Below are 72,089 nucleotides of genomic sequence, written 5' to 3'. Positions count from 1 at the left end.
GAATGGACCGGGGTCCACAGTTCACTAGTGGTGTCTCTCCAATAAGAAATAGCATGTTGGGTGAACAAATTACAGTTGGGCAATTGACAAATAAAGAGGGTATAAAAATGCACATACATATCATGATGACTACTATGAGATTTAATCGGGCATTACGACAAAGTACATAGACCGCTATCCAGCATGCATCTATGCCTAAAAAGTCCACATTCGGGTTAGCATCCGCACCCCTTCCAGTATTAAGTAGCAAACAACAAACAATTGCATTAAGTATGCTGCGTAATGTAATCAACACAAATATCCTTAGACAAAGCATTGATGTTTTATCCCTAGTGGCAACAGCACATCCACAACCTTAGAACTTTCTGTCACTGTCCCAGATTCAATGGAGGCATGAACCCACTATCGAGCATAAATACTCCCTCTTGGAGTTGCAAGTATCAACTTGGCCAGAGCCTCTACTAGCAACGGAGAACATGCAAGATCATAAACAACACATATATGATAGATTGATAATCAACTTAACATAGTATTCCATATTTATCGGATCCCAATAAACACAACATGTAGCATTACAAATAGACGATCTTGATCATGATAGGCAGCTCACAAGATCTAACATGATAGCACAGTGAGGAGAAGACAACCATCTAGCTACTGCTATGGACCCATAGTCTAGGGGTGAACTACTCACACATCAATCCGGAGGCGATCATGGCGATGAAGAGTCCTCCGGGACATGATTCCCCTCTCCGGCAGGGTGCCGGAAGCGATCTCCTGAATCCTCCGAGATGGGATTGGCGGCGGCGGCGTCTCTGGAAGGTTTTCCGTATCGTGGCTCTCGGTACAGGGGTTTTCGCGACGAAGACTATAAGTAGGCGGAAGGGCAGGGTTGGAGGCGGCGCAGGGGCCTGCTGTCTACTGTTGGCTTCTTTTCCTGTAGACAGTGTTGGGCCTCCAAGATCAGAGGTTTGTAGAACAGCAGCAAGTTTTCCCTTAAGTGGATCACCCAAGGTTTATCGAACTCAGGGAGGAAGAGGTCAAAGATATCCCTGATACGTCTCCAACGTATCGATAATTTCTTATGTTCCATGCCACTTTATTGATGATACCTACATGTTTTATGCATACTTTATGTCATATTTATGCATTTTCCGGCACTAACCTATTAACGAGATGCCGAAGAGCCAGTTGCTGTTTTCTGCTGTTTTTGGTTTCAGAAATCCTAGTAAAGAAATATTCTCGGAATTGGACGAAATCAACGCCCAGGATCTTATTTTTCCACGAAGCTTCCAGAAGTCCGGAGAGGAAACGAAGTGGAGCGACGAGGCGGCGACACGCCAGGGCGGCGCGGCCCACCCCCTGGCGGCGGGGCCCTGTTGTGTGGGCCCCTCGCGTCGCGCCTAAACCTACCTCCTCCGCCTACTTAAGCCTTCGTCGATAATAACTCAAGTACCGAGAGCCACGATACGGAAAACCTTCCAGAGACGCAGCCGCCGCCAATCCCATCTCGGGGAATTCAGGAGATCGCCTCCGGCACCCTGCCGGAGAGGGAAATCATCTCCCGGAGGACCCTTCACCGCCATGGTCGCCTCCGGAGTGATGAGTGAGTAGTTCACCCCTGGACTATGGGTCCATAGCAGTAGCTAGATGGTCGTCTTCTCCTAATTGTGCTTCATTGTTGGATCTTGTGAGCTGCCTAACATGATCAAGATCATCTATCTGTAATGCTATATGTTGTGTTTGTTGGGATCCGATGAATAGAGAATACTGTGCTATGTTGATTATCAATCTATTACCTATGTGTTGTTTATGATCTTGCATGCTCTCCGTTATTAGTAGAGGCTCTGGCCAAGTTTTTACTCTTAACTCCAAGAGGGAGTATTTATGCTCGATAGTGGGTTCATGCCTCCATTAAATCTGGGACAGTGACAGAAAGTTCTAAGGTTGTGGATGTGCTGTTGCCACTAGGGATAAAACATCGATGCTATGTCTAAGGATGTAGTTGTTGATTACATTACGCACCATACTTAATGCAATTGTCTGTTGTTTGCAACTTAATACTGGAAGGGGTTCGGATGATAACCTGAAGGTGGACTTTTTAGGCATAGATGCATGCTGGATAGCGGTCTATGTACTTTGTCGTAATGCCTAATTAAATCTCACAATATTCATCATAACATGCATGTGCATGGTCATGCCCTCTTTATTTGTCAATTGCCCAACTGTAATTTGTTCACCCAACATGCTATTTATCTTATGGGAGAGACACCTCTAGTGAACTGTGGACCCCGGTCCATTCTTTTAATCGAATACAATCAACTGCAATACTCGTTCTACTGTTTTCTGCAAACAATCATCATCCACACTATACATCTAATCCTTTGTTACAGCAAGCCGGTGAGATTGACAACCTCACTGTCACGTTGGGGCAAAGTAATTTGGTTGTGTTGTGCAGGTTCCACGTTGGCGCCGGAATCCCTGGTGTTGCGCCGCACTACACTCCGCCGCCATCAACCTTCAACGTGCTTCTTGGCTCCTACTGGTTCGATAAACCTTGGTTTCTTACCGAGGGAAAACTTGCCGCTGTACGCATCACACCTTCATCTTGGGGTTACTAACGGACACGTGTTGTACGCGTATCAAGCTCTTTTTCTGGCGCCGTTGCCGAGGAGATCAAGACACGCTGCAAGGGGAGTCTCCCACTTCCAATCTCTTTACTTTGTTTTTGTCTTGCTTTACTTTATTTTATTTACTGCTTTGTTTGTTTCCTCTATATCAAAAATACAAAAAAAATAGTTACTTGCTTTAATTTATTTACTACCTTGTTTGTGTTCTCCATATTAAAAACACAAAAAAATTTGTTACTTGCTTTTATTTTATCTAGTTTGCTTTATTTACTACTGCTAAAATGGGCCCCCCTGAGAATACTAAGTTGTGTGTTCACAAGCACAAATAATAATGATTTCCTATGCACACCTATTGCTCCACCTGCTACTACAGCAGAATTTTTTGAAATTAAACCTGCTTTACTAAATCTTGTTATGAGAGAGTAATTTTCTGGTGTTAGCTCTGATGATGCTGCTGCCCATCTTAATAATTTTGTTGAACTTTGTGAAATGCAAAAGTATAAGGATGTAGATGGTGAAATTATAAAATTAAAATTGTTTCATTTCTCCTTAAGAGGAAGAGCTAAAGATTGGTTGCTATCTTTGCCTAAGAATAGTATTGATTCATGGACTAAATGTAAGGATGCTTTCATTGGTAGATATTATCCTCCTGCTAAAATTATATCTTTGAGAAGTAGCATAATGAATTTTAAGCAATTGGATAATGAGCATGTTGCTCAAGCATGGGAAAGAATGAAATCTTTGGTTAAAAATTGCCCTACCCATGGACTGACTACTTGGATGATCATCCAAACCTTTTATGCAGGATTGAATTTTTCTTCGCGGAACCTATTGGATTCAGCTGCTGGAGATACTTTTATGTCCATCACTCTAGGCGCCGCAATGAAGCTTCTTAATGATATGATGATTAATTACTCTGAATGGCACACGGAAAGAGCTCCACAAGGTAAGAAGGTAAATTCTGTTGAAGAAACCTCCTCCTTGAGTGATAAGAGTGATGCTATTATGTCTATGCTTGTGAATGGTATATCTAATGTTGATCCTAGTAATGTTCCGTTAGCTTCATTGGTTGCTCAATAAGAACATGTTGATGTGAACTTCATTAAAAATAATAATTTCAACAACAATGCTTATAGGAATAATTCTAGTAACAACTATAGGCCATATCCTTTTAATAATGGTAATGGTAATGGTAATTCTTATGGGAATTCTTACAAAAATAATAGGAATGTATCCCTGGTCTTGAAGCAATGGTTAAAGAATTTATTAGTACACAAACTGCTTTTAACAAATCTGTTGAAGAAAAGCTTGGTAAAATTGATATTCTTGCTTCTAAAGTTGATAGTCTTGCTGCTGAAGTTGATCTTTTAAAATTGAAAGTTATGCCTAATGAAACTAAAGATATTAAGTCATTTGCTACAGCAAACGCCATCCAAGTTCGAATTAATGAAAATATTAGATTGATGGCTGAATTGCGTGCTAGGTGGGAAAAAGAAGAAAATGCTAAAGAGAATAATGTAGCTAAAGTTTGGACTATTACCACTACTAGCAATGCTAATGCTTCACATGTTGCTACACCTCCTACTATCAATGGTAAAATAATTGGTGTTGGCAATGTTTCTACTCCTAATGCAAAGCATGCAAAACTGCCAGAAACTGCTAAAACTGCTGAAACTGCTTGTGATAAAACTGCTGAAATTTTTCAAAATATTGGGGACAATGATCCCATTGCTGTGGATCATAATGGTTTAGATTTTGATGATCGTCACATCTCTGAAGTTATAAAGTTCTTACAAAAACTCGCTAGAAGTCCTAATGCTAGTGCTATAAATTTGGCCTTTACAAAACATATTACAAATGCTCTCATCAAAGCTAGAGAAGATAAATTAAAACTTGAGACTTCTATTCCTAGGAAGTTGGAAGATGGTTGGGAGCCCATCATTAAGATGAAGGTCATCGATTTTGATTGTAATGCTTTATGTGATTTTGGTGCAAGTATTTCTGTTATGCCTAAAAAAATCTATAATATGCTTGACTTGCCACCATTGAAAAATTGTTATTTGGATGTTAATCTTGCTGATAATTCTACAAAGAAACCTTTGGGGAGGATTGATAATGTTCGCATTACGGTTAACAATAACCTTGTCCCCGTTGATTTTGTTGTCTTTGATATTGAATGCAATGCATCTAGTCCCATTATTTTGGGAAGACCTTTTCTTCGAACTGTTGGTGCTATTATTGATATGAAGGAAGGTAATATTAAATATCAATTTCCTCTCAAGAAAGGTATGGAACACTTCCATAGAAAGATAATGAAGTTACCTTTTGATTCTATCATTAGAACAAATTATGATGTTGATGCTTCATCTCTTGATGTTACTTGATTCACACTTTCTGCGCCTAGCTGAAAGGCGTTAAAGAAAAGCGCTTATGGGAGACAACCCATTATTTTACTACAATAATTTTGTTTTATATTTGAGTCTTGGAAGTTGTTACTACTGTAGCAACCTCTCCTTATCTTTATTTTATCGCATTGTTGTGCCAAGTAAAGTCTTTAATAGTAAAGATAATACTAGATTTGGGTTACTGCGCAGAAACAGATTTCTTGCTGTCACGAAATTGAGTAGTATTCTCTGTAGGTAAATCAGAAAAATCTGCCAATTTACGTGCCTCATCCTCAGATATGTACGCAACTTTCATTCAATTTGAGCATTTTCATCTGAGCAAGTTTAGTGCCCCAGAAAAATTCGTCTTTACAGACTGTTCTGTTTTGACAGATTCTGCCTTTTATTTCGCATTGTCTGTTTTGCTATGTTTGATGGATTTCTTTGTTCCATTAACTTTCAGTAGCTTTGTGCAATGTCCAAAAGTGTTAAGAATGATTATGTCACCTCTGAACATGTGAATTTTGATTATGCACTGATACGTCTCCGACGTATCGATAATTTCTTATGTTCCATGCCACATTATTGATGATATCTACATGTTTTATGCATACTTTATGTCATATTTATGCATTTTCTGGAACTAACTTATTAACGAGATGCCGAAGAGCCAGTTGCTGTTTTCTGCTGTTTTTGGTTTCAGAAATCCTAGTAAGGAAATATTCTCGGAATTGGACGAAATCAACGTCCAGGGGCCTATTTTCACACGAAGCTTCCAGAAGACCGGAGAGCTGACGAAGTGGGGCCACGAGGCGGCGCCACGCTAGGGCGGCGCGGCCCAGCCCCTGGCCGCGCCGACCTAGTGTGTGAGCCCCTCGTGACGCCCCTTGACCTGCCCTTCCGCCTACAAATAGCCTTCGTCGCGGAACCCCCAGTACCGAGAGCCACGATACGGAAAACCTTCCAGAGACGCCGCCGCCGCCAATCCCATCTCGGGGGATTCAGGAGATCGCCTCCGGCACCCTGCCGGAGAGGGGATTCATCTCTCGGAGGACTCTACACCGCCATGGTCGCCTCCGGAGTGATGAGTGAGTAGTCTACCCCTGGACTATGGGTCCATAGCAGTAGCTAGATGGTTGTCTTCTCCTTATGTGCTTCATTGTCGGATCTTGTGAGCTGCCGAACATGATCAAGATCATCTATCTGTAATGCTATATGTTGTGTTTGTTGGGATCTGATGAATAGAGAATACTATGTTATGTTGATTATCAATCTATTTATGTGTTGTTTATGATCTTGCATGCTCTCCGTTATTAGTAGAGGCTCTGGCCAAGTTTTTGCTAGTAACTCCAAGAGGGGGTATTTATGCTCGATAGTGGGTTCATGTCTCCGTGAATCTGGGGGAGTGACAGAAACCTCTAAGGTTATGGATGTACTGTTGCCACTAGGGATAAAACATTGATGCTATGTCCGAGGATGTAGTTATTGATTACATTACGCACCATACTTAATGCAATTGTCTGTTGTTTTCAACTTAATACTGGAAGGGGTTCGGATGATAACCTGAAGGTGGACTTTTTAGGCATAGATGCATGCTGGATAGCGGTCTATGTACTTTGTCGTAATGCCCAATTAAATCTCACAATACTCATCATATCATGTATGTGCATGGTCATGCCCTCTCTATTTCTCAATTGCCCAACTGTAATTTGTTCACCCAACATGCTATTTATCTTATGGGAGAGACACCACTAGTGAACTGTGGACCCCGGTCCATTCTTTTACATCGAATACAATCTACTGCAATACTTGTTCTACTGTTTTCTGCAAACAATCATCATCCACACTATACATCTAATCCTTTGTTACAGCAAGCCGGTGAGATTGACAACCTCACTGTTTCGTTGGGGCAAAGTACTTTGGTTGTGTTGTGCAGGTTCCACGTTGGCGCCGGAATCCCTGGTGTTGCGCCGCACTACATCTCGCCGCCATCAACCTTCAACGTGCTTCTTGGCTCCTACTGGTTCGATAAACCTTGGTTTCTTACTGAGGGAAAACTTGCCGTTGTACGCATCACACCTTCCTCTTGGGGTTCCCAACGGACACGTGTTGTACGCGTATCAAACTCTTTTTCTGGCGCCGTTGCCGGGGAACTGAAGAAAAGTTACACCACGGGGATCTCTAACTCCCACGTCAACTTTGCGCCAGCAGCTCTTTTTCTGGCGCCGTTTCCGGGGACATCAAGACACGCTGCAAGGGGAGTCTCCACATCCCAATCTCTTTACTTTGTTTTTGTCTTGCTTTATTTTATTTAGTACTTTGTTTGCTGCACTAAATCAAAATACAAAAAAATTAGTTGCTAGTTTTACTTTATTTGCTATCTTGTTTGCTATATCAAAAACACAAAAAAATTAGTTACTTGCATTTACTTTATCTAGTTTGCTTTATCTACTATTGCTAAAATGAGTAATCCTGAAGTTGAAGTTCGTGCGTTTAAGCAAAAAGGGGGAGAATGTTTAAAAGATGCTTGGTATAGAATTAGTGATGCCCATAATAGGTGCACTAAGAAACACTCCACCACTATCCTACTGAGAAATTTTTATGTTGGTATCTCTAGCTGGAATAGGTATGTTCTTGATTGTCTCGCGGGAGGTAACTTCCTAGGTACTCCTGCCTTAGAAGCTAGTTGCATTATTGAAAGTTTATTTGGAATACCACCTGTTAATGAAGTTAAAATTGAAACCTCTCTTGAAGATGTCATGAAAACGTTGGAAACCATAGAGCAAAACCTTCCGAGTATTGATATTACTTTGGGAACATTACTTGATAGCACTGATAAACTTGATAAATCTCTAGGTGGAATTAATGAGAAAATTGCCATTTTGGAATCTTGTGCTATTCATGATAATCAAACCCAAAGGATTAGTGAACTTGAAGAGGCTATGGGAACATTGGGTTCAACCTTTTCATCTATAAAGTTTAGAGAGAAAGCTTATGTGGGTAAGGAGCAAAAGTTCATGTATGTCTCTAAGGGGCCTAAACCAAAAAGCTATTATAGGCCTAAAATTGATAAAGCTCTTAAAACCACTATAGATAAGGGGGCATCTAAGATACCTAATGGGACAAATCGTGAAAATTATGATGTTGACACTTCGTCTCTTGATAACACTTGATATACACTTTCTGCGCCTAGCTGAAAGGCGTTAAAGAAAAGCGCTTATGGGAGACAACCCATGTTTTTACTACAGTAATTTTATTTTATATTTGAGTCTTGGAAGTTGTTTACTACTGTAGCAACCTCTCCTTATCTTAGCTTTGTGTATTGTTGTGCCAAGTAAAGTCGTTGATAGTAAGGTTCATAGTAGATTTGGATTACTGCGCAGAAACAGATTTCTTTGCTGTCACGAATCTGGGCCTAATTCTCTATAGTAACTCAGAAAATTATGCCAATTTACGTGAGTGATCCTCAGATATGTTCTCAACTTTCATTCAATTTGAGCATTTTCATTTGAGCAAGTCTGGTGCCTCAATAAAATTCGTCTTTACGAACTGTTCTGTTTTGACAGATTCTGCCTTTTATTTCGCATTGCCTGTTTTGCTATGCTTGATGGATTTTTCGATTCCATTGACTTTCAGTAGCTTTGTGCAATGTCCAGAAGTGTTAAGAATGATTATGTCACCTCTGAACATGTAAATTTTGATTGTGCACTAACCCTCTAATGAGTTGTTTTGAGTTTGGTGTGGAGGAAGTTTTCAAGGATCAAGAGAGGGAGATGATACAACATGATCAAGGAGAATGAAAGCTCTAAGCTTGGGGATGCCCCGGTGGTTCACCCCTGCATATATCAAGAAGACTCAAGCGTCTAAGCTTGGAGATGCCCAAGGCATCCCCTTCTTCATCGACAACATTATCAGGTTCCTCCCCTGAAACTATATTTTTATTCCATCACGTCTTATGTGCTTTCCTTGGAGCGTCGGTTTGTTTTTGTTTTTGTTTTGTTTGAATAAAATGGATCCTAGCATTCATTGTGTGGGAGAGAGACATGCTCCGCTGTTGCATATGGACAAATATGTCCTTAGGCTTTACTCATAGTATTCATGGCGAAGTTTCTTCTTCGTTAAATTGTTATATGGTTGGAATTGGAAAATGATACATGTAGTAATTGCTATAATGTCTTGGGTAATGTGATACTTGGCAATTGTTGTGCTCATGTTTAAGCTCTTGCATCATATACTTTGCACCTATTAATGAAGAAATACATAGAGCATGCTAAAATTTGGTTTGCATATTTGGCCTCTCTAAAGTCTAGATAATTTCTAGTATTGAGTTTGAACAACAAGGAAGACGGTGTAGAGTCTTATAATGTTTACAATGTGTCTTTTATGTGAGTTTTGCTGCACCGGTTCATCCTTGTGTTTGTTTCAAATAGCCTTGCTAGCCTAAACCTTGTATCGAGAGGGAATACTTCTCGTGCATCCAAATCCTTGAGCCAACCACTATGCCATTTGTGTCCACCATACCTACCTACTACATGGTATTTCTCTACCATTCCAAAGTAAATTGCTTGAGTGCTACCTTTAAATTTCTATCCTCTACCTTTGCAATATATAGCTCATGGGACAAATAGCCTAAAAACTATTGTGGTATTGAATATGTACTTATGCACTTTATCTCTTATTAAGTTGCTTGTTGTGCGATAACCATGTTCCTGGGGACGCCATCAACTACTCTTTGTTGAATATCATGTGAGTTGCTATGCATGTTCGTCTTGTCTGAAGTAAGGGAGATTTACCACCAAAATGGTTAGAGCATTGCATAATGTTAGAGAAGAACATTGGGCCGCTAACTAAAGCCATGATCCATGGTGGAAGTTTCCGTTTTGGACAAATATCCTCAATCTCATATGAGAAAATTAATAATTGTTGAATGCTTATGCATAAAAGAGGAGTCCATTATCTGTTGTCTATGTTGTCCCGGTATGGATGTCTAAGTTGAGAATAATCAATAGCGAGAAATCCGATGCGAGCTTTCTCCTTAGACCTTTGTACAGGCGGCATAGAGGTACCCCTTTGTGACACTTGGTTAAAACATGTGCATTGCGATGATAATCCCGGTAATCCGAGCTAATTAGGACAAGGTGCGGGCACTATTAGTATACTATGCATGAGGCTTGCAACTTGTAAGATATAATTTACATAACACATATGCTTTATTACTACCGTTGACAAAATTGTTTCTTGTTTTCAAAATCAAAGCTCTAGCACAAATATAGCAATCGATGCTTTCCTCTTTGAAGGACCTTTCTTTTATTTTTATTGTTGAGTCAGTTCACCTATCTCTCTCCACCTCAAGAAGCAAACACTTGTGTGAACTGTGCATTGATTCCTACATACTTGCATATTGCACTTGTTATATTACTTTACATTGACAAATGACCATGAGATATACATGTTATAAGTTGAAAGCAACCGCTGAAACTTCATCTTCCTTTGTGTTGCTTCAATACCTCTACTTTGAATTATTGCTTTATGAGTTAACTCTTATGCAAGACTTATTGATGCTTGTCTTGAAGTACTATTCATGAAAAGTCTTTGCTTTATGATTCAGTTGTTTACTCATGTCATTTACATTGTTTGGATTGCTGCATTCATTACATATGCTTACAATAGTATGATCAAGGTTATGATGGCGTGTCACTCCAGAAATTATCTTTCTTATCGTTTACCTGCTCGGGACGAGCAGAAACTAAGCTTGGGGATGCTGATACGTCTCCGACGTATCGATAATTTCTTATGTTCCATGCCACATTATTGATGATATCTACATGTTTTATGCATACTTTATGTCATATTTATGCATTTTCTGGAACTAACTTATTAACGAGATGCCGAAGAGCCGATTCTTTGTTTTCTGCTGTTTTTGGTTTCAGAAATCCTAGTAAGGAAATATTCTCAGAATTGGACGAAATCAACGCCCAGGGGCCTATTTTCACACGAAGCTTCCAGAAGACCGGAGAGCTGACGAAGTGGGGCCACGAGGCGGCGCCACGCTAGGGCGGCGCGGCCCAGCCCCTGGCCGCGCCGACCTAGTGTGCGGGCCCCTCGTGACGCCCCTTGACCTGCCCTTCCGCCTACAAATAGCCTTCGTCGCGGAACCCCCAGTACTGAGAGCCACGATACGGAAAACCTTCAAGAGACGCCGCCGCCGCCAATCCCATCTCGGGGGATTCAGGAGATCGCCTTCGGCACCCTGCCGGAGAGGGGATTCATCTCCCGGAGGACTCTACACCGCCATGGTCGCCTCCGGAGTGATGAGTGAGTAGTCTACCCCTGGACTATGGGTCCATAGCAGTAGCTAGATGGTTGTCTTTTCCTTATGTGCTTCATTGTCGGATCTTGTGAGCTGCCGAACATGATCAAGATCATCTATCTGTAATGCTATATGTTGTGTTTGTTGGGATCTGATGAATAGAGAATACTATGTTATGTTGATTATCAATCTATTTATGTGTTGTTTATGATCTTGCATGCTCTCCGTTATTAGTAGAGGCTCTGGCCAAGTTTTTGCTAGTAACTCCAAGAGGGGGTATTTATGCTCGATAGTGGGTTCATGTCTCCGTGAATCTGGGGGAGTGACAGAAACCTCTAAGGTTATGGATGTACTGTTGCCACTAGGGATAAAACATTGATGCTATGTCCGAGGATGTAGTTATTGATTACATTACGCACCATACTTAATGCAATTGTCTGTTGTTTTCAACTTAATACTGGAAGGGGTTCGGATGATAACCTGAAGGTGGACTTTTTAGGCATAGATGCATGCTGGATAGCGGTCTATGTACTTTGTCGTAATGCCCAATTAAATCTCACAATACTCATCATATCATGTATGTGCATGGGCATGCCCTCTCTATTTGTCAATTGCCCAACTGTAATTTGTTCACCCAACATGCTATTTATCTTATGGGAGAGACACCACTAGTGAACTGTGGACCCCGGTCCATTCTTTTACATCGAATACAATCTACTGCAATACTTGTTCTACTGTTTTCTGCAAACAATCATCATCCACACTATACATCTAATCCTTTGTTACAGCAAGCCGGTGAGATTGACAACCTCGCTGTTTCGTTGGGGCAAAGTACTTTGGTTGTGTTGTGCAGGTTCCACGTTGGCGCCGGAATCCCTGGTGTTGCGCCGCACTACATCTCGCCGCCATCAACCTTCAACGTGCTTCTTGGCTCCTACTGGTTCGATAAACCTTGGTTTCTTACTGAGGGAAAACTTGCCGCTGTACGCATCACACCTTCCTCTTGGGGTTCCCAACGGACGCGTGCTGTACGCGTATCAAGCTCTTTTTCTGGCGCCGTTGCCAGGGAACTGAAGAAAAGTTACACCACGGGGATCTCTAACTCCCACGTCTACTTTGCACCAGCATGCACTAACCCTCTAATGAGTTGTTTTGAGTTTGGTGTGGAAGAAGTTTTCAAGGATCAAGAGAGGGAGATGATACAATATGATCAAGGAGAGTGAAAGCTCTAAGCTTGGGGATGCCCCGGTGGTTCACCCCTGCATATTTCAAGAAGACTCAAGCGTCTAAGCTTGGGGATGCCCAAGGCATCCCCTTCTTCATCGACAACATTATCAGGTTCCTCTAGTGAAACTATATTTTTATTCTATCACATCTTATGTACTTTGCTTGGAGCGTCTGTTTGTTTTTGTTTTTTGTTTTGTTTGAATAAAATGGATCCTAGCATTCATTGTGTGGGAGAGAGACACGCTCCGCTGTTGCATATGGACAAATATGTCCTTAGGCTTTACTCATAGTATTCATGGCGAAGGGTTGAATCTTCTTCGTTAAATTGTTATATGGTTGGAAACGGGAAATGCTACATGTAGTAATTGGTAAAATGTCTTGGATAATTTGATACTTGGCAATTGTTGTGCTCATGTTTAAGCTCTTGCATCATATACTTTGCACCTATTAATGAAGAAATACATAGAGCTTGCTAAAATTTGGTTTGCATAATTGGTCTCTCTAAGGTCTAGATAATTCCTAGTAAGAGTTTGAACAACAAGGAAGACGGTGTAGAGTCTTATAATGTTTACAATATGTCTTTTATGTGAGTTTTGCTGCACCGCTTCATACTTGTGTTTGTTTCAAATAACCTTGCTAGCCTAAGCCTTGTATCGAGAGGGAATACTTCTCATGCATCCAAAATCCTTGAGCCAACCACTATGCCATTTGTGTCCACCATACCTACCTACTACATGGTATTTCTCCGCCATTCCAAAGTAAATTGCTTGAGTGCTACCTTTAAACAATTCAAAATTTATTACCTCTGATTTGTGTCAATGTTTTATAGCTCATGAGGAAGTATGTGGTGTTTATCTTTCAATCTTGTTGGGCAACTTTCACCAATGGACTAGTGGCTTCATCCGCTTATCCAATAATTTTGCAAAAAGAGCTGGCAATGGGATTCCCAGTCCCAAATTAATTAACAAAAATAGACACTCCTCCATGGTATGTGATTGTTGGACAGCACCCGAAGGATTCGGTTAGCCATGGCTTGAGAAAGCAAAGGTGGGGAGGAGTGTCATCATAATAAAACTAAAATAAAAAGGCACTCCTTCATGGTATGAGATTGTTGGCAGGCACCCGAGGATTCGGTTAGCCATGGTTTGTGAAAGAAAGGTTGGAAGGAGTGCCACCCAAAAATAAAAATAAAATGGGAGCCGCTCTTTGAAGGTTTGTCTGGCAAGGGGGTTAGAGTACCCGCTACCATTCGTTGACAACAACAAACACCTCTCAAAATTTTACTTTTATGCTCTCTATATGTTTTCAAAATCAAAGCTCTAGCACAAATATAGCAATCAATGCTTCCCTCTGCGAAGGGCCTTTCTTCTACTTTTATGTTGAGTCAGTTCACCTATTTCTCTCCATCTCAAGAAGCAAACACTTGTGTGAACTGTGCATTGATTCCTACATACTTGCATATTGCACTTGTTATATTACTTTATGTTGACAATATCCATGAGATATACATGTTACAAGTTGAAAGCAACCGTTGAAACTTAATCTTCCTTTGTGTTGCTTCAATGCCTTTACTATGAATTATTGCTTTATGAGTTAACTCTTATGCAAGACTTATTGATGCTTGTCTTGAAAGTTCTATTCATGAAAAATCTTTGCTATATGATTCAATTGTTTACTCATTACATTTACCATTGCTTCGAATCGCTGCATTCATTACATGTTCTTACAATAGTATGATCAAGATTATGATGGCATGTCACTTCAGAAATTATCTTTGTTATCGTTTACCTACTCGGGACGAGCAGGAACTAAGCTTGGGGATGCTGATACGTCTCCAACGTATCGATAATTTCTTATGTTCCATGCCACTTTATTGATGATACCTACATGTTTTATGCATACTTTATGTCATATTTATGCATTTTCTGGCACTAACCTATTAACGAGATGCTGAAGAGCCAGCTGTTGTTTTCTGCTGTTTTTGGTTTCAGAAATCCTAGTAAGAAAATATTCTCGGAATTGGACGAAATCAACGCCCAGGATCTTATTTTTCCACGAAGCTTCCAGAAGTCCGGAGAGGAAACGAAGTGGAGCGACGATGCGGCGACACGCCAGGGCGGCGCGGCCCACCCCCTGGCCACGCGGCCCTGTTGTGTGGGCCCCTCGCGTCGCCCCTAAACCTACCTCCTCCGCCTACTTAAGCTTTCGTCGATAATAACTCCAGTACCGAGAGCCACGATACGGAAAACCTTCCAGAGACGCCGCTGCCGCCAATCCCATCTTGGGGGATTCAGGAGATCGCCTCCGGCACCCTGCCGGAGAGGGAAATCATCTCCCGGATGACTCTTCACCGCCATGGTCGCCTCCGGAGTGATGAGTGAGTAGTTCACTGATACGTCCAAAACGTATCCACTTTCCCGAACACTTTTGCTATTGTTTTGCCTCTAATTTGTGTATTTTGGATGCAACTAACACGGACTAACGCTGTTTTCAGCAGAACTGTTCTGGTGTCTCGTTTTTGTGCAGAAATCCAACTTTCGGGAAAATCCTCGGAATTTATGCAGAAGGCCCTATTTTCCCTGAATAATGACGGAGCCAGAAGGACAATTAAGGTGGAGGCCCGAGGGCCCCACACCATAGGGCGGCGCGGCCCAGGGGGGCCCGCGCGGCCCTGTGGTGTGGCCCCCTCGGCCGGCCTCTGACGCCCTCCTTCGGACTATTTATCGGTCTCGACCTAAAAACGCACGGGGAGAAGTCGAAGTCGCCAGAAACCCTCCGAACGCCGCCACATCGCGAAACTCCGTCGCGGGAGCCGAAGTCTCCGTTACGGCACTCCGCGGGACGGGAATTGGAGGAGATCATCGCCGCCATCACCGCCAACGCCTCTACATCAACCAGCCATGTTTCCCCCATCCATGTGTGAGTAATTCCCCCGCTATAGGCCGAAGGGGATGGTAGGGATTGGATGAGATTGGTCATGTAATAGCATAAGATTGTTAGGGCATAGTGCCTAGTGTCCGTAATTGGTACTTTGATGATATTGTTGCAACTTGTTATGCTTAATGCTTGTCACTAGGGCCCGAGTGCCATGATCTCAGATCTGAACATGTTATTGCTTCATCAAGATAATCATTGTTATGGTCTTACCTATAAGTTGTATACACATGTCGCTGTCCGGAACCGATGGCCCCAGTGACAGTAAATCGGGACAACCGGAGGGAATGGTAGCGATGTGAGGATCACATGTGTTCACGGAGTGTTAATGCTTTGCTCCGGTACTCTATTAAAAGGAGTACCTTAATATCCAGTAGTTTCCCTTGAGGCCCGGCTGCCACCGGCTGGTAGGACAAAAGATGTTGTGCAAGTTTCTCATTGCGAGCACGCACGACTATATATGGAACACATGCCTATTGATTGCTTTGTACTTGGACACCGTTTTATTATTATCTGCAAATGCCCTGCTATGATTGTTACATGAGTTTCTCTCATCCATGCAACGCCGTCATCCGTCCCCGTGCCTACGATATTTTAATCCCGCTGTTTACTAAAATCACTACTGCTGTCTCTTTTACTTTCTGTTTGTTATTTCACTACGCTACTGCTATAAAACTGTTACTCTTGATAAACTCTTGCGAGCAAGTCTGTTTCCAGTGCAGCTGAATTGACAACTCCGCTGTTAAGGCTTCCAAGTGTTCTTTGTCTCCCCTTGTATCGAATCAATAAATTGGGTTTTACTTCCCTCGAAGACTGCTTTGCGATCCCCTATACTTGTGGGTCATCAAGACTATTTTTAGCGCCGTTGCCGGGAGCATAGCTTTATTTGGAAGTTCACTTGGATTAATATTGTTCGCTGCAAATTCTCCATCATGGGTAAACCTCGCGATACTAAGATTGCCATATTACCATCCACTACAAGAAAAGGTACAATTACGAATACCTCTGCTTTGCTCTTGATTCACCATCTGTGATTGATAAACTTGTTTCACCTCCGCATGCTTCACTTGCGTGTACTTCTGCTTTATCTGAAAACTCTCATAATTTTGATAATTTTTCTTGTGTGCTTGATGATAGTGGTTCATTGGGATCCTTTCTAGATGCTACAATTGCTAGTTCTAGACAAATTGAAAATACTGAAACTCCTAATGCTACTACACTGTTAATTCACACGAACTTGATTATTTTAGTGATGATCCTGATGAAGATTATGTGGAGCTTAATGATGATTTTATTGAAAAATGCAATGCTACTACTGATGCAAGAAAAATTAAAAAGTTGCTTGCAGAACATGCTGATTAGATATAAACTTGTCTCCACGATCCTAAGTTTGCCACATCTCCTATAAACATTAAGGATAAAGATTATGATTTTTCTCTTGATCTATCTCATATAGCTATTGTTGAGAAAACACCCTTTTGTGGTACTGAAAAAGAAAGTCTTTGTTGAACACATGACTGAGTTATCTACTCTAAGTAGCTTGTTTTACGATGATGTCAAGATGCGTACTTACTTTGTTGCTAAAATCTTTCCATTCTCATTAAAGAATGACGCTAAAACTTGGTATAATAATTTGCCACCTAATTCTATTAGAAGTCCAAAAGAACTGCTTGATGTTTTCTTCCGCAAATACTTTCCGGCTAGTGCTCAACATATTGCTTTGCAGAGAATTTATAATTTTGACCAGGGAGATGAAGAGAAATTGCCTGAGGCTTGGGCGAGATTTTGCTCTCTTATTAGAGCTCGGCCTGACCATGATTTGGAAAAGCATGATTTACTTGATATATTTTATAGTGGACTAACCATTGAGTCTAGGGCATACCTGGATAGTTGTGCTGGTTGTGTTTTCAGAAAAGAACTCCAGGGCATTTGAAGAATTATTGGCTAAAATAAGCCGGAATCATGATGATTGGACTACGCCTGAACCAACTCCAACGCCAATATTGAAGAAGAGGGGTTTAATTAAATTGAATGATGAAGATATGAGGGAAGCCAAGAAGTCTCTCAAGGAGAAAGGTATTAAATCTGAAGATGTGAAGAATCTACCTCCTATAGAAGATATATGTGAGATAATTCCCCCTTCATCCATGATTGAGGTAAACTCCCTTCAACGCTTTACTAGGGAAGATATTCCGTATTCGAAACCTCCTGCACAATGCTTAGATGAGTTTGATAATTATATTGTTAAGCAAGAAAATTTTAATATGAGAGTAGAGAATCATTTAATGGAAAATTCTCGAGCTATTAGTGAATTGCATGGTATTGTGGAGAGAACCTCCAATGATGTTAAGATGCTTGTTAAACATTTTCATATGATTCAAACTCAAATAGATCAACTCACTAAAGTGCAAAATGACTTGTTGGGGAATAATTCTAAAGAGAAACATGCTTATGAAGTAACAACTAGAGGTGGTGTCTCTACCCAGGATCCTCTATATCCTGAAGGGCATCCCAAAAGAATTGAACAAGATTCTCAACGCATTGAACCTAGTGCTCATTCTAAGAAGAAAAAGAAGAAGAAACATAAAAATGTTGTAGAATCCTCTGAACCTGTTAATGATCCTAATAGTATTTCTATTTCTGATGCTGAAACTGAAAGTGGTATTGAACATGATAAAGATAATGATAAGAATGATGCTCCTGATAAAGAAGAGGTTGAAGAAGAACCTGAAAAGCATGCTAAAAATAAAAAGTATACTAAAGAAGATTTTATTGCTGAGAAACATGGTAATGAAAGAGAACCTTGGGTGCAAAAGCAAATGCCTTTTCCTGCTAAGAAACTAAAATCAAAGGAAGAAGAACACTATAATAAATTTTGCGATTGGATGAAACCTTTATTCTTGCAAATCCCTTTGACTGATGCTATTAAATTGCCTCCTTATTCAAAGTATATGAAAGATATTGTTACTAACAAAAGGAAAATCCCCAATGAGGAAATTTCCACTATGCTTGCTAATTACTCTTTCAATGGCAAAGTGCCAAAGAAATTGGGCGACCCAGGTATACCTACTATTCCTTGTTCTATCAAGAATAATTATGTTAAAACTGCTCTATGTGATTTGGGAGCCGGTGTTAGTGTTATGCCTTTTTCTCTTTATAAGAGGCTTTATCTAGATAAGTTGATACCTACTGATATATCTTTGCAAATGGCTGATAAATCTACTGCTATTCCTGTTGGTATATGTGAGGATGTTCCTGTTCAAGTTACTACTAACTGCTTGATATTAACTGATTTTGTTGTGTTGGAAATGCCTGAAGATGATAATATGTCTATTATCTTGGGAGACCTTTTCTTAACACCGCAGGGGCTGTTATTGATTGCAATAAAGGAAAGGTTACTTTCAATGTTGATGATAGGGAGCATACCGTTTATTTTCCCAAGAAGATTGAGAAAGCGTGTGGAGTTAATACTATTTCTAATGTGAGAACTATCAAAGTGGGAACTATTGATTGTCCTATATATGAGCCTAAGGAAGAATATCAAACTCTTGTGATTGGATCCATATCAATACAATTCAAGGTAACATGATTGATTTGAGGTTTATTTCTTCTTATGCTATGTAAAATTTATTTGGTGACAAGACTTGATCAACCTTGTTAACAAATACCTTTTATATGCATAGAGGAGGTAAACAACATCTCTTTCTTCCTCCACTTGCTCTAGTTGCTGTAGCATTTTTAATTTGCAAGGTTCCTGAGTTAATCGAAGATTTCAAAAATTTTCCTGGCCAGTAATAATAAACTAAATACCCAGAAATGTGCGTTTTTCAAAGTTTTCAAAAATTCACAAAAATTATACCGTTGGTCCTATTTTTCGGCGAGGCACCTGGGAGCACCAGAGGATGACCTGTGGGGCACCAGAGGGCGCCAAACCACAGGCCGGCGCGGCCAAGGAGGTGGCCGCGCCACCATGTGGTGTGGGCCCCTCCTTGCCCCACTTTGCCATCTCTTCCTCCCAGCACCTTCTCTCTCCCGAAAAAACTCGTACCAAGTTCCTCTCTCTCGCGTTTTTGCTCCAGAGCTCCAGATTTCTCGATCTCTTTGCTCAGCCCAGATTTCCTGCTGAAATTTGGCACATTTGCTCCTTGGTATGTGACTCCTCCACCCATCCAAGTAGAATTTTGTTTGGTTGAGTATATCTTGAATATTTTGCTGCTGTAGGTAACATGTTTAGTGAGCTTGCATGCTTGTTCTAAGTGGTAGAAATTAGTTTTGATGCATGATTAATACTCTAGCAAGTTCCTATGGTAGTTTCCCTCAATTATATGTCACCAAATCAAATTTTTATATTGTTTGTTGAAATTTCAGAAAATGGAGTGGAATAGATATCACTTGAACCAGCAAGAATTGGAAGTCCAACAAGTTATGAGAGTCAATCGTGAAGAGGGAGTATACCCCTCTTATTACCCGTGCGCGGATTTCATGAGAAGTGCGGGAATACTTGAAGATGTTCAAAGTCTAATTTCTCGTGCAGGGCTGAGTGACTTTGTTGAAGGAGAGCCAAGACAATATGTAAAATTAACTATGTCTTTTGTGCAGGACTTCAAGTTCAATTGGTCACGATCTAACCCCACAGTCCAGTATAAAATTTACAATAAAGCTGTCAACTTGCCATTTAGTGTTTTTTGTGCAGCAATTAGAGTACCGCAATGGGGGTCATGCGAGAAGATAAGGGGATCGCCGCAAGAACTCTTGAACCTCTTCAAGATGATTTGCGATGGAAGGAGTTTCTCAGGGGATAATGGTAAAATCACTAGTATTCAGCTCCCGGCTATCCGCTACTTTGCCTATTTTATTACCAAATGCGTCCTTGCTAAAAAGATTGGTGGTAAACTCTCTATCCCGGATTTGGCTTTTCTAGCTGCAGCACTGCAAAATAGTAAGACTTATAATTTGGGGGCTTTGATAGCTTATAGACTTGCTACTAACCGTGAGAAAGGTGGAATTTGTGGAGGTCTCATCGCCTCTCGTTTATTAGCTTTTCATAATGTAGAACCTCATCATTTTGATATTCCATTCCCCATAGAAAAACTTGACATAGCCTCTATGATTAAACATGAATTTGTTTCAGATTCCTCCAACTTGGGTAACCTGTTTTACAAGATGACATTTTATAAGAAAGTCTGGAGAATAACTAAGAAAACTGAGAAACTAGTAAGATTGCCTGCGCCAGTTTTGTCTAACCTTGATTCCAGGGGAGATTGGTCGGTCACAGAAGGTGCACTGGATGCACACATAGAGAGAGGAGGTCAACATGCAAGAGACGACACTGAGGTCGAGGAGCACCTCGACTCATCATCCGATGCAGCAAGTTCCTCGCATCAACATGTTGGATATGTGGAGCCTCCACGCTTTTCTTCTGCACATGAACTTTACTATGACTACTCCATGAATTACCCACCGGCGAGTAACAACGATCCTCGTTGGGGTTGAACTCCACTTAGGCCAAAAGCCTAAGCTTGGGGGGAGGTATACCGGCATTACTCATTCTTTGTATATTATGGTTGCTGGATACTTGTACATACTTGTTTTGTTCGTTTGAGTGGTTTTCTAATGAGAGGAAGATGATATTTGGGGAAATGCTGCCTGAAAACAGATTCTGGAATGTTACCGTAAAAATTCTCAAAAATAGCCAGAGCGTCATTTTGAGCTGCCAATTTTTGTGCAGGTTCCCCAGGTTGTTATCTAACTTTCATTAGTTGAACACTTTTCGAGCTGAGCAACGTAAGATTTTTGTAAAAATATATTTCTGTACTGCTGTCAGGTTTTGGCAGATTTCTGCCATCTCGCTTTTCTGTGTTTCTTTTAGTTTGCTATTTCTTGTTTTTGCTTTGTTTCTTTCCCAAAACACAAAAGACCAAAAATATTTCTGTTGTTTCTCTTCACCATTTGTTTGCTTTGGTTTCTTGCATTTGTTTTGCTTTATTAGCTATTGCTAGTTTGCTATAAGAAAACCCAAAAAGATTTTGCTTTGTTTGTTTGTTTCCTTTTGTTCTTGTTTCTAATTCGAAAACACCAAAAATATTTGCTGTTCTTCTTTGGTTTGTAAAGTTCTTTATGAGTTCAATGGTCTTCGGTGGCTGGAGCGTGGTTTTCATTTCATATTATCCAAGCTACACAAGTGAAAAGGCAATAATGACGATCTACGACAATCTGATTGTGGTGAGAGGCTGGTATGAACTCTACTTGTTTTCATTTTTGTACATATTCTCATCCATGTGAGCATGCTTAGTTGGTTCATGTGAGGTATATGTTATTTGAGAAAGTCTAGTAGTTTATGATCTCTCATGTTTAGCTCCAATCTATTAATATGAGTAGCATGTCATGGATGTTTGCTTGCATTGTTTTATTCATAAGTAAGTATGGCATTGTGGTATCCTCCTCTGAATAATTCATTTATATCGACTTGGCACATGCTCACGCATGCATATGACTGAACAAAAAGTCAATTAAGCCTCGATGATCTATATTGCTTCAGAGTTCTTGTATCATTTTTATGCCTCCGTTAATTTATTTTGCCGCAAGCATGATTATGACAGTTACTGCTCTCTTGATTTGTCGCTCCCTAGTCTTTTGCTAGCCCTCACTTGTACTGAGCGGGAACACTGCTCGTGCTTCCAAACACCTGAAAACCAAGTTGTTCCAAAAGTGTCCACCATAAATACCTATGCATGGCATTTCAAACCATTCCAAGTAAATTCTCATGCGATACCTTTAAAACCTTCAAAATGCTTCACAATTTGTGTTTATGTTTCATAGCTCATGAGGAAGTATGTGGTGTTTACCTTTCAACCTTGTCATTTACTTTTGACGGATTCTCATATGGACTAGTGGCACATCCGCTTATCCAATAATTTTGCAAAAAGAGCTGGCAATGGGATTCCCAGTCCCGAATTAATTAACTTAAATAGACACTCCTCCATGGTTTGTGATTGTTGGACAGCACCCGAAGGATTCGGTTAGCCATGGCTAGTGTAAGCAAAGGTTGGGGGGAGTGTCATCATCATAATAAAAATAAAATAAAAAGGCACTCCTTCATGGTATGAGATTGTTGGCAGGCACCCGAGGATTCGGTTAGCCATGGTTTGTGAAAGAAAGATTGGAGGGAGTGCCAAATAAATATGCAATAATTCATGGGAGCCGCTCTTGAAAGTCCGGTTGGCGAGGTAGTTGGTGTACCCATTACCATTCGTTGACAACAACAAACACCTCTCAAAATAATTTTACTTCTGATTTCAAAAACGAAAAGCTCTAGCGCATGTTAATCCCTGCTTCCCTCTGCGAAGGGTCAATCTTTTACTTTTATGTTGTGTCTCCATTATTTCTTTGAGCACTATCTTGAGAGCACAACTGTCATTCTTAGTATAATATGCTTGTCTCAAAATATGATTGATTGTGGTATAACTTTGATGCATTTATCTTTTGACAATCACTACTTCTAGTCTTTCTATGAACTCCAGAGGTGCCCGGGCATTTATGTTTTGCCAATCAAATACAGGCAAGCGAGATACCACTTTATCATACTCTCTTATGAACATTGCAATCCTGCTTATATACATGATTTATGATGCTTATTATTAATTGTTGGTACCTCTCCATGATTGACATAGCTGTTAGATGATCTTATTTGCATGTATCTCATTATGAATTGCTTAAGTATTAGCCATAGCATGAGAATATATACATCATATGAGCAAATGTGTTAGTGAAAGTTCTTTTATCGCTCAGTTGTTAACTGAATTGCTTGAGGACAAGCAATAAGCTAAGCTTGGGGGGAGTTGATACGTCCAAAACGTATCCACTTTCCCGAACACTTTTGCTATTGTTTTGCCTCTAATTTGTGTATTTTGGATGCAACTAACACGGACTAACGCTGTTTTCAGCAGAACTGTTCTGGTGTCTCATTTTTGTGCAGAAATCCAACTTTCGGGAAAATCCTCGGAATTTATGCAGAAGGCCCTATTTTTCCAGAATAATGACGGAGCCAGAAGGACAATTAAGGTGGAGGCCCGAGGGCCCCACACCATAGGGCGGCGCGGCCCAGGGGGGCCCGCGCGGCCCTGTGGTGTGGCCCCCTCGGCCGGCCTCCGACGCCCTCCTTCGGACTATTTATCGGTCTCGACCTAAAAACGCACGGGGAGAAGTCGAAGTCGCCAGAAACCCTCCAGAACGCCGCCACATCGCGAAACTCCGTCGCGGGAGCCAGAAGTCTCCGTTCTGGCACTCCGCCGGGACGGGGAATTGGAGGAGATCATCGCCGCCATCACCGCCAACGCCTCTACATCAACCATCCATGTTTCCCCCATCCATGTGTGAGTAATTCCCCCGCTGTAGGCCGAAGGGGATGGTAGGGATTGGATGAGATTGGTCATGTAATAGCATAAGATTGTTAGGGCATAGTGCCTAGTGTCCGTAATTGGTACTTTGATGATATTGTTGCAACTTTTTATGCTTAATGCTTGTCACTAGGGCCCGAGTGCCATGATCTCAGATCTGAACATGTTATTGCTTCATCAAGATAATCATTGTTATGGTCTTACCTATAAGTTGTATACACATGTCGCTGTCCGGAACCGATGGCCCCGAAGTGACAGAAATCGGGACAACCGGAGGGAATGGTAGCGATGTGAGGATCACATGTGTTCACGGAGTGTTAATGCTTTGCTCCGGTACTCTATTAAAAGGAGTACCTTAATATCCAGTAGTTTCCCTTGAGGCCCGGCTGCCACCGGCTGGTAGGACAAAAGATGTTGTGCAAGTTTCTCATTGCGAGCACGCACGACTATATATGGAACACATGCCTATTGATTGCTTTGTACTTGGACACCGTTTTATTATTATCTGCAAATGCCCTGCTATGATTGTTACATGAGTTTCTCTCATCCATGCAACGCCCGTCATCCGTCCCCGTGCCTACAGTATTTTAATCCTGCTGTTTACTAAAATCACTACTGCTGTCTCTTTTACTCTGCTGCTGTTATTTCACTATCGCTACAATTATAAAGCGTTACTGCGATAAACTCTTGCGAGCAAGTCTGTTTCCAGGTGCAGCTGAATTGACAACTCCGTTGTTAAGGCTTCCAAGTGTTCTTTGTCTCCCCTTGTGTCGAATCAATAAATTGGGTTTTACTTCCCTCGAAGACTGTTGCGATCCCCTATACTTGTGGGTCATCATTCACCCCTGGACTATGGGTCCATAGCAGTAGCTAGATGGTCGTCTTCTCCTAATTGTGCTTCATTTTGGATCTTGTGAGCTGCCTAACATGATCAAGATCATCTATCTGTAATGCTATATGTTGTGTTTGTTGGGATCCGATGAATAGAGAATACTATGCTATGTTGATTATCAATCTATTACCTATGTGTTGTTTATGATCTTGCATGCTCTCCGTTATTAGTAGAGGCTCTCGCCAAGTTTTTACTCTTAACTCCAAGAGGGAGTATTTATGCTCGATAGTGGGTTCATGCCTCTATTAAATGCAGGACGATGTGAGAAAGTTCTAAGGTTGTGGATGTGCTGTTGCCACTAGGGATAAAACTTCGATGCTATGTCTAAGGATGTAGTTGTTGATTACATTACGCACCATACTTAATGCAATTGTCTGTTGTTTGCAACTTAATACTGGAAGGGGTTCGGATGATAACCTGAAGGTGGACTTTTTAGGCATAGATGAATGCTGGATAGCGGTCTATGTACTTTGTCGTAATGCCCAATTAAATCTCACAATATTCATCATAACATGTATGTGCACGGTCATGCCCTCTTTATTTGTCAATTGCCCAACTGTAATTTGTTCACCCAACATGCTATTTATCTTATGGGAGAGACACCTCTAGTGAACTGTGGACCCCGGTCCATTCTTTTAATCGAATACAATCAACTGCAATACTCGTTCTACTGTTTTCTGCAAACAATCATCATCCACACTATACATCTAATCCTTTGTTACAGCAAGCCGGTGAGATTGACAACCTCACTGTCACGTTGTGGCAAAGTAATTTGGTTGTGTTGTGCAGGTTCCACGTTGGCGCCGGAATCCCTGGTGTTGTGCCGCACTACACTCCGCCGCCATCAACCTTCAACGTGCTTCTTGGCTCCTACTGGTTCGATAAACCTTGGTTTCTTACTGAGGGAAAACTTGCCGCTGTACGCATCACACCTTCCTCTTGGGGTTCCCAACGGACGCGTGCTGTACGCGTATCAATCCCTCTCAAGCAACCCTGCAATCACGATACAAGAAGTCTCTTGTGTCCCCAACACACCAAATACACTTGTCAGATGTATAGGTGCAGTAGTTCGGCGAAGAGATAGTGAAATACAAGTAATATGGATGAATATGAGCGGTAATAGCAATCTGAAATAAATATGGCAGCGAGTAAAGATGTAACAAAACTTGATGGAAACGGTGTTTCAATGCTTAGAAACAAGGCCTAGGGATCATACTTTCACTAGTGGACACTCTCAACATTGCAATCATAAAGGAATATAAATAAGCACTTCACTATGCTATTCTGAATTACTCTCTGGCAAGATAATGAACACTAATTCATCATGTAGGCAAACCTTAAAGATGTATTCCCAAGTACTAATAAACACCCCACGCTGTCACTATGAGCATTCATAGGAGGTACTAACACACCACAATTTCATAGAGACATCCAACTCAAATCATAACTCAGTGAACAAGTATTCTGTGAAATATAGCCTAAGAGACCCACACGGTGCACACACTGTCACCTTTACACACGTGGGACAAGGAGTCTCCGGAGATCACATAAGTAAAATCCACTTGATAGCATAACGACATCTAGATTACAAAGCTCATCATATGGATCTCAATCATGTAAAGCAGCTCATGAGATCATTGTATTGAAGTACATAGGAGAGAGAGATTAACCATATAGCTACCGGTACAGCCCTTAGCCTCGAGGGAGAACTACTCCCTCCTCATCATGGGAGACAGCAGCGGTGATGAAGATGGCGGTGGTGTCGATGGAGATGCCTTCCGGGGGCACTTCCCCGTCCCGGCGGCGTGCCAGAACAGAGACTCATGTCCCCCAGATCTTGGCTTCGCGATGGCGGCGGCTCTGGAAGGTTTCTCGTACCGTGGCTTATTCTTCAATCGGTGTCGAAGATTTAGGTCACGACGACTTATATAGGCGAAGAAACGGAGTCGGAAGGGGTCTGGGGGCTCCACACACCAGGGGGGCGCGCCCCCCCTCTGGCCGCGTCGCTACCCCGTGTGGGGCCCACCTGGCTCTCCTCTGGCCCCTCTTCGGTGCTCTGGAAGCTTCCTTGAAATATAAGATACTGGGCATTGATTTCGTCCAATTCCGAGAATATTTCCTTACTAGGATTTCTGAAACCAAAAACAGCAGAAAACAGGAACTGGTACTTCGGCATCTTGTCAATAGGTTAGTTCCGGAAAATGCATAATAATGACATAAAGTGTGTATAAAACATGTGAGTATTGTCATAAAACAAGCATGGAACATCAGAAATTATAGATACGTTGGAGACGTATCAGCATCCCCAAGCTTAGTTCCTACTCGTCCTCGAGTAGGTAAACGATAACAAAGATAATTTCTGAAGTGACATGCTACCAACATAATCTTGATCATATAATGATGTAAAGCATGTGAACTGAGATCAAATCACTCAAAGCAAATGTCTATATTGATATAAGAGATGATAATGGAAGAGTTAAACAAGCTAGAAGTTTTCATGAACTATTGCATTAAAGACATGAAACCGTACAAAGTTCATTAAAGATGTGTTAAGTATCCAGTATAGAAGTTCTATCCTTCATTCCAAGCATCAAGTAAATTTTCACAACATAAGAAGGATTCAGTCAAGTAAACATAAACATGAACGTCATGAATCAACTGTTTCGAAGTCTACTCAACCGGTGAGCGCAAGCATTTGGTATTAGCACCAGGATGTTATGGCATAAAGAACGTTAATGGGGGTTTGGAAGGCCAAATGGAAGAAAGTCTTACAAAGCTATAAGTGATCATTAGACAAGAGGAAGTCTTATGATCGAAGCTATGCAAGGAGTAGTGATTGCCATGCAACGGATGCACATAGAGCTATATGTGTATGAAAGCTCTCCAATGGAACTAGTGGGGGTGCATCCAACTTGGTTGCTCACGAAGACCTAGAGCACTTTTGAGGAGGCTCATCATTGGAATATACAACCCAAGTTCTATAGTGTAAATTCCCCACATAGTTATACTAGTAAAACATGAAAAATCTCTCATATGGAATATAGGTGCTAAACATGAGCACAAATGATGACTATGGATACTGCAGGTGCTAAAACATGAGCACAAGTGTGGATAAAAGATAGTAATGCTGCCCCCTTTTTCTTTATTCTCTTTTTTTCTTTTTCTTTTTCTTTTCTATTTTTTTCCTTTCTTTTCTTTTTCTCTTTTTGATGGCCTCCATGGCTCTTTTCACTTTTAGGGGCAACATCCTAATATGACAACACACTTTTTGGTACAAATAACTCATAATGAATAAAACATGATGTATAAAACTGTATGCCTCTGCCGGTGTAGCAGGATGTGCAATGATCTAGCGTAACATGGGTAAACCACACATCAGCTGTATAGAATCATGCAAAGCAATATATAAATAATGAATGACAACATGGCATGTAATGTAAAATGGAAGTTGCATGGCAATATATCTCGGAACAGCTATGGAAATGCTGTGGTAGGTAGGTATGGTGGCTGTTTTGAGGAAGATGTATGGCTTATGTGTAGGAGGACAAGAGAAAGTCCTCCCACGGGTTTGGATGTACTGGCGAAGTATGCACAATCCTCAATGTGAGCAAAAGGCAATGCACAATACCGAAGAGGCTAGCAAATTTGGATGGTGGAAGTGCCAAAAACCATAGCTTAGCATTAGTCAAAAATAACTCACAAGCTTATTGCAAACAACTATAGTAGGTTCATCATTAAGAGCATGATTAAAATTTACTCCAAGGAGGGCCGTTCACGGTGGCACAACTACCCCGCTAGCTCCCTCGACCTTCAGCACAACTTAGTTATTACGATGAACTCTCAGACATGGAAAGCTATCAAGTCCAACTACACCTTCAACTATTTAAATAGACTTTGTAGTACGGCACAAGCTTGAAGACAACAATCCACTACTAATTGTAACTTATTTATCCAGCAAGCCCTACCATCTAAATACCTCAAAACGTTTGCAAAGAATCAAGTTATCAAAGCTCAATGATCTACAAGATTATGCAAGTGTTTCATTATACCACTACCACATGCAACATTTCCTGAACCGACCAAATAACAATGAACGAAGCAGTTTCAACCTTTGCCATGAACATTAAAAGCTAAGAACACATGTGTTCATATGAACTAGCGGAGCGTGTCTCTCTCCCACACAAGCATTTATTCAGAGAATGAAAATAACAAAAATGAAAATAAAAGCACACAGACGCTCCAAGTAAAGTACATAAGATGTGGCGGAATAAAAATATAGTTTCACTAGAGGAACCTGATAATTTGTCGATGAAGAAGGGGATGCCTTGGGCATCCCCAAGCTTAGATGCTTGAGTCTTCTTGAAATATGCAGGGATGAACCACGGGGGCATCCCCAAGCTTAGACTTTTCACTCTTCTTAATCATATATCATCCTCCTCTCTTGACCCTTGAAAACTTCCTCCACACCAAACTCAAAACAAACTCATTAGAGGGTTAGTGCATAATCAAAAATTCACATGTTCAGAGGTGACACAATCATTTTTAACACTTCTGGACATTGCCCAAAGCTACTGGAAGTTAATGGAACAAAGAAATCCATCCAACACAACAAAATAGGCGATGTGAAATAAAAGGCAGAATCTGTCAAAACAGAACAGTCCGTAAAGACGGATTTTTCTGGGGCACTAAACTTGCTCAGATGAGAAAACTCAAAACTAATGAAAGTTGCGTACATATCTGAGGATTACTCACGTAAATTGGCAGATTTTTCTGAGTTACCTACAGAGAACCCTGCCCAAATTCGTGACAGCAAGAAATCTGTTTCTGCGTAGAAATCCAAAGCGTTCATACTAATATTATTGCTACTAGCATGCAAATAAGGTTCCATAGGTTTTTTAATTTTCGCATCAAACAATCCATGTCTTAGCTCAGGAAATAGCTTAAAAAGCTCACTGTTACTTTCCATTATGCCTAGCTAGTGAAAAACAAGAAACAAAAAGATGCAATTGCAGGATCTAAAGGAAATAGCTTCGAGCACTCACAACGGCAACAATGCTAGGAAATAGCTTAGTAGTCGGAGGATGTGAATACCTTTTACCTTACCTCCTCGGCAACGGCGCCAGAAAATAGCTTGGTGTCTACTGTTGGCTTCTTTTCCTGTAGACAGTGTTGGGCCTCCAAGAGCAGAGGTTTGTAGAACAGCAGCAAGTTTTCCCTTAAGTGGATCACCCAAGGTTTATCGAACTCAGGGAGGAAGAGGTCAAAGATATCCCTCTCAAGCAACCCTGCAATCACGATACAAGAAGTCTCTTGTGTCCCCAACACACCTAATACACTTGTCAGATGTATAGGTGCACTAGTTCGGCGAAGAGATAGTGAAATACAAGTAATATGGATGAATATGAGCGGTAATAGCAATCTGCAATAAATATGGCAGCGAGTAAACATGTAACAGAACTTGATGGAAACGGTGTTTCAATGCTTAGAAACAAGGCCTAGGGATCATACTTTCACTAGTGGACACTCTCAACATTGCAATCATAAAGGAATATAAATAAGCACTTCACTATGCTATTGTGAATTACTCTCTGGAAAGATAACGAACACTAATTCATCATGTAGGCAAACCTTAAAAATATATTCCCAAGTACTAATAAACACCCCACGCTGTCACTGTGAGCATTCATAGGAGGTACTAACACACCACAATTTCATAGAGACATCCAACTCAAATCATAACTCAGTGAACAAGTATTCTGTGAAATATAGCCTAAGAGACCCACACGGTGCACACACTGTCACCTTTACACACGTGGGACAAGGAGTCTCCGGAGATCACATAAGTAAAATCCACTTGAATAGCATAACGACATCTAGATTACAAAGCTCATCTTATGGATCTCAATCATGTAAAGCAGCTCATGAGATCATTGTATTGAAGTACATGGGAGAGAGAGATTAACCACATAGCTATCGGTACAGCCCTTAACTTCGAGGGAGAACTACTCCCTCCTCATCATGGGAGACAACAGCGGTGATGAAGATGGCGGTGGGGTCGATGGAGATGCCTTCCGGGGGCAGTTCCCCGTCCCGGCGGCGTGCCGGAACAGAGACTCATGTCCCCCAGAACTTGGCTTCGCGATGGCGGCGGCTCTGGAAGGTTTCTCGTACCGTGGCTTATTCCTCAATCGGTGTCGAAGATTTAGGTCACGACGACTTATATAGGCGAAGAAACGGAGTCGGAAGGGGTCTGGGGGCTCCACACAGCAGGGGGGCGCCCCCCCTCTGGCCGCGCCGCCACCCCGTGTGGGGCCCACCTGGCTCTCCTATGGCCCCTCTTCGGTGCTCTGGAAGCTTCCTTGAAATATAAGATACTGGGCGTTGATTTCGTCCAATTCCGAGAATATTTCCTTACTAGGATTTCTGAAACCAAAAACAGCAGAAAACAGGAACTAGCACTTCGGCATCTTGTCAATAGGTTATTTCCGGAAAATGCATAATAATGACATAAAGTGTGTATAAAACATGTGAGTATTGTCATAAAACAAGCATGGAACATCAGAAATTATAGATACGTTGGAGACGTATCAGGGCCCCACACCATAGGCCGGCGCGGGCCCCATGCTGGCCACGCCGCCCTATGGGTACGGGCCCTCGTGGCCCCACTCCGTATCCCCTTCGGTCTTCTGGAAGCTCCGTGGAAAAATAAGACCCTGGGCGTTGATTTCGTCCAATTCCGAGAATATTTCCTTTGTAGGATTTCTGAAACCAAAAACAGCAGAAAACATCAACTGGCTCTTCGGCATCTCGTCAATAGGTTAGTGCTGGAAAATTCATAATAATGACATAAAGTGTGTATAAAACATGTGAGTATCATCATAAAAGTAGCATGGAACATAAGAAATTATAGATACGTTTGAGACGTATCAAGCATCCCCAAGCTTAGTACCTACTCGCCCTCGAGTTGGTAAACGATAACAAAGATAATTTCTGAAGTGACATGCTATCATAATCTTGATCAATACTATTGTAAAGCATATGAGATGAATGAAGTGATTCGAAGCAATGGTAAAGACAATGAATAAACAACTGAATCATATAGCAAAGACTTTTCATGAATAGTACTTTCAAGACAGGCATCAATAAGACTTGCATAGGAGTTAACTCATAAAACAATAGATTCTTAGTAGAAAGTTTTGAAGCAACACAAAGGAAGATATAAGTTTCAGCAGTTGCTTTCAACTTCAACATGTTTATCTCATGGATAATTGTCAACACAAAGTAATATGATGAATGCAAATAAGCAAGTATGTAGGAATCAATGCAACAGTTGACACAAGTGTTTGCTTCTAAGATAGAAAGAAGTAGGTAAACTGACTCAACATAAAGTAAAGGAATGGCCCTTCGCAGAGGGAAGCATGGATTGCTATATTTGTGCTAGAGCTTTTATTTTGAAAACATAGAAACAATTTTGTCAACGGTAGTAATAATTCATATGTGTTATGCATAAGATATCTTATAAGTTGCAAGCCTCGTGCATAGTATACCAATAGTGCCCGCAACTTGTCCTAATTAGCTTGGATTTACATGGATTATCATTGCATAACATATGTTTTAACCAAGTGTCACAAAGGGGTACCTCTATGCCGCCTGTACAAAGGTCTAAGGAGAAAGTTCGCATTGGATTTCTCGCTTTTGATTATTCTCAACTTAGACATCCATACCGGGACAACATAGACAACAGACAATGGACTCCTCTTTAATGCATAAGCATTCAACAATAGATAATATTCTCATATGAGATTGAGGATTGTTGTCCAAACTGAAACTTTCACCATGGATTATGGTTTTAGTTAGCGGCCCGATGTTCTTCTCTAACAATATGCATACTCAAACCATTTGATCATGATAAATCACCCTTACTTCGGACAAGACGAACATGCATAGAAACTCACATGATATTCAACAAAGGTGAAATAGTTGATGGCGTCCCCAGGAACATGGTTATCGCTCAACAAGCAACTTATAAGAAATAAGATACATAAGCGACATATTCAATACCACAATAGTTTTTAAGCTATTTTCCCATGAGCTATATATTGCAGAGACAAAGAATGGAATTTTAACGGTAGCACTCAAGCAATTTACTTTGGAATGGCAGAGAAATACCATGTAGTAGGTAGGTATGGTTGAAATAAATGGCATAGTTTTTGGCTCAAGGATTTTGGATGCACGAGAAGAATTCCCTCTCAATACAAGGCTTAGGCTAGCAAGGTTGTTTGAAGCAAACTCAAGTATGAGCCGGTACAGCAAAACTTACATAAGAACATATTGCAAGCATTATAAGACTCTACACTGTCTTCCTTGTTGTTCAAACCCTCACCAGAAAATATCTAGACTTTAGAGAGACCAATCATGCAAACCAAATTTCAACAAGCTCTATGGTAGTTCTTCATTAATAGGTGCAAAGTACATGATGCAAGAGCTTAAACATGATCTATTTGAGCACAAAAATTGCCAAGTATCAAATTATTTAAGACATTATACCAATTACCACATGCAGCATTTTCTGTTTCCAACCATATAACAATGAACGAAGCAGTTTTAACCTTCGCCATGAACATTAAGAGTAAAGCTAAGAACACATGTGTTCATATGCAACAGCGGAGCGTGTATCTATCCCACACAAAGAATGCTAGGATCCGATTTTATTCAAACACAAACGAAAATAAAAATATAAAGACGCTCCAAGTAAAGCACATAAGATGTGACGGAATAAAAATATAGTTTCACTAGAGGTGACCTGATAAGTTATCGATGAAGAAGGGGATGCCTTGGGCATCCCCAAGCTTAGATGCTTGAGTCTTCTTGAAATATGCAGGGATGAACCACGGGGGCATCCCCAAGCTTAGAGTTTTCACTCTTCTTGATCATATTGTATCATCCTCCTCTCTTGATCCTTGAAAACTTCCTCCACACCAAACTCAAAACAAACTCATTAGAGGGTTAGTGCATAATCAAAAATTCACATATTCAGAGGTGACATAATCATTCTTAACACTTCTGGACATTGCACAAAGCTACTAAAAGTTAATGGAACAAACAAATCCATCAAACATAGCAAAACAGGCAATGCGAAATAAAAGGCAGAATCTGTCAAAACAGAACAGTACGTAAATACGAATTTTTCTGGGGCACTTAACTTGCTCAGATGAAAATGCTCAAATTTAATGAAAGTTGCGTACATATCTGAGGATCACGCACGTAAATTGGCAGATTTTTCTGAGTTATCTACAGAGGGGGCGGCTCAATTTCGTGACAGTAAGAAATCTGTTTCTGCGCAGTAATCCAAATCTAGTATCATCTTTACTATCAAAGACTTTACTTGGCACAACAATGCAATAAAATAAAGATAAGGAGAGGTTACTACAGTAGTAACAACTTCCAAGACTCAAATATAAAACAAAAGTGCAGAAGTAAAATAATGGGTTGTCTCCCATAAGCGCTTTTCTTTAACACCTTTCAGCTAGGCGCAGAAAGTGTGAATCAAGTATTATCAAGAGATGAAGCATCAACATCATAATTTGTTCTAATAATAGAATCAAAAGGTAACTTCATTCTCTTTCTAGGGAAGTGTTCCATACCTTTCTTAAGAGGAAATTGATATTTAATATTACCTTCCTTCATATCAATAATAGCACCAACAGTTCGAAGAAAAGGTCTTCCCAAAATAATGGGACAAGATGCATTGCATTCAATATCCAAGACAACAAAATCAACGGGGACAAGGCTATTGTTAACCATAATGCGAACATTATCAATCCCCCCAAAGGTTTCTTTGTAGAATTATCAGCAAGATTAACATCCAAATAACAATTTTTCAATGGTGGCAAGTCAAACATATTATAGATTTTCTTAGGCATAACGGAATACTTGCACCACGATCACATAAAGCATTACAATCAAAATCGTTGACCTTCATCTTAATGATGGGCTCCCAACCATCTTCTAACTTCCTAGGAATACAAATTTCAAGTTTTAGTTTCTCTTCTCTAGCTTTAATGAGAGCATTTGTAATATGTTTTGTAAAGGCCAAATTTATAGCACTAGCATTAGGACTTCTAGCAAGTTTTTGTAAGAACTTTATAAATTTAGAGATGTGACAATCATCAAAATCTAAACCATTATTATCTAAAGCAATGGGATCATTGTCCCCAATATTTTGAAAAATTTCAGCAGTTTTATCACAAGCAGTTTCAGCAGTTTTAGCAGTTTCGGGCAGTTTTGCACGCTTTGCATTAGGAGTAGAAACATTGCCAACACCAATTATTTTACCATTGATAGTAGGAGGTGTAGCAACATGTGAAGCATCAACATTACTAGTGGTGGTAATAGTCCAAACTTTAGCTACATTATTCTCTTTAGCAATTTTTTCTTGTTTTTCCCACCTAGGATGTAATTCAGCCATCAATCTTATATTTTCATTAATTCGAACTTGGATAGCGTTTTCTGTAGAAAATGACTTAATATCTTTAGTTTCATTAGGCATAGCTTTCAATTTCAAAAGATCAACATCAGCAGCGAGACTATCAACTTTAGAAGCAAGAATATCAATTTTATCAAGCTTTACTTCAACAGATTTGTTAAAAGCAGTTTGTGTACTAATAAATTCTTTAAGCATGGCTTCAAGACCAGGGGGTACACTCCTACTATTATTGTAAGAATTACCATAAGAATTACCATAACCGTTACCATTATTAGAAGGATATGGCCTATAGTTGTTACTAGAATTATTCCTATAAGCATTGTTGTTGAAATTATTATTTTTAAGGGATTTCTATTTTCGTGCCCTCAGGTCCTTAGTTGTACTCAGTTTTCCCCAGCTCCTTAGTTTTTCCTCAGTTTTCCCCAAGCCCTTGTTTGAAACCCGCAGTAGCAGCTCAGACGGCAGGATTCCCGTTGTTGGGGGGATAACCCCCGGTATGCCAAAGGCATGCCAAACCGGATGGTTTGTGCCATCAGGATACCGGTTGGATGTTCATGCCGGAGTCTAAGATAGGCGTTTGGCTGAACAAGCTAAACCGGTATCCTCATAAGAGGGATACCGGAACCGGATAGAAAAGGTACCGGGCTGCCGGTAGGAAGGGCTTGTCGGCAAGGCTGGTCAAAGATCCTCTCCAGAGCTAGAAGACAAAGATGAGCTAAGCAAAGTAGCTTTAAACGAAGGGCTGACGATAAAGCAGAAGGTGACGAAGAAAGAAGCCGGAGGACGTCAGCTTCCCTGATTAAAGAAGACCCCGGTGTCATCTATGATTAAAGTAGCTTTGTACAGTAGCAGGTAAAGTAGTTTGTCCAGTCAAAGATGCCATTAGGGTTTCTTGCACTGTAAGCCACCCTCTCCCCTATATAAGGAGAGGGGGCAGCCCTCCTTACGGGCACGCGGGTATGTGTGTAGGCAGAGCCTGTAACTTGTGTGAATCTATGAACATGGTGATCTAGAGGGAGTTCTTCCTTGTGTCTTTCTTCTTCAACCTCTGGCCTTGGCCAAGTTCTTGAGGAAACCATCCGGAATCTCTTCCCACTTGATCGCAAACCCTCCCCCGAATCCTCTTGCGTCCATTCGGCCCCAATCTAAGCCATCCTATGGCATCTGTCTGTTCACCACGACGACAGTTGGCGCCCACCGTGGGGCATGAAGTGGCGCTTGATGGAATTCACATTCGGGCGGGCGTCCTCGAGATCTCCGGCGAGCGTACGGTGTCCGCGTTGGTGCAGCGCATCTACGCCATGGACTTCATCAACGACAACGCGGGCTGCTTCGCCAACGGCGGCGTCTTCCCCAAGAACGGCCGCATCATCGAGTTCGGCAGCCACCGCGTCTACTTCGGCATCGTCCCCGTGCGCCAGCGCCTCTCGCCGGTGCTGGTGGCACCGGACCCGCCAAGATGGCTTTGTGCTGGCCGCGTCGCCGGCAGCGTCGAGGTAATGATGACCGGTGTGGCTGGTGCAGGAAAGGAGGTTGCGGCTGAAGGTGCCGGTCGCGCGGTTTCGACCCGTGCGGCTAAGCCACCACTGGAGCGCGGCGTAGGCGCAGCGGGAGCATCATCCGCGCCACCGGAGACACCGCTCCAGACGGCGATGAACGTCCTCGCCACCCCCATCGCGCAGAACATCGACCCGGCAGCGGCTCAGGCGGAGCTGGAGGCGCAGCGCCAGAAGATGCTGGAGAGCGGCAAGGACATCGTCAGGGCGCAGCGCGAGCTGAACCTAACCGTACGTGAGTATAACGCTGCCCATGGCTTTGCTTCTGTTAGCGCACATGCTGCTAGGATGCCGGAAAACCGGCTAAAAGCTCGCAACCTAGATCAAGATTTGCGCAAAGAGATTCTTACCGGCAAGAGTGCCTCTGCATCTGTTAGCATCGTGGAAAAGCCTAAGTATAGCAGCCCGGATAAAACTATAAAAGCTGCTAAGGCCGCAGTAGAGCTGTGCGAGTCGCTTTCCGGAGAGGCTTTGGTAAAGCAGCAAGAGCGCGTTAGAGAGCTGCTGGAAACTATTGAGCAGCAAAATGCTGAGCAGCTGGCTAAACTGAACAAGGCCGCGGCCTCAAAATCCGCGCGTTCGACAAAGAATGCCGGTAGCAAGTCCCATGGGCAGGCATCGTCCCCCCATCCGGACAGAAGGAGAGAAAAAGAAGTAAATGCGCAGCAGATGACTGTGTACGATCCGGTTCTTGCCGGAAAGCAACAAGCCGGGCAACATGATGCCGGTAGAAAAAGCCAAGGGGCAGAGCGAGGCTACGCCAGAGGCTATGCCGGAAACAATCATGCCGGTAGATACGAGACCGGGCAAAACTATCGAGCTGCAAGGGCAGCGTACGATGAGGAGGAAATAGATCCCCCAAGGTACCGGCAAGCAAGAGCCGCGGTACCGGAATGTTATGATGAAGCCGATTCAGCAAAACCGGCAGCATACCGGAACCCATTGGGAGAACGCCTGGGAGAGAGATACTTACCGGAACGGGATGCGAGGCACCGTCTGGATAGAGTGTACTTGTCAGAAATGATCGAGGAGGAAGGTCCTCCAGGTCCAAAGTGCTTTGGCCCAAGGATCATGAAAGAAAAACCACCAGTTCGCAACTTTATGTTGCACCGTGACACAAAGACATACGATGGCACCACGAAGCCGGAAGACTGGCTCACGGATTACGTGACCGCGGTATACGTTGCAGGCGGTGGAGGAACCGTAGCAGGAGGAGGAAACCGGCGTTGGGCCGTGAGGATCATACCATCGTTTTTGGTTGGACCGGCAAGAATTTGGCTAAACAACTTGCCGGCAGGAAGCATAAATGGCTGGCTGGATTTTGAGGAGGCATTTGTGAGCAATTTCAGCAGCACCTATCAGAGGCCAAACAGGCCGCAGCAACTTGCTCTATGCGTGCAGCGCCCGAATGAAACAGACCGGGAATATTTGGCCCGGTGGAACACTACAAGGAACTCCTGTGAAGGGGTAATCGAGGCACAAGCCATTGCTTGGTTTAGCAGTGGATGCAGAAGAGGTTCACCGTTGTGGCAAAAGTTGCAGCGCAACATGCCGACAACGCTGGCAGAGATGATACGTGTGGCTGATAGCTATGCGTTGGGAGACCCAACGCAGCCGGGCAAAGGCAACCGAGCCGGAACAGCTGCGCCACGAACAACACCGGGACAACCGGAATAACAAAAGAAGAGAAGATTTTCCGGATCGAAGGTACGGTCCGCGACAAGTTGCTTCTTGTGCAGGAAAACTACGAGGCCGATGGCGATCGAGGCAAAAAACCGGATCGCAGCCATGGGCGGGTCCTAAGAAGCGATGGGTGGAAAAGAAACCACAGGTCCGTAAGAGAAAGCGGCAAGAACCCGCAAAATACACCATGGAAGCTGCCATGGACCAACCTTGCCGGTGGCACACGCCGAATCCGGCACACCCGTCAAACCATCTGACGAAGGATTGTACCTGGACCAAGTACTTGATGCAAAAGGGAACGGTAAAAGATGCACAGCCACCACAAGACATGCCGCGGCAGCAGCAACAGCTACCGCCACCACCGCCACTTACCGGGGCAAACGCCTTACCGGTGCAAAAGCCAAACCGCAAGCAGCACCGACAAGTTAACCGGGTGGAGCAAAATGATAACCAGCCACCTCCACCGGCACCTTTAGGCCGGAATGTTTACGAAGATCCGCATCTGTGCTGTGTTGTCTTTGTCACTGAGCCAACAAACCGGCAAAGTGTACACCGGCGCTCCATGGAGGTCAATGCTGTGATGCCGGCAGTTCCCAAGTACATGATGTGGTCCAATCAGGAAATTACCTGGTCATCCAAGGATCATCCCAAGATCATGCCGAATCCGGGTGGATATGCTCTTGTTGTGGACCCAATCATGAAAGGGCCGCAAACTCGAGTGAAGTTCAGCAAGGTGCTGATAGACAATGGCAGTAGCATCAACATCATGTACAAGCACACCATGCATACGCTGGGCATAACAGAAAACATGCTTCAGCCAACGCGCACAACGTTCCACGGGATCGTTCCTGGCTTGTCCTATGCCCCGATAGGAAAAGTTCGGGTGGACGTGGCATTTGGAGGACGTGACAATTGTCGGGTGGAAAATCTGGAGTTTGAGGTGGTGGATCTAGATAGTCCCTACCATGCATTGCTGGGGAGACCGGCGTTGGCAGCCTTTATGGCCACAACTCATACGGCTTACCTCAAGATGAAGATGCCGGCACCTCGTGGACCACTGACTGTGGTGGGAAACTATAAGATCTCACTGGAAACTGCATCTGCGGATCGAACCTAGCGGAATCGCTGGTGATCGCGGAGGAAAAGAAAAGAATGCAAACAGCTGTTGCGCTGGCTCAGTCCTCACAAATGAGCTTAGCGGCAATGAGTGAAAACATGGGTTCGCCGGCATTCAAGCCAACGAATGAAACAAAGGACATCGTGCTGGATCCGGCTTACCCAGAGCGCACCGTTCGTATCGGTGCCGGCCTTGATCAAGCATAGGAAAGCGCGCTCGTCAGCTTCCTCCGTGAGAATCGGAATATCTTTGCCTGGTCAACTGATGATTTGGTAGGTGTTCCGAGGGAGCTGGCTGAGCACTCCTTAAACGTCCGGAAAGATGCCAAGCCGGTGCGGCAACCACTGCGCCGGTTCGCTGAAGACAGAAGAAAGATCATAGGAGAAGAGGTAACCAAACTGCTTGTTGCCGGATTCATTGTGGAGGTCACGCACACAGAGTGGCTGGCCAATCCGGTAATGGTTGAAAAGAAGAAAGATGAGAACCTGGAGGCAAAAGCTCCGAAGGTGTGGCGCATGTGCATCGACTACACCAACCTGAACAAGGCTTACCCAAGAGATCCTTTTCCTTTGCCACGAATCGATCAAGTGATTGATTCAACTGCTGGGTGTGAGTTGTTGTCCTTCCTGGATGCCTATTCCGGTTTCCACCAAATTCCCTTGAAAAAGGAAGATCAAATAAAAACTGCGTTCATTACCCCGCACGGGGCTTATTGCTATGTCACTATGCCTTTTGGTTTGCGCAACGCCGGTGCAACGTACCAGCGCTGTATGCAAAAATGCTTGTTTGATCAAATCGGAAAAAATGTGCAAGTCTATGTGGATGACATCGTGATAAAAACTAAGGTAAAAAACACCTTAATTGATGACATCAGGCAAACGTTCGATAACCTAAGACGGTTCCGGATGAAACTCAATCCGGCGAAATGCACCTTTGGTGTCCCTGCCGGCAAGCTGCTCGGTTTCCTGGTATCAAGCCGGGGCATAGAAGTTAATCCGGTAAAGATCCGGGCAATAGAAAGAATGGCTATCCCTCGAGAGTTAAAAGATGTGCAGAAGTTTACCGGGAGCTTGGCATCGCTAAGCCGGTTCGTGAGCAGGTTGGGAGAAAAAGCTCTGCCACTCTATGCTCTGATGAAAAAATCTGACACGTTCGTCTGGACCCCTCAGGCAGACGCAGCGTTTAAGGAGCTAAAAACAATGCTAGCCACAGCACCCATACTGGCTTCACCTCTAGAAAGGGAACCTATGCTGTTATACATAGCAGCAACAAACCGGGTTGTGAGTGTAGTAGTTGTAGTTGAAAGAGAAGAGGAAGGAAAAACCGTCCAGAGGCCGGTATACTACCTGAGCGAGGTGCTCTCCCTCTCAAAACAAAACTACCCTCACTTCCAAAAAATGACTTATGGCGTGTACATGGCCGCCACCAAACTCAAGCACTACTTTGAGGAGCACCCCATGAAGGTGGTGAGCGAAGCACCAATTTCCGACATCATGTGCAACAAAGATGCGGCGCCGGATTGCAAAATGGGCAATCCAGATATCACCGTACGTGCCGGTGTATGAAAGAAGAGATGCCATAAAATCACGAGGCTTTGGCTGATTTCCTTGTTGATTGGGCGGAGATGCAATACAAACCGCCGGATCGAGAGGATAAATCTTGGAAAATGCACTTTGATGGATCCAAGCTCAAGGAGGGTTTAGGTGCCGGTGTGGTGCTTACTTCACCAAAAGGAGATCACCTCCGGTATGTTTTGCAAGTACATTTCAGGGCATCGAACAATGTCGCTGAATATGAAGCTTTGATCCATGGACTTAAGGTCGCAAAAGAAATCGGTGCGCACCGGATCATTTGCTATGGAGATTCAGACCTTGTGGTACAGCAGTGTTCCGGAGATTGGGATGCTAAAGATGCCAACATGGCCTCATACCGGTTTCACGTGCAAAAGATTGCCGGATTCTTCGAAGGGTGTGAGTTTCACCATGTGCCGCGAGCAGAAAATGAAGCCGCGGATGCTTTGTCCAAGCTGGGCTCATCTAGGCAAGAAATTCCTCCCGGAATAGCTTTGGCTCACTTAAGAGTGCCATCGATCAAACCAAGCCCGGAATCAGAGTCAATTTTTGTACCGGAGTCACACGTAGTACCCATGGATATCGATGAAGGGAACCGGGACCAAGCAAGCTCGGGGACTGCTCCGGCAAACTCGGGGACTGCTGTACCCATACCGGAAGAAATGATGCTGGTGGATAGCATGGAGACAGACGCACCGGTGTTTCTGGTTCGAGAGATACCGTCATGGGTTAAACCTATTAAGGAATTCCTGATCAACGGCACCTTGCCGGCTGACGAAAACGAGTCAAGGAGGATACAAAGAAGGTCCAAAGCTTACACCTTGCCGTTTAGTTGACCGTTCTATCACGTGTGGGGCCGCATCGTGTGGGGCCGCGTCGTGTGGGCCCGCGTCGCGTGGGGCTGGTAGAAAGGGACCGGGTGGGACAGGACGAGAAGCGTTTGGTTGCACGTGAGCAGGAGCTGGGTTCTGTCTCTCTCGGCCCCAAATTGGCATTATTAAGTGCACCTTTTTCCCCTCTTTCTCTCTGTCCTTTTCACCAAATTAGTATAAAATCTAGAGAAGCTTGCATTTCTGACTTTCTTCAATTATTTGTGCCTTTTGGCCCTCGTTGTTTGCCCAATATGGCAACAAATCTAGTACTCCCTCTGGTCCATATGTATGTAGTTAAATCTAGAAGCAAATCTCCAGGATAATGTACGATAAATTCACAGTCAAAGTAAATCAAGAAAACTAAGTACGGCCAACAAAATATAGTAGACTAGGGATAGATAGTCCCTAGATAATATGGATAGATAATAAGCTGCATACACAGCAGCCAACATAGTAACAGGTTCTTCACAGCACCATCATACTAACATAACAACAAGGGATCCCTAGCTAACAACAAAGGGATCCCAACAACAAACTAGGAGGCAGCAGCAAAGACACGTCCGGGACTCCGCCTACCCCATCTGGCTCTGCCTCCACTTGTTGCTCTTGCTCCCCTTGGGAGCCTTGGGCTTGAGCGGAGGCATGCGCCGGCGGAGATCTCCACCCGCCGCAAGCCGCGGAGGTGCATGCCGAGCGCCCGTGCTTGGCGCGGAAGGAGTGGACGTTCACCGTCGTGCCGACCTTGGGGAAGGTGGTGCTGATGTTCTCAGCATGCGTGACGAGGCGATTGAAGTCCGTGGCGCCGAGTCTCCTGGTGCGAAGGGGCACTGTAGACCTCCTTGGCGAAGTAGGAGATGTATCGCCGACCTGCAGCCTCCGCGGCACTGGCGAGTCTTGACGTCCTCCTCCTCCTCGTCGCTGCCGACGTCGCTGCCGTACATCTGATCCATATCAAACGAGAAACTAGTGAATGAGTTGCAACGATGACTAACGTACATGATAACAAAGTTAAGAAAAACAGAGTCAGCCTCGGTTAGAGTGGACATGATTATATATCTACGGGAAGGTGTAAGCGAACTAAAGCTCATGCACAACAGATTTGTACACAGCAATGGTTCGCTGAACCCTCCCTGTAAAAATTTGTGCCCAACCATTCATCATAGGCAAAGAAACAGATTCTAGATCTGAACTAGATCTGAACTTGAACACATTCGAGATTATTTGCAAAATTAAACGGTTGATATCTTTTGATTAGTGCATAAAATAACTGATTGAGATCCCATGATTACTTGCATAAATTAACTGATTGAGATCCAATATTACTTGCATAAATTAACCGAACAGCCGAACCCCAAATCTTAAACGAAATCAAGAAGTGATCAAAACAAAATGGAATAAAATCGGCGCAAATATTAGCCCAATACTCATCCATCTACAGATCCATCTACACCAGCAAAAAGAGGGTTCAAAAAGGAATGGGGAACAAAAAAGGAAGCAAACCGTAGTTACCTCGTTCCATGGGTCCTCCAGGGAGGTGTCGTAGGGGTTCGGGGGCGGGACGTACGGCACGGGGTCGTAGGGGTCCCATCCCGCCGGATACGATCGCCACCGGCGGCAGCAGCCTCCGATGCACCGGCGACGGCGGCGGCGGCGACGTCCGTAGAGGGGACGGCGCCGAAGATGGAGGCGTCGCGCTTCGAGCCTACCTTGACGATGGGATTGGCATTCTCCTTGTCCATCTCTCCGGCGGAGGAAGAGGAAGAGGGAGAGGGTTTTTTTGCTTTGGAGAAGATGGTGGGACGTGAGAGAGTTGGCGATGCGTGAGCGAGTGAGAGTGACAGAGAGAGTGCGAGGAGGCGTCTATAAAGGCGAGGGGTGGTTAATGCGACCCGCGTCCTACGCGTGCACAGGTGCACGTCTGCACGTCTTGGACTTCTGCAACGCGACACGCTTCCACGATTGCACGTCTAGACTTCTCCACCGCGACCCGCGTCTACGCGTCAACAATTGCACGTGTCCTCGAGTCTAACCCTGGAAATTTAGATATACTCAGGTATACCCTCGAGTCTTATACTAGCATTTTTTGTGTGCTCAATTTTCCCCTCGAGTGCTAATACTGGCTAGTACAATATACTCAGTTTTACCCTCAAGTGGCTGGTCAACAGAGAGTCAACAAATGGGATTAACTAGTTAAATGAGTCATTTAATGTGCAAAAAAATCCGAAAAAGAGTGGCACTTACTCATGGAGTCTTTACCACAAATTGCCACTTCTCAAATCATAGATAAATCGTAGATAAATCAAGTTTTACCACAAATTGCCACTTCTCAAATCACCTAGTAGCTATGAAGGTGCATGGTTTTCCACAATAAGCCCTTCCCAAAACAGCTTCCCCCAAATCATACTTTGTCTAAATGAGGCCACATTTCTCACACTGATGTATATTGGTATTGCAAATAGTTTGAGGTAGGCCAAGATGGGTTTCATTGTACAAAACACGCATTTTCCATTTTTTAAATCTCATATTTGAATCCATTAGTCTATTTACTACTCAGGTGCCCTTAGTTTCTTGATAGTACTCAGTTTTGCCCTCTCTCTTCACAAATTCTCGCAGACGTGCAACATCGCCCTGATTGGTCTATCCCATGTCACACGGATCGTGCCCGCCGACCGTTGATCGTATGATATAGGGAACGGGCAGGATAACCCCTCTCTCTCTCTGTTGGCGGTTAATTAGCTTCCACCCTCTAAGTATGCTGAAGGGCGGTTTTCTGTATTATTTTTCACGCGCTAAAAATTATAAACTCTTTTAGGCGTTATTTTTCACGCAAAAAATGATAAACCATCACCGATTTGTTGTTGCCATTACTTTTCACGCAAAAAAAATGATAAACCATCACCGATTTGTTGTAGCCATTACTTTTCACGCAAAAAATCATAAACCATCAACAATTTGTTGTAGCCATTACTTTTCACGCAAAAAAAAATAATAAACCATCACCGATTTGTTGTTGCCATTACTTTTCACGCAAAAAAAAAATGATAAACCATCACCGATTTGTTGTTGCCATTACTTTTCACGCAAAAAATCATAAACCATCAACAATTTGTTGTAGCCATTACTTTTCACGCAAAAAAAAAATGATAAACCATCACCGATTTGTTGTTGCCATTACTTTTCACGCAAAAAAATGATAAACCATCACCGATTTGTTGTTGCCATTACTTTTCACGCAAAAAATGATAAACCATCACCGATTTGTTGTTGCCATTACTTTTCACGCAAAAAATGATAAACCATCACCGATTTGTTGTTGCCATTACTTTTCACGCAAAAAATGATAAACCATCAACAATTTGTTGTAGCCATTACTTTTCACGCAAAAAATCATAAACCATCTATCTTTGTATAGAATGATAAACCTATCACGTACGATTTTTGAGTTCATTTAGAGAAGGCAGAAAAAACCTAATTTGTTACAAAAGTTTGGCATACATGATGGCATACCTATAACAACAAGGAATATCTAAAAGGGAAAGTTTCAGAAAATTTGAAATTTAGGGTGAAAATGATGCCATACATGATGCTGTTTTTCGAGGTTTTGACCTGAAAATCAATTGGGTATTATAAAGGGAAATAAAAAGTTCGAAAAATGTAAAAACGAAACAATCTATCTATCTATGTATAGAAGATCAGCTGTATGAAATTTGAGGTTATTTAGAGAAGGTAGAAATAATCACCTTGTTAGAAAAGCTGGTTTCAGCGAGACGAAACGGCATGCGCTTAAGCAAAGTGATTTTTTCGAACATCTCCAAATTACCCCAAATTTTCCATACATGATGCCATACGTGTAACAACAAGGAACCCTATCTAAAAAGTGTCAAAAAAATTTGCCCAACCATATAGCTCTATCAAAAAGAACCTCACCATGGCGCTAGTATAATTTTGGGATAGTTACAAACTTTCGTTACCTAACCTTCAACATGAAACTTGTTTCAAATTCATTTTGGCATACAAGAAACAAATCCCAACTTGATTCGAGCACCACAGCCTCCAAACGATGCCGATGCCGATATCGGCATGGTCAGAATGGCTATGCTCGCCGCCACTGCTAGGTCAACGTCGGGATGCACCCTCAATCCCGTCCCCTCATTCGATCACTGACACACCAGAGATACCGCCGAGGCCAATGCCGAACGTACATGCTGATGCCAATGCCGAACATGCATGCACGCCGCTGTGGGCACGGCCACGCCGACCCGCTATGCTGGACGCCACAGACCGCCGCGAGGTCTTTCCCTTCGCCACCACACTCTCCTAGCACCCACCTATACACGCCAGAAAGGAGAGACACTAGTTTTCTCTACATTGCTCGCGTTCGTGTCCGACACGGTCAGTCAAAGTTTTGAGGTGGTCATCGATGTCGTCGACCATTTCTTCTCTTCTTTGCATGGTTAAACGAGTCTAGTTCATATCTATCTAATGCGTCTGGTCTCGCCTCATGCAGTTCTTTGTGGAGGTCGATCTCATCTCGGCACCCCGCATGCCACCTCCTCCGTGCCATCGCTGTAGAGCTCCGTTTAAAAATCTAATCCTACCCGTGTATTGCCCCTTGTATCAGCGTCATGGCCCCACTTGTCATTTGATATAGCGAAGCCCCACTCGTTCGCGTTTTGGTCAGGGATACAGCGATGCTTACGGTCAAACAAAGATGGATGGTCTGACGTGTCTTTGCAGGCTCTACGTGGCCCCACTAGTCAGAAGATAACGGTCAACCGTCGGGCAACCGGCCGTTACATCACGTGTGATGGTTTCAGACAAACGCTTGGGTAAAACTGAGGAAAAACTAAGGAGCTGGGGAAAACTGAGCACAACTAAGGACCCGAGGGCACGAAAATAGAAATCCCTATTTTTAATGAAGTTCACATCAACATGCTCTTCTTGAGCAACCAATGAAGCTAAAGGAACATTATTAGGATCAACATTAGATCTACCATTAACAAGCATAGATATAATAGCATCAATCTTTTCACTCAAGGAGGAGGATTCTTCAACAGAATTTACCTTCTTACCTTGTGGAGTCCTTTCAGTGTGCCATTCAGAGTAATTAATCATCATATCATCAGGAAGCTTTGTTGCGGCGCCTAAGGTGATGGACATAAAAGTACCTCCAGCAGCTGAATCCAATAGGTTCCGCGAAGAAAAATTCAATCCTGCACAAAAGGTTTGGATGATCATCCAAGTAGTCAGTCCATGGGTAGGGCAATTCTTCACCAAAGATTTCATTCTTTCCCATGCTTGAGCAACATGCTCATTATCCAATTGCTTAAAATTCATTATGCTACTTCTCAAAGATATAATTTTAGCAGGAGGATAATATCTACCAATGAAAGCATCCTTACATTTAGTCCATGAATCAATACTATTCTTAGGCAAAGATAGCAACCAATCTTTCGCTCTTCCTCTTAAGGAGAAAGGAAACAATTTTAATTTTATAATGTCACCATATACATCCTTATACTTTTGCATTTCACAAAGTTCAACAAAATTATTAAGATGGGCAGCAGCATCATCAGAACTAACACCAGAAAATTGCTCTCTCATAACAAGATTTAGTAAAGCAGGTTTAATTTCATAAAATTCTGCTGTAGTAGCAGGTGGAGCAATAGATGTGCATAGGAAATCATTATTATTTGTGCTAGTGAAGTCACACAACTTAGTATTCTCAGGAGTACCCATTTTAGCCATAGTAAATAAAGAAAACTAAATAAAGTAAATGCAAGTAACTAATTTTTTTGTGTTTTTAATATAGAGAACGCAAACAAGACAGTAAATAAAATAAAGCAAGTAACTAATTTTTTTGTATTTTGATATAAGAAAGCAAACAAAGCAGTAAATAAAATAAAGTAAAGCAAGACAAAAACAAAGTAAAGAGATTGGAAGTGGGAGACTCCCCTTGCAGCGTGTCTTGATCTCCCCGGCAACGGCGCCAGAAAAAGAGCTTGTTGACGCGTAAAGCACACGCCCGTTGGGAACCCCAAGAGGAAGGTGTGATGCGTACAGCAGCAAGTTTCCCTCAGTAAGAAACCAAGGTTATCAAACCAGTAGGAGTCAAGGAGCACGTGAAGGTTGTTGGTGACGGAGTGTAGTGCGGCGCAACACCAGGGATTCCGGCGCAAACGTGGAACCTGCACAACACAATCTAAATACTTTGCCCCAACTTAACAGTGAGGTTGTCAATCTCACCGGCTTGCTGTAAACAAAGGATTAAATGTATGGTGTGGAAAATGATATTTGTTTGCGAAGAACAGTAAAGAACAATGTTTGCAGTAGATTGTATTCAGATGTAAAAGAATGGACCGGGGTCCACATTTCACTAGTGGTGTCTCTCCAATAAGAAATAGCATGTTGGGTGAACAAATTATAGTTGGGCAATTGACAAATAAAGAGGGCATAACAATGCACATAGATATCATGATGACTACTATGAGATTTAATCGAGCATTACGACAAAGTGCATAGACCGCTATCCAGCATGCAACTATGCCTAAAAAGTCCACCTTCGGGTTAGCATCCGCACCCCTTCCAGTATTAAGTTGCAAACAACAGACAATTGCATTATGATGGTGCGTAATGTAATCAACACAAATATACTTAGACAAAGAATTGATGTTTTATCCCTAGTGGCAACATCACATCCACAACCTTAGAACTTTCTGTCACTGTCCCAGATTCAATGGAGGCATGAACCCACTATCGAGCATAAATACTCCCTCTTGGAGTTGCAAGTATCAACTTGGCCAGAGCCTCTACTAGCAACGGAGAGCATGCAAGATCATAAACAACACATATATGATAGATTGATAATCAACTTGACATAGTATTCCATATTCATCGGATCCCAACAAACACAACATGTAGCTTTACAAATAGACGATCTTGATCATGATAGGCAGCTCAAAAGATCTAACATGATAGCATAATGAGGAGAAGACAACCATCTAGCTACTGCTATGGACCCATAGTCCAGGGGTGAACTACTCACACATCAATCCGGAGGCGATCATGGCGATGAAGAGTCCTCCGGGAGATGATTCCCCTCTCCGGCAGGGTGCCGGAGGCGATCTCCTGAATCCCCCGAGATGGGATTGGCGGCGGCGGCATCTCTGGAAGGTTTTCCGTATCGTGGATCTCGGTACAGGAGTTTTTGCGACGAAGGCTATAAGTAGGAGGAAGGGAAGGGTTGGAGGCGGCGCAGGGGCCCCACACCATAGGCCGGCGTGGGCCCCATGCTGGCTGCGCCGCCCTATGGGTACGGACCCTCGTGGCCCCACTCCGTATCCCCTTCGGTCTTCTGGAAGCTCCGTGGAAAAATAAGACCCTGGGCATTGATTTCGTCCAATTCCGAGAATATTTCCTTTGTAGGATTTCTGAAACCAAAAACAGCAGAAAACAGCAACTGGCTCTTCGCCATCTCGTCAATAGGTTAGTGCCGGAAAATGCATAATAATGACATAAAGTGTGTATAAAACATGTGAGTATCATCATAAAAGTAGCATGGAACATAAGAAATTATAGATACGTTTGAGACGTATCACCTGGCCAACCGGGACTAAAGGCCCATCCCTATAAATGCAGTTTAGCACACTACACTTAGCCATTTGGTGCCACTTCCATTCACAAGGGGGTGGTGGATTTGCCTTTGGATCCTCTTATGCACACAAGGTGTTCGATGAAATGTCTGAGAGCATGAAACAAACATGATATGAAGTGTCCGAACCACACTTGAGTTTTCTCATTTATTTTTCCTCCTCGATCGCGGTTAGCAACTTGAACCTTTCATGTGTCATTGATAAAATATGCATGTGTGTAGTTCATTGTTTAATTTCTATTATTTCTAGCTAGTTAGTTTAACAAATGCATGATGGTTAATTATATACTTTATATAATAATAATGCAGATGAATCAGCAATGGATGTACGGTAACCGACTCTCCGGCGAGTTCATTACGGGTTTGAAAGATTTCCTCGTAGTGGCTAATGCGAACAAGCATGGGGGTTTTGTTATCTATCCATGTGCTACCTGTAAGAATCAGAAGGGTTACTCTTCCTCAAGAGACGTTCACGTGCACCTGCTTCGGCATGGTTTCATGCCAAGCTATAATTGTTAGACCAAGCATGGAGAAAGAGGGGTTAGAATGGAAGAAGATGAAGAAGGGGATGATATCGATGACAACTATCCTGATCATTTCGGTGATACTTTCATGGAGGATGCTGAAGGTGGGGAGGTGAAGGGGAAGGTGAAGAAGAGGTACGTGATGAGCCCGCTGATGATCTTGGTCGGACCATTATTGATGCACGGAGACGCTGCGAAACTGACAAGGAGAGGGAGAATTTGGATCGCATGTTAGAGGATCACAAAAAGTCGTTGTACCCAACATACGATAATGGTCTGAAAAAGCTGGGCTGCACACTGGATTTGCTGAAATGGAAGGCACGGGAAGGTGTAGCAGACTCAGAATTTGAAAATTTGCTGAAAATATTGAAGAATATGTTTCCAAAGAATAACGAGTTGCCCGCCAGTACGTACGAAGCAAAGAAGGTTGTCTGCCCTCTAGGTTTAGAGGTTCAGAAGATACATGCATGCATTAACGACTGCACCATCTACCGCGGTGAATACAAGAATTTGAATGAATGCCCGGTATGCACTGCATTGCGTTATAAGATCAGAGGCGATGACCCTGGTGACGATGTTGAGGGACAGAAACCCAGGAAGAGGGTTCCTGCCAAGGTGATGTGGTATGATCCTGTAATACCACAGTTGAAAGGTTTGTTTAGGAACAAAGAGCATGCCAAGTTATTGCGATGGCAAAAAGAGGACCGTAAGTCGGACGAGGAGTTGAGACACCCCGCTGATGGAACGCAATGGAGAAAGATCGACAGAGAGTTCAAAGATTTTGCAGCTGATGCAAGGAACATAAGATTTGGTCTAAGTACAGATGGCATGAATCCTTTTGGCGAGCAGAGCTCCAACCATAGCACCTGGCCTGTGACTCTATGCATCTACAACCTTCCTCCTTGATTGTGCATGAAGCGGAAGTTCATTATGATGCCAGTGCTCATCCAAGGTCCGAAGCAACCTAGCAACGACATCGATGTGTACCTAAGGCCATTAGTTGATGAACTTTTACACTTGTGGGGCAGACCTGGTGTACGTGTGTGGGATGAGCACAAAGAAGAGGAATTTGACCTACGAGCATTGATTTTCGTAACCATCAATGATTGGCCTTCTCTTAGTAACCTTTCGGGACAGTCAAATAAGAGATACAATGCATGCACACACTGCTTACATGAGACTGAAAGTATATATTTGGGTAATTGTAAGAAGAACGTGTACCTGGGGAATCGTCGATTTCTTCCCCGAAATCATAACGTAAGAAAGAAAGGCAAGTATTACAACGGCAAGGCAGATCACCGACCGAAGCCTGCGGAACGTACTGGTGCTGAGATATTTGATATGGTCAAGGATTTGAAAGTCATCAGAGACTCGGCCGATTCAACGCAGCCGAATAAAATCCAACTTAATCACCGCTCGAATTTCATCCGACACAACAATCAGGTGCTATATTTCTAGTTAATTTCTATTCGCAAAATTTATTTGACCAAATATTTGTACGGTTTGTGTTGTTACTTGCTCGCAGAATTTTTGTGCCATAATATCACTGCAGATCAGAATTTTTTGTCACCAAGTGAGAAAAATATTTGCAACGCTACATGGTGGGTATGAGGTTGAACCTCTTTGGATGATTTGATCATATAGTTCGCGCAAACTGACATTGAAAGAAAATGTGTTTGTTAGTCTCATCTTGATGATAGAAAACACATTTCGTAGGTACATGCCAATTACGCTTAGCAAGGTTCCTGAGAATGACCCCTCTACGAAGATACCACACAAACATCTTTGTTTTAAACAGAATCTTCATTTTTCAGATCTTCTTATTATTAATTACCGGTTCAACAGGTTGAATCAACACATTGTACATGGACTTTGTACGATTCTCCATGCATGGCAGTTGCCATACATGTTTCCCTTTAGTTGTGGTTGCAAAAAGCAGGAGAATTGCTTATTTGCCACACTTTAGTTTAACCTTTGCATAGGGGTAGAATAGGAAATAAAAACATTGGGCCGGAAGAAACATTTCGTATATTTTATTACTAGGTATAGATTACCTGAAACTAGAAAATTTTGGCTGGGAATTGAATTGCTTGAGAGTCAAGGCCTAGAAATTCTAATTCTCCCAAAAATCAGGATATTTCTCATTTTAGTATCCGTGCTTTGCCCCGCTTAGCTGAGAACGTGCTGGTAGATTTATGGGAGAGAGAGAATCAATTCCATGTGCATTCTGTCCATTATCCATGAACACAGACCATCTCTAGCCCCATTCGTCACTCAAACTCTCAACTGAGGGTCTCCCTTTGCTCACAACCCACAAATCATCAGATTAAGGAAAAATTGCCCAACACAATTTCCTCCATCCTCCTCAACGTGTGCGCACGACATCTTAAACCCATGTTATTTCCTTAAAGCTGCACCCGATTACCTGGCCGTCATGGCCTTATAGGTAAGTGTTGGATTATTAGACAATTTTTGTGTGAGTTTAATTACCGAAAGCAACATTACAGATGCACAAGCATACTTAACCACACACATCAGACTAAGCACATGCATCAGATCTGAACATGGAATAAGTAGCAGTGCAAGGTGGGAGAGGAAAAGCACGTACATCGCGATCGGGAAGGTCGCACCAGCAGTAGCACCAGCACCACCATGGGCAGGGGCGGAGCCGGGGGGCGAGCAGGGGCTAGACCCCCCCAACCGTTCGTCCCCCCAACAAACTACAGCACCTAATAGTACATGTATACCCTGTACATACGTACTAATGGCCATTGCTAATCAGTATTTGCTCGTACATAAGGCCAACGCTGGTAGGAATCCGTGATCCATCTAGTTCTGCACTCAGCAAAGCCCAATTGGCAACAGCCCATCTAGCTGACTGCCCCTGATTAGGCCATCGATCGTGCGGTCTTGCCCGGTTCGCGACGTGTGTTCAGAACCTCAGATCCATGTAGTTAGGCTGCCTGCCGCAGGTCGCTGCTCTACAGGCAGCAAAGCGGTGGTGAATACGGCGGCCGCCGCTGAACGCCGATGGTAGCACGCCCCTGATGGTCGATGCCTCGATGGTTGCCCGCTTGCAGAACGTCCACACCACCGCCCCGCTTGCTGAACTTCCGCACCACCGTCCAGCTAATTCACAGGTACAGATGTACTAGCGAATCTGATCTTCATTTTCAGTTTATTACGTATACCTCGTCAGTAACAAAGAGAAATATTATAATATATATTGGTATTTGGCGCCTATTGCTTCACTCTAAAATCTGACTTGGTATTGAAAATCAGATCTGATCTTTGTGGACCTATTTGGACTTATAAAGTGGTAGTAGTAGTGGGAGTGGTGTTTTGGAACATGGGACTAGCATTATTTTGTTGCGCATTGTACATTACCTATGTTATAATAATTGAAATAACCTATATACATGTAATATTATTGCTAAACATACATTTGTATGCTATTTTATTTTGAATTTGATATCATGATTTGCTATATTTCATTTGGAGCTTGCATCGTTTCGCCCCCCTATACCTAAATCCTGGCTCCGCCCCTGGTCCATGGGAGTTGTTGATGTCGCCCATGGTGTAGCCGGAGTCGTCGATGAAGCGGTCGAACCGGCAAAGAAGAGCACGAACAGCAGCGAATAGTCACGTCGAGACGCTCCCCAAAAACCTTATCACTCGTTTCCCGGTGCAGGATCTCAACGAACAGGGTTTCGGAGGCCTGCTCTCCTGGATGGCTGTGCACGCAGTCGCCGGGGTGGGGAAGACTAGAGAGTAGCGCAGCAAAAGGAACTTCGTGAGAGAGATAGACTAGAGAGTTATGAGAGCTGTATTCTCCAGATCTGATCTGTCTCCTTGTATAGCCTGGGAGGAGAGCCGCCCCGACCGCGTTGCCACGCGTAGGAAGCCAAGGACACGTGGCGAGCATGCACATGCAGGTCGACACGTACCCAACACAGTTGATGCACCAAACAAAAATTTAGGCTTCCTTGAGTGTGTCTCGAACTCGAACTCGAGTCAAGAAACGCGACGTGCGTGACGTGCCGAACCGAGGCGGGGCGGGCGGAGGAGGAGGAGTGCGCGAGGGTTCCTTCTATTCCCACTCACTTGGAAGGACTAAAACAGCAGCCCTTATATACCACTCCAACTCTCTCCCAACTAACAATGTGAGACTAAACTTTGTCCCAAAGGCTGTCCCAAGCTGCCAACGTGATGGGCCTTGAGATTTCAGGAACTGTAGACTACATGGGCTGATTTATTGGGCTGCAGCCCATCTACATTCAACAGTAAGTCGGCACGATATCTTCCGACGGTACAGTTGCAGACATGATGGCTAGTAAGTACTAGTTAAGTAGAAGGAAGAGATGCAAGGACCGCACCATTTCACCTTTCTCAAGTGCTTGAATTTCAGGAAGAGATGTAAGGACCGCACCATTTCACCTTTCTCAAGTGCTTGAATTTCAGATTGTCTTAGAAGAAAGGCCGAACCGTTTTTACCCTAGGCGACTAGGGTTCCCTACTCCGGCGGCGGCTCGCTCCCCATCGTGAGTTCACGTTCGTATTCGGTTTCCAATCCAAATCGATCTCAAGACCTGATCGGGCTGAGTAGGGCAGCTATCCTGCCGTTTTCTTCCCTGGGTGTTGAGTCTTGGTTTCCTTGCGGGGATCTGAGACATGGCGGAGGCGTCAAGCGATGGCTCGGCTTCGGGAGTGAAGAGCGATGGAGATGAGGCGTTGGCGCGCGCCCTGCAGCACATGGAGCTACATGGGGGCGAGCTCGACGATGTGGTGGTCGGAGAACAGGATCTCAGGGAGATGAAGCAGCGGGCTAGATGGCTCGCGGTGGCAAGAGTTCATACAAAAAGAATTTTAGTGCGGATGCCCTATTCCAGACTTTGCGCTTCGTGTGGAACCTGGCCATGGATCCAGAACTTCGGGAGGTTGATGACAACCTTTTCACGTTCAAATTTTTTTGCCTAGGTGATTGGAACAAAGTGATGAACCAAGGCCCCTGGCTGTTTCGCAAACTGGTGGTTGTTCTTGCGGAGTATGATGGCATTGTAAACCCAGCATCAGTAGACCTTAATCGAGATGCTATTTGGGCCTAGATCCACTCAATTCCAGAGCTTTACCGAACAACAGCGATTGTTGACCAGCTTGCCAGGAGAATTGGACATGTAAAGAGCGTGGAGATGTGATACGTCTCAAACGTATCTATAATTTCTTATGTTCCATGCTACTTTATTGATGATACCTACATGTTCTATATACACTTTATGTCATATTTATGCATTTTCCAGCACTAACCTATTAACAAGATGCCGAAGAGCCAGTTGCTGTTTTCTGCTATTTTTGGTTTCAGAAATCCTAGTAAGGAAATATTCTCGGAATTGGACGAAATCAACGCCCAGGGGCTTATTTTTCCACGAAGCTTCCAGAACACCGAAAGGGAAACGAAGTGGGGCGACAAGGCGCCGCCATAGTAGGGCGGCGCGGCCCAAGGGGGCACGCGCGGCCCTAGCGTGTGGGGCCCCCGTCAGCCCTCCGACTCCGCCCTTCCGCCTACTTAAAGTCTTCGTCGTGAATACCCCAATACCGAGAGCCACGATACGGAAAACCTTCCAGAGACGCCGCCGCCGCCAATCCCATCTCGGGGGATTCAGGAGATCGCCTCCGGCACCCTGCCGGAGAGGGGAATCATCTCCCGGAGGACTCTTCACCGCCATGGTCGCCTCCGGAGTGATGTGTGAGTAGTTCACCCCTGGACTATGGGTCCATAGCAGTAGCTAGATGGTCGTCTTCTCCTAATTGTGCTATCATTGTTGGATCTTGTGAGCTGCCTAACATGATCAAGATCATCTATTTGTAATGCTACATGTTGCGTTTGTTGGGATGCAATGAATATTGAATGCTATGTTATGTTGATTATCAATCTATCATCTATGTGTTGTTTATGATCTTGCATGCTCTCCGTTATTAGTAGAGGCTCTGGCCAAGTCATTACTTGTAACTCCAAGAGGGAGTATTTATGCTCGATAGTGGGTTCATGCCTCCATTAAATCTGGGACAGTGACATAAAGTTCTAAGGTTTTGGATGTGCTGTTGCCACTAGGGATAAAACATCAATGCGATGTCTAAGGATGTATTTGTTGATTATATTACGCACCATACTTAATGCAATTGTCTGTTGTTTGCAACTTAATACTGGAAGGGTTCGGATGATAACCTGAAGGTGGACTTTTTAGGCATAGATGCATGCTGGATAGCGGTCTATGTACTTTGTCGTAATGCCCAATTGAATTTCACACTACTCATCATAATATGTATGTGCATTGTCATGCCATCTTTATTTGTCAATTGCCCAACTGTAATTTGTTCACCAAACATGCTATTTCCTATGGGAGAGACACCACTAGTGAACTGTGGACCCCGGTCCATTCTTTTACATCGAATACAATCTACTGCAATACTCGTTCTACTGTTTTTTGCAAACATCATCATCCACACTATACATCTAATTCTTTGTTACAGCAAGCCGGTGAGATTGACAACCTCACTGTTAAGTTGGGGCAAAGTATCTTGGTTGTGTTGTGTAGGTTCCACGTTGGCGCCGGAATCCCTGGTGTTGCGCCGCACTACACTCCGCCGCCATCAACCTTCAACGTGCTTCTTGACTCCTACTGGTTCGATAAACTTGGTTTCTTACTGAGGGAAAAACTTGCCGTTGTACGCATCATACCTTCCTCCTGGGGTTCCCAACGGACGTGTGCTTTACCGTCACAAGCAGCAAAGCTTTTTCTGGCGCCGTTGCCAGGGAGATCAAGACACGCTGCAAGGGGAGTCTCCACTTCCAATCTCTTTACTTTGTTTTTTGTCTTGCTTTATTTTTTATTTACTTCTTTGTTTGCTGCATTATATCAAAACACAAAAAAAATTAGTTGCTAGCTTTACTTTATTTACTATCTTGTTTGCGTTCTCCATATTAAAAACACAAAAAAATTAGTTACTTGCATTTACTTTATCTTGTTTGCTTTATTTACTATTGCTAAAATGGGTACTCCTGAAAATACTAAGTTGTGTGACTTCACAAACACAAATAATAATGATTTCTTATGCACACCTATCGCTCCACCTGCTACTACAGCAGAATTCTTTGAAATTAAACCTGCTTTACTGAATCTTGTTATGAGAGAGCAATTTTCTGGTGTTAGTTCTGATGATGCTGCTGCCCATCTTAATAATTTTGTTGAATTATGTGAAATGCAAAAGTATAAGGATGTAGATGGTGACATTATAAAATTAAAATTGTTTCCTTTCTCATTAAGAGGAAGAGCTAAAGATTGGTTGCTATCTTTGCCTAAGAATAGTATTGATTCATGGACTAAATGTAAGGATGCTTTCATTGGTAGATATTATCCTCCTGCTAAAATTATATCTTTGAGAAGTAGCATAATGAATTTTAAACAATTGGATAATGAGCATGTTGCCCAAGCATGGGAAAGAATGAAATCTTTGGTTAAAAATTGCCCAACCCATGGACTGACTACTTGGATGATCATCCAAACCTTTTATGCAGGATTGAATTTTTCTTCGCGGAACCTATTGGATTCAGCTGCTGGAGGTACTTTTATGTCCATCACTTTAGGCGCCGCAACAAAGCTTCTTGATAATATGATGATTAATTACTCTGAATGGCACACGGAAAGAGCTCCACAAGGTAAGAAGGTAAATTCTGTCGAAGAAACCTCCTCCTTGAGTGATAAGATTGATGCTATTATGTCTATGCTTGTGAATGGTAGGACTAATGTTGATCTTAATAATGTTCCGTTAGCTTCATTGGTTGCCCAGGAAGAACATGTTGATGTTAACTTCATTAAAAATAATAATTTCAACAACAATGCTTATCGGAATAATTCTAGTAACAACTATAGGCCATATCCTTATAATAATGGTAATGGTTATGGTAATTCTTATGGGAATTCTTACAACAATAATAGGAATACACCCCCTGGACTTGAAGCCATGCTTAAAGAATTTATTAGTACACAAAGTGCTTTTAACAAATCTGTTGAAGAAAAGCTTGGGAAAATTGATATACTTGCTTCTAAAGTCGATAGTCTTGCTGCTGATGTTGATCTTTTGAAATCGAAAGTTATGCCTAATGAAAATAAATATATTAAGTCATTTGCTACAGCAAATGCCATCCAAGTTAGTATTAATGAGAATATGAGATTGATGGCCGAATTGCGTGCTAGGTGGGAGAAAGAAGAAAATGCTAAAGATAACAATATAGCTAAAGTTTGGACTATTACCACCACTAGCAATGCTAATGCTTCACATGTTGCTACACTTCCTACTATCAATGGTAAAATAATTGGTGTTGGCAATGTTTCTACTTCTAATGCAAAGCCTGCAAAACTGCCGGAAACTGCTAAAACTGCTGAAACTGCTTGTGATAAAACAGCTGAATTTTTTTCTAATGTTGGGGATAATGATCCCATTGCTTTAGATCATAATGGTTTAGATTTTGATGATTGTCACATCTCTGAAGTTGTAAAGTTCTTACAAAAACTTGCTAAGAGTCCTAATGCTAGTGCTATAAATTTGGCCTTTACGAAACATATTACAAATACTCTCATAAAAGCTAGAGAAGAGAAACTAAAACTTGAAACTTCTATTCCTAGGAAGTTAGAGGATGGTTGGGAGCCCATCATTAAGATGAAGGTCAATGATTTTGATTGTAATGCCTTATGTTATCTTGGTGCAACTATTTCCGTTATGCCTAGGAAAATCTATAATATGCGTGACTTGCCACCATTGAAAAATTGTTATTTGGATGTTAATCTTGCTGATAATTCTACAAAGAAACCTTTGGGGAGGGTTGATAATGTTCGCATTACGGTTAACAATAACCTTGTCCCCGTTGATTTTGTTGTCATGGATATTGAATGCAATGCATCTTGTCCCATTATATTGGGAAGACCTTTTCTTCGAACTGTTGGTGCTATTATTGATATGAAGGAAGTTAATATTAAATATCAATTTCCTCTCAAGAAAGGTATGGAACACTTCCCTAGAAAGAGAATGAAGTTACCTTTTGATTCTATCATTAGAACAAATTATGATGTTGATGCTTCGTCTCTTGATGTTACTTGATACACACTTTCTGCGCCTAGCTGAAAGGCGTTAAAGAAAAGCGCTTATGGGAGACAACCCATGATTTTACTTCAGTACTTTTGTTTTATATTTGAGTCTTGGAAGTTGTTACTACTGTAGCAACCTCTCCTTATCTTAATGTTATTGCATTGTTGTGCCAAGTAAAGTCTTTGATAGTAAGGTTCATACTAGATTTGGATTACTGCGCAGAAACAGATTTCTTGCTGTCATGAATTTGAGCAGTAGCCTCTGTAGGTAACTCAGAAAATTCTGCCAATTTACGTGAGTAATCCTCAGATATGTACGCAACTTTCATTCAATTTGAGCATTTTGATTTGAGCAAGTCTGGTGCACCTAAAAAATTCGTCTTTACGGACTATTCTGTTTTGACAAATTCTGCCTTTTATTTCACATTGCCTGTTTTGCTATGTTTGATGGATTTCTTTATTCCATTAACTTCCAGTAGCTTTGTGCAATGTCCAGAAGTGTTAAGAATGATTATGTCACCTCTGAACATGTGAATTTTGATTATGCACTAACCCTCTAATGAGTTGTTTTGAGTTTGGTGTGGAGGAAGTTTTCAAGGATCAAGAGAGGAGGATGATACAATATGATCTAGGAGAGTGAAAGCTCTAAGCTTGGGGATGCCCCGGTGGTTCATCCCTGCATATTTCAAGAAGACTCAAGCATCTAAGCTTGGGGATGCCCAAGGCATCCCCTTCTTCATCGACAACATTATCAGGTTTCTCTAGTGAAACTATATTTTTATTCCGTCACATCTTATGTGCTTTGCTTGGAGCGTCTGTATGTTTTTGTTTTGTTTTGTTTAAATAAAGTTGGATCCTAGCATTCATTGTGTGGGAGAGAGACACGCTCCGTTGTTGCTTATGGACAAATATGTCCTTAGCTTTACTCATAATGTTCATGGCGAAGGTTGAAACTGCTTCGTTAATTGTTATATGGTTGGAAACGGGAAATGCTACATGTGGTAATTGGTAGAATGTCTTGAATAATTTGATACTTGGCAATTGTTGTGCTCATATGGATCATGTTTAAGCTCTTGCATCATATACTTTACACCTATTAGTGAAGAAATACATAGAGCTTGCTAAAATTTGGTTTGCATGATTGGTCTCTCTAAGGTCTAGATATTTTCTAGTAAGGGTCGAACAACAAGGAAGACGGTGTAGAGTCTTATAATGCTTGCATTATGTCTTTTATGTGAGTTTTGCTGTACCGGTTCATACTTGTGTTTGCTTCAAATAACCTTGCTAGCCTAAGCCTTGTATTGAGAGGAAATACTTCTCGTGCATCCAAATCCTTGAGCCAAAAACTATGCCATTTGTCTCCATCATACCTACCTACTACATGGTATTTCTCTTCCATTCCAAAGTAAATTTCTTGAGTGCTACCCTTAAACACTTCAAAAGTTATTACCTCTTATTTGTGTCAATGTTTTATAGCTCATGAGGAAGTATGTGGTGTTTATCTTTCAATCTTGTTGGGCAACTTTCACCAATGGACTAGTGGCTTCATCCGCTTATCCAATAATTTTGCAAAAAGAGCTGGCAATGGGGTTCCCAACCCCAATTAATTAACTTTCATAACTTTACAAAAAAATAGACACTCCTCCATGGTATGTGATTGTTGGACGGCACCCGAGGATTCGGTTAGCCATGGCTTGAGAAAGCAAAGGTGGGGAGGAGTGTCATCTAAATAAAACTAAAATAAAAAGACACTCCTTCATGGTATGAGATTGTTGGCAGGCACCTGAGGATTCGGTTAGCCATGGTTTGTGAAAGCAAGGTTGGAAGGAGTGCCACCCAAAAATAAATGTTTCATGGGAGCCGCTCTTTGAAGGTCTGTTTAGCAAGGGGGTTAGAGTGCCCACTACCATTCGTTGACAACAACAAACACCTCTCAAAACTTTACTTTTATGCTCTCTTTATGTTTTCAAAACAAAAGCTCTAGCACAAACATAGCAATCCATGCTTCCCTCTGTGAAGGGCCTTTCTTCTACTTTTATGTTGAGTCAGTTTACCTACTTCCTTCCATCTCAAGAAGCAAACACTTGTGTTAACTGTGCATTGATTCCTACATACTTGCTTATTGCACTTATTATATTACTTTATGTTGACAATATCCATGAGGTATACATGTTACAAGTTGAAAGCAACCGCTGAAACTTAATCTTCCTTTGTGTTGCTTCAATGCCTTTACTATGAATTTATTGCTTTATGAGTTAACTCTTATGCAAGACTTATTGATGCTTGTCTTGAAAGTACTATTCATGAAAAGTCTTTGCTATATGATTCAATTGTTTAACCATTGTCTTTACCATTGCTTTGGATCCCTGCATTCATTACATGTGCTTACAATAGTATTGATCAAGATTATGATAGCATGTCACTTCAAAAATTATCTTTGTTATCGTTTACCTACTCGGGACGAGTAGGACTAAGCTTGGGGATGCTTGATACGTCTCAAACGTATCTATAATTTCTTATGTTCCATGCTACTTTATTGATGATACCTACATGTTTTATATACACTTTATGTCATATTTATGCATTTTCCGGCACTAACCCATTAACAAGTTTCCGAAGAGCCAGTTGTTGTTTTCTGCTGTTTTTGGTTTCAGAAATCCTAGTAAGGAAATATTCTCGGAATTGGACGAAATCAACGCCCAGGGGCTTATTTTTCCACGAAGCTTCCAGAACACCGAAAGGGAAACGAAGTGGGGCGACGAGGCGCCGCCACAGTAGGGCGGCGCGGCCCAAGGGGGGCCCGCGCGGCCCTAGCGTGTGGGGCCCCCGTCAGCCCTCCGACTCCGCCCTTCCGCCTACTTAAAGTCTTCGTCGCGAATACCTCAGTACCGAGAGCCACGATACGGAAAACCTTCCAGAGACGCCGCCGCCGCCAATCCCATCTCGGGGGATTCAGGAGATCACCTCCGGCACCCTGACGGAGAGGGGAATCATCTCCCGGAGGACTCTTCACCGCCATGGTCGCCTCCGGAGTGATGTGTGAGTAGTTCACCCCTGGACTATGGGTCCATAGCAGTAGCTAGATGGTCGTCTTCTCCTAATTGTGCTATCATTGTTGGATCTTGTGAGCTGCCTAACATGATCAAGATCATCTATTTGTAATGCTACATGTTGCGTTTGTTGGGATCCGATGAATATTGAATGCTATGTTATGTTGATTATCAATCTATCATCTATGTGTTGTTTATGATCTTGCACGCTCTCCGTTATTAGTAGAGGCTCTGGCCAAGTCGTTACTTGTAACTCCAAGAGGGAGTATTTATGCTCGATAGTGGGTTCATGCCTCCATTAAATCTGGGACAGTGACAAAAAGTTCTAAGGTTGTGGATGTGCTGTTGCCACTAGGGATAAAACATCAATGCTATGTCTAAGGATGTATTTGTTGATTACATTACGCACCATACTTAATGCAATTGTCTATTGTTTGCAACTTAATACTGGAGGGGGTTCGGATGATAACCTGAAGGTGGACTTTTTAGGCATAGATGCATGCTGGATAGCGGTCTATGTACTTTGTCGTAATGCCCAATTAAATTTCACACTACTCATCATAACATGTATGTGCATTGTCATGCCATCTTTATTTGTCAATTGCCCAACTGTAATTTGTTCACCCAACATGCTATTTTCTATGGGAGAGACACCACTAGTGAACTGTGGACCCCGGTCCATTCTTTTACATCGAATACAATCTACTGCAATACTCGTTCTACTGTTTTCTGCAAACATCATCATCCACACTATATATCTAATCCTTTGTTACAGCAAGCCGGTGAGATTGACAACCTCACTGTTAAGTTGGGGCAAAGTATCTTGGTTGTGTTGTGCAGGTTCCACGTTGGCGCCGGAATCCCTGGTGTTGCGCCGCACTACACTCCGCCGCCATCAACCTTCAACGTGCTTCTTGACTCCTACTGGTTCGATAACCTTGGTTTCTTACTGAGGGAAAAACTTGCCGTTGTACGCATCATACCTTCCTCTTGGGGTTCCCAACGGACGTGTGCTTTACCGTCACAAGCAGCAAGATGCAGCATCCTCGATGGTTTGAAGGGGATTACGTCAGAGTCAGGGCCATCATAGATGTCAATGCGCCGTTAATTCGCTGGACTCCGCTGAATATCAGTGGAACATGCCGTACTCTCTTGCTCGTTAAGTACGAGAAGATCGGATATTTCTGCGACGTGTGTGGTATTATGGGGCATGATCTTGAGGAGTGTGGGGATGGCGTGCACAAACCTGAAGATATTCAGTTCGGGAAGTGGATGATAGCCAAGCGAAGGATGCAGACTAATACTATGCCAACCTACCGGGAGTCCTTTCCAGCGAGAGGTGGAGGTCGTGGTCGTGGTGGTCGGGGAGGCAATCCTTTTGTTACTACAAGAAAACGGTCATCGGGGGATGCAGACTTGGACAAGAATGAGGATCTTAGAGACACGGCATTGAGCCCTATGAAAACAAATGCCGGGGAGACAGGAGATGAAAATTGTTCTACCGAGGAACGTGATGGTGACTTGAACGCAAGGAAGAACTTGGGCTTTGAAAATATGAATGAGGACATTGTTACTGATCCGAAGGTTACTTAGGAGGTGGACACTGTTCCTCCTGTCCCCCCTCTACCTCCGGCGTATGTGAAGAACAAGGATAGGGCGAAGTTGAGGAGAACTGATTCTGGTAATTCTTTGGCATCATCAACGGCCTCCCTCGAGGAGGACCGCCGGGCCTAATGTCGACATTAGGCTGGAACGGCCGCGGGCTGGGGCGTCCTGCGACCGTTCATGAGCTTGTCTGCTTAGTACAAACATATAAGCCCAGCCTAGTTTTTATTTGTGAAACTAGGCAAAGTAAACAGAGGATGGAGAATTTGCGTTACAGACTTGGCATGAAAGAGTGTTTTGCAGTAAAAGGAGAGGGCAAAGGAGGTGGTCTTGCTCTTTTCTGGACAGAGGAAGTAACCGTAGACCTCCTGTCCTTCAGCGACAATCACATTGACGTCCACATCAGCGGTGGACCTTATGATAATATGTGGAGGGGGACCTTCGTCTATGGGGAGCCGAAGGCAGCTGATCGCCATCGGATGTGGACTAAGTTGCGGCAAATGAAGGACAGATCTGATAAACCATGGCTAATGATGGGTGATTTCAACGAGGCGATGTGGCAAGAAGAGCATTTCTCCCAGACGGCCAGATCGGAGAGACTCATGATGGATTTCAGGGAGGTGCTCTCACATTGTGACCTCCATGATATTGGTTTTATAGGTGTGCCTTGGACCTTTGACAACAAGCAGAAAGGTGAACGTAATGTTAAAGTTAGGCTTGACAGGGCTGTGGCGTCTCCGGCGTGGTCGGCTATGTTCCCGGAATACAGGTTGCGCCATATTGTTTCTTCTAGATCTGACCATTGCCCTATTCTGGTGTTTTCTGATCAAGCTAGGGACCAGCGACCCAGCTTTCCATCCAGAAGGTACGAGGTTGCTTGGGAGCGTGAGCCCACTTTAACTGCGGCGGTTGAGGAAGCATGGTCACGCAGAATCCCAGGGCAAGACCTTGGTGATGTGGCTTCATCTCTGAAATCTGTTATGAATAGTCTGTACAATTGGAAAAAACTGCACTTCAAATTGGTACCACGGGAGATTGAGAGGAAGCGTGCGGAACTGGAGTCTATAAAGTTGCTTAATGACGAGGCTAGTGTGGTTGCATGTGTTGAGCTCGAGAAGGAATTGGATGAGCTTCTTTACCGAGAGGAGATCCTTTGGATGCAACGTTCACGGGTCGCATGGCTGCGGGAAGGTGATCGTAATACAAAGTATTTCCATCGGAAGGCCTCAAGGCATCGGCAAAAAAACAAAGTCCGAAAGCTAAAGAGAGATGATGGTTCGTGGACAATGGACAGCGAGGAGATGGGGGAGTTAGCTACCGATTTCTTTCAGAAGCTATATATCCAAGAAGAGAGCACAAATCCCAGAACCATCTTTGATTGCATGCAGGAGGGGGTGGACGCGGACACAAATCAGAAGCTTGTTGCACCCTTCACTGATAAGGAAATTAGCGACACGCTTTTTCAGATCGGCCCTCTCAAGGCCCCTGGGCCAGATGGTTTTCCAGCGTGTTTTATTCAGAGGAATTGGGATTTATTAAAAGAAGAAGTTGTTCAGGCTGTTCAGCGTTTCTTTGCCACATGTGTTATGCCAGAAGGGGTCAATGATACTGTCATTGTGTTAATACCGAAAAATAATGACCCTCAAGCTCTTAAAGAATTCAGACCTATAAGCTTATGCAATGTAATCTACAAGGTGGTGTCGAAGTGCCTTGTCAACAGACTCAGACCGGTGTTCCAGGATATTATTTCTCCTACTCAAAGTGTGTTTATCCCGGGAAGACTAATTACAGATAATGCCTTAATGGCTTTTGAGTGCATTCACCTTTACAAACGGGCTCGGCTGCTCGGAGGAAATTTTGTGCGTATAAACTGGACATGGCCAAAGCGTATGATCGCGTGGATTGGAGATTTTTGGAAGGGGTTTTAGCAAAATTGGGCTTTCATAGTCAATGGATATGGTGGGTAATGGAGTGCGTTACCACCGTACGATACTCTATTCGCTTTAACGGACAAATGTTGGACTCCTTCACTCCTACTCGTGGCATCCGTCAAGGTGATCCTCTTTCTCCGTACCTTTTTCTCTTTGTTGCTGATGGTTTGTCATGTCTCATTCGAAAGGAGATTGAGGATTCTGCCCTTCGTGAGCTTCATATATGTCGGAGGGCTCCTGGTATATCTCACTTATTATTTGCCGATGATAGCTTATTATTCTTTGAGGGTACGGTGGAGCAAGCAACGTTGGTAAAGACCATACTGGATAAATATGAGCAAGGAACTGGACAACTCGTAAGCTTGGGGAAGTGTTCCATTATGTTTGGGGACAATGTTACTGCAGAGGTTCAAAATGAGCTAAAAAGCATCCTCAAATATGATACTCAATGTTTTGGGGAAAAATATCTCGGCCTACCAGTTCCGGAAGGAAAGGTGAAGAAAGGCAAATTTAAATCTACGAAGGGCAAATTTTCGAAGCATGCAACTGACTGGTGCGAGAAGTACATGTCTTCGGGTGCAAAAGAAATTCTCATCAAATCAGTTCTCCAATCAATATCCACTTATGCTATGGGGGTCTTTAAATTCCCGTTCCGTCTTGACGATGAACTAGAGCAAATAATTCGAAATTTCTGGTGGGGAGATGAGCAAAATAAAAAGAAGATGCACTGACACGTCCTAAATCCCATGGTGGCACGGGATTTCGTGATCTGCGCGTTTTTAACCAGGCACTGTTGGCGCGACAAGCATGGAGATTGATTCAGTTCCCAGATAGTCTTTGTGCTAGACTACTTAGAGCGCGTTATTATCCTTCAGGAAATTTGCTTGACACAACCTTTATCCAAAACCAGTCTCAAACGTGGCAGGCAATTGTCTACGGCTAGAACTAGTTAAAAAGGGTATGGTGTGGAGAATTGGTACGGGATCAATGGTCAAAATCTATAGGGATAATTGGCTTCCAAGGCCCGGTGCTTTGAAGGTAGAAGGGAAGAGACGGGCAAATCGTATGAAATGGGTCTCTGAACTCATTGATCAAGGAACTAGATCCTGGAAAGAAGATGTGATTCGTGAGTTTTTTTGGCCACATGATGCACAGTGTATTCTGAGCATTAAATTGCCCCCAAGAGCACAAGATGATTTCTTGGCATGGAACGGAGAGAGCAATAGGACTTTCAGTGTTCGTTCAGCCTACCGCATAGGTATGCAGCCGATTCTTGAGAAACTTGATCATGGTCAGTCAAGCTCGGCCCCTTCGGGCGAGCGGAAAGTATGGGACTTAATGTGGAAGGCGCGGGTACCCCAGAAGATGCGTGTTTTTGCTTGGCGCGCTGCTACAGATTCGCTGGGAGTCTTGGAGAATTTACATAAAAGAATTACCTCCGTCGATCCTATTTGTACCATCTGTGGACGTGAGGGTGAGGATGCTCATCATGCGTTTGTGCGATGTACCGTTGCGAGGGCTTTAAGGGAGGAGATTCGTGGCCATTGGGATATGCCCCCCGAGGAGGCTTTTGCAAGGGCTGGTACGGAGTGGTTCTTCCAGCTCCTCGGCAATGCAAAAAAGGACGCGCAACCAAAGATCATTTACCTACTCTGGAGGACTTGGCACCATCGCAATAACATTATTCACGGAGATGGGAAAGCCTCAGTGTCGGCGTCGGTGCAATTCTTAATTAATTATCACATCTCTTTTGCAGCAGTAACTTCTGGAAGTAAAGAATATGGGCTCGATGCGCCCGCTTGGGCTCCACCGGCGGAAGGGGTGATAAAAGTAAATGTCGATGCAGGCTGGGACGCGGCGACGAAGCATGGTGGAATCGGAGTTCTTGCTCGTGATCAGCGGGGTCGGGTTCTTGTTGCTGAGTGGAAGTTTATTTCTGTGTGTGGCAGTGCTGAGGAGGCAGAGATTATGGCCTGTCTGGAGGGTCTTCGTCTTTTGATTGAGCTCCGTCAATGGCCTGCGATCCTGGAATCTGACTGCCTTAGAGCCATACAAGCTTTGTCATCTACGGAGCCCGAAAGATCAGCAAGTTGGCCTCTCATTCTGGAAGGGCGGGAGCTACTGAATATTTATAGTGACATTGTATTGGCTAAAGCTGATCGTTTGTGTAATAGTCCGGCGCATGTACTAGCCCAGGTAGGAAAATCGGGTCTCAGCGGTTCCTCTTGCAACTCAACCCCGGATTATATAAGGGAGTTGATTGCAATTGATTGTAAGAACACTCTGTAATTCTCGTAGCAGCAGGTTTTTTATGCACTCTTTTCCTTACCAGGGTACCTAAGGGGACTGGAAGGTTTTTAACGAAGCGGCCTGCTGCTAAATATATAAGTGATCTTACTTCAAAAAAAAAGATTGTCTTAGATGGCTTGGAGTTGTCGTTCCGCCACTATTACTGATACCTCTTATTCCCAGATTTTCAGGTTGCTAGTCTTTTCTCTCATCGTCTATACTTGGTATGCGTACGGGACTGTAACCTATGGGATTGTCACCTATTTAATCTACTATAAATATTATAAAAACTTGTTCCACAAATACTTGAAGATTAAATGAAAAATATGTATCTCTCTTCTCAGGTGAAGATGGAGTGGTTTATATAATGGGCAATGGTTGCAAAGCATAATTCACGAAAAAGAAGTAGGTACACGTACATTTTTTAGTACCTAATAAATTTTTTCCATTTCAATTTTTCACAGAATACCACATTTGGTTTCTTAGATAAAAACAATACAAGAATTCTTTGAAATTTCAAGATTGCACAACTTTCTTCTATCTGACAATTGTCAGGCATTTTGCATCAACAAAAATTGTTTCTTCGATATAAAGAGAACAAATTAGTATCATGAAGATACATCCAACATCTGCAACAACACGCTCGAATGAAAATACAGATACACACAATCAAAAAAAAAATTACAGAAAAGAAAAATCCCGCTATAGTGACCTATTACTTGTAACCGCGGACAAAACATCACTAAAATCACCAGAAATCCATCATCTCCAAAAGCGACACATACAGGAAGAAAACAATGCACAAGCGCCGTCATCATCCTGATCAATGATTATAGGTTTTCACCCCGGAGAAAGCTTGCACTCACAAACAAATACCTTCAACAAGATCATTGTCAGGCACAACCAGAGGTTGAGTTTTCACCATGCAAGTTTAGACACTAAATTCCTCCTGTAGTGTCGCCCCACTTGCCAATGCCGCTGCTCCAAGTCAAAAATCACCACGCCAGAATCTCGTCATCACCAGGACACAAACCTTTATTGCTAGTGCTTAATTCTCGGCTTCAATGCCATTCTCCGTGTCTGACTTCACCATGGACTAAGACATGTCCCACGATGGGCAATAAACCGTGGAGCTTCGCGACGCTCCTTCTGAAACCAAACGGTTAGAAAAACACGGTTGTGCGCGACCTAAACCCATCCGCTTCTGTAAACTCCAAGCGTGTCGCCAATTTGGAATTCGCTAATGTAGGCTTCCGAAACTCGATAGTCCGTCCAAGATCAATGAAGCCAAGCATCGGGCAGTTCATCATCACGTTGACGAGAAGGATCCAACGACTACCCGCCGCCATTATTCCAAAGCAGACGAGCAACCCCCTCCCCTCTCGCTGCTACCCCGCTCTACCAGAAGAGGAGGTAACCTAACCGGAACCACATGCACACGCCAGACCAAGGACGGCAGTGTGCACTGCGCCACCTCCCACGTTCTTCCGAGCGACCGACGACCACACCAATGGAGGATCAAGGCAGGAGCCTCGATCTGCGACCGCAACCTCCACTCCCACGCACGAGCCTCTAAGGGGAATCCACCGCCACCACATGACCAGCCCATCCGACGTGAGCAAACATAATCCTACCCGCACAGACGACACAGAAGGGAAGGATGTCGTCGTCTCATGGCCAGTGGCGCCACCCTAGCCGCCGCACGCAGTAGAACACCGACGCCGTCCACACCTGCCACCAGCGAAGTGCCGCTCCGACGTAAACCCCCGGCACCCTTCGCGTGTCAAGCCTGCCACCACGCCCTTGCCGATGGCAGCGGCGGTAGGAGAGGCCATCGGGGATTTGGCTGGAGGTGGCGGCTAGGGTTTGCTCCGGTATCGCTCTGGTGGGTTGACATGTGAGCGGTTTTTCTTGTCATCAGCACAAATTGTTACCCAAACGTGAAAATCCAATCAACTGTTTTTCAATACTTAGTGAATCAGCTTGTCAAGTTTATCTCTTCCTACACTTTGAGCGTGTCAGCTACACCATGCATATATCCCACATATTTTTTATCAATGGGAAAATAAGCACGGTACAAATTCATTTCTTCCAACTTTTATTTGTTCAATGTTTAAGAAGAAAAAGAACAAGAAACACATAAAGTAAAATCTACAACTAAAAGATAAATATGTGATGCACTACATAAAGGCTATGGTACATTCTCATAAGAAATCTAGAATATTGAAAACCGTAGGTTATTTATATCAAAATTAATGATTTTTTGCACCATAATTATTGCTTTGTTCGGGAAGGAAGCAGATTTGATGCACATGAGTTCTGGTTTTTCAAAATATTTAAAAATTGTATATCTACGTTTCAAAAAATTATCATATTTATTCCATAAATACATACATATGTCCTGAATACTCGTGCAAAGTTTCGGTAGAAATTGCATTATATTTGAGCTACATGAAAAAACAAATTTGTGGCAACGTATAGGGGCGGGTATTTGTTAGAAATTTTTCTTTTTTGTATAGCTCAAAATACACCATATTTTTCTCCCAAATTCATACTGTATCTTGGGAATGTTTATACGTATGTGGATATTTAATTTTAATTTTTTTAGAATTTAAAAAATATGATTTTGAAAAGCAGGAGCACGGGTGCTCATGTGCCAAATACATTTTTATGCTTCGTTTGCACTAAATTTTATAGGAATATTATGTTTTTGGTAGAACCACTTGAAATTATTTCTTCATGGGGAATGGAGGGCGTGATGACTGTGTCTGAACCCTAAATTGTCCATCCAACGGCTGAAAGAGCCACTCAACTGCAGCGGCGGCCGGCGGCGGCCCAAAGAACACTCTTCCTCCCTTCCCCTCCCCCTGCGTCCTTCGAGCTCTCCTCCAGCTCTCTGCGCTCTGCGCTTCCCTCCTTCCGAATTGAACCCATTCTCAACTCGAACCCCCGGCCATGGACAACATCAGCTCGAGGTATGAGATCCCGCGGACGGCCGAGTTCCTGCGGGGCCGCGCCTACACCAGGGTCGCCCTCCAGGTAATTTCCCCCCTTCTTCTTCTATCTGCCAAGATTTTCTTTTTTTCGATTTCGAGCTGTATCGCGGCGTTTGAGTCCCTGGTCTCGCCTTCATGGCGCTTTTAGTTCCCGGACGAGCTGCTCAAGGACGCGGCGCCGGTGGCGCGGGCGCTGCGCAGGGAGCTCGGCGGCGGCGGGACCAAGCTGTTCGTCATGGCCGACACCGCCTACAACTCGTGCTGCGTCGACGAGGTGGGGGCGTCCGCCATCGACGCCCAGTGCGTCGTCCACTACGGCCACTCCTGCATGAGCCCGTGAGCCCTTCTTGTCCCTCCTCATCGCCAGTTCTTGCTTTCTGTTCCTTACAAAAGCGTCACTTGCTGCGCTCCTGTTCGGGAGCGTCAGTTTGTTATGCTCTGTTGCTTATACAAATCTAAATGCAGAACTGTGTGCTGACACCAACAAATCTAAATGCAGAACATCGAATTTGCCTGCTTTCTTCGTATTCGGGAAGGCGCCGTTGGATGTCGGCGCGTGCTGCCGCTCATTGCTGGATTGCTCGAGAGAAAGCAATAAACGCATTCTTGTATGGCTCAAACTATGTCTTGTGATGAAATTTGTTCTTCAGTTTATGGAATAAGCATCCATCCTGTTTCTTGTTTTTGAAGTCTGGAATCCACATACTGAATTTTATTTTCCTTTTTTACTGAAATAAATTACCATTTATAACATTCTCTTCATAACTTCTAACATTTATTGTTGAGAACTGTATGTACTACTGGTAAGCTTAAAATTAACATCAGTTGGACCATATCTTTCTTGA

The 72,089-nt window shown here is 43.1% G+C and overlaps 1 protein-coding gene across 1 annotated transcript in view; it reads left to right on the top strand.

Moving 5' to 3' along the window:
• The first annotated feature begins 71,067 nt into the window (after positions 1-71,067).
• The window catches only part of LOC127293958 (uncharacterized), a 4,226-nt gene continuing 3,204 nt past the window's right edge, over positions 71,068-72,089 (top strand). Inside the window, exons 1-3 of the mRNA XM_051323681.2 lie at positions 71,068-71,287; positions 71,393-71,580; positions 71,744-71,852. Coding sequence (XP_051179641.1) covers positions 71,204-71,287; positions 71,393-71,580; positions 71,744-71,852 — 381 coding nt within the window. The 5' untranslated portion in view covers positions 71,068-71,203. The remainder of the gene's footprint in view (positions 71,288-71,392; positions 71,581-71,743; positions 71,853-72,089) is intronic.

Source organism: Lolium perenne, chromosome 4 (genome assembly GCF_019359855.2).
Source record: "Lolium perenne isolate Kyuss_39 chromosome 4, Kyuss_2.0, whole genome shotgun sequence".
Classification (NCBI taxonomy): domain Eukaryota; kingdom Viridiplantae; phylum Streptophyta; class Magnoliopsida; order Poales; family Poaceae; genus Lolium; species Lolium perenne.
This window is presented reverse-complemented; position numbering and strand designations above follow the sequence as displayed.